General features: G+C 37.3%; 6 protein-coding genes across 6 annotated transcripts; 4 read left to right on the top strand and 2 right to left on the bottom strand.

Annotated features, from left to right (window-relative positions):
• The first annotated feature begins 1296 nt into the window (after positions 1–1296).
• Positions 1297–4226, top strand: LOC588294 (transcription factor AP-1). Its single transcript, XM_787986.5, has one exon. The coding sequence runs from the start codon at positions 1522–1524 to the stop codon at positions 2452–2454; it is 933 nt and encodes a 310-aa protein (XP_793079.2). The 5' UTR covers positions 1297–1521; the 3' UTR covers positions 2455–4226.
• Positions 4227–21118: 16892 nt separating this feature from the next.
• LOC115918965 (dystrophin-like) lies at positions 21119–31867 on the top strand. The gene is made up of 13 exons (XM_030995855.1): positions 21119–21202; positions 22912–23001; positions 23626–23687; positions 24090–24164; positions 24787–24991; positions 26120–26205; positions 26622–26701; positions 27172–27246; positions 27599–27707; positions 28574–28740; positions 30086–30216; positions 30718–30774; positions 31678–31867. The coding sequence occupies exons 2-13, from the start codon at positions 22946–22948 to the stop codon at positions 31865–31867; spliced, it is 1293 nt and encodes a 430-aa protein (XP_030851715.1). The 5' UTR covers positions 21119–21202; positions 22912–22945.
• Positions 31868–32713: 846 nt separating this feature from the next.
• LOC115928840 lies at positions 32714–37330 on the top strand. Its single transcript, XM_030996831.1, has 5 exons — positions 32714–32924; positions 33726–34893; positions 35366–35428; positions 36181–36273; positions 37244–37330. Exons 1-5 carry the CDS (start codon positions 32715–32717, stop codon positions 37264–37266), a joined length of 1557 nt encoding a protein of 518 aa, XP_030852691.1. The 5' UTR covers position 32714; the 3' UTR covers positions 37267–37330.
• Positions 37331–43494: 6164 nt separating this feature from the next.
• On the bottom strand, positions 43495–53139 carry LOC576023 (very-long-chain enoyl-CoA reductase). Its single transcript, XM_030996885.1, has 11 exons — positions 53021–53139; positions 51797–51847; positions 50365–50416; positions 49644–49688; positions 48160–48263; positions 47275–47384; positions 46907–47012; positions 46023–46095; positions 45424–45467; positions 44472–44664; positions 43495–43675 (listed from the first exon to the last, which is right to left on the bottom strand). The coding sequence occupies exons 1-11, from the start codon at positions 53024–53026 to the stop codon at positions 43548–43550; spliced, it is 912 nt and encodes a 303-aa protein (XP_030852745.1). The 5' UTR covers positions 53027–53139; the 3' UTR covers positions 43495–43547.
• Positions 53140–58355: 5216 nt separating this feature from the next.
• LOC575957 (heat shock 70 kDa protein IV) lies at positions 58356–61220 on the bottom strand. The gene is made up of 2 exons (XM_011683369.2): positions 60921–61220; positions 58356–58728 (listed from the first exon to the last, which is right to left on the bottom strand). Exons 1-2 carry the CDS (start codon positions 61106–61108, stop codon positions 58356–58358), a joined length of 561 nt encoding a protein of 186 aa, XP_011681671.1. The 5' UTR covers positions 61109–61220.
• A 2073-nt stretch (positions 61221–63293) lies between these two features.
• On the top strand, positions 63294–70151 carry LOC574994 (dnaJ homolog subfamily B member 1). Its single transcript, XM_796844.5, has 2 exons — positions 63294–64617; positions 68569–70151. The coding sequence occupies exons 1-2, from the start codon at positions 63796–63798 to the stop codon at positions 68800–68802; spliced, it is 1056 nt and encodes a 351-aa protein (XP_801937.3). The 5' UTR covers positions 63294–63795; the 3' UTR covers positions 68803–70151.
• Positions 70152–72089: the final 1938 nt, after the last annotated feature.

Raw genomic sequence — 72089 nt, 5'->3', positions numbered from 1 at the left:
TGTCGGTGGACTTGTACGGTTAAGTGAAACGAAGGCTAGCCCGAGCTTACTGGGTTTTTTTTATTAGACCCTAGAGAGATCTAGACTATACTAGACTAGGCCAGATCTAGCCTATATTTTGTTTAAATTAATTTAACATTTCTTTCTTTTATTACTTGTCTTTTCATTTCTTTTTCTATGCCTTGGTCTTGAGGGAGTTGTTTGACATTTTTTTTTCCTTGGAGTGGTTATCTTGCTGTCTAAAAATTAACTTGCTATTTATTTTTCATCTCGGACCTATGAAGTTAGACTAGACCTAATAAATAAGTCTAGATTTATAGCCAGGTCCAACTCCAAGTTTAGTCTTTGACCCAGTCTCAATGACAATGAGTTATAACTTCTGCCTGGTACCATTGGCTTTTCTTTGCTTTCCAAAGACTTTGGAGGATCTTGATTTTCTCGTGTGGTAGGGGATACTAATGAATACTAGTATATCAATTGTTTAACTGTTTTTACAGGATTTCCATGACTGAAAATCGACACAAGACCATTATCGCTCCGCTTGCGCTCGCTCCACAACGTATGCCGAACTGCATAATGTACATGTGACACTTGTCCCGAGTAATTCACACGTACGGTTTGGACTTGGAGCTGACAACAGCCTCGGTTAACGTACGGTTCATGTTTGTCATCTAACGAGGGAATATGAAACACACAGACACTAGCAACCACACAGTAAACATTCCCTCTTGACATGATAACTTGATTTTATCATAATAAACTTGCTCAAAAGTCTCACCTTTACCACCTGATTGATCTCGTTCACTTCCACAACAATACCATATAAGGCAAGGAGGTTTGTGACGTAGCGAAATCAAGGTTAATACGTTTTGTTATGGAAATTAAGAACCTCTTCCGGCGAGGTTGGTTCTGTTACCCGGAAAAAGATTGTGACGTGTAATTGGAAGCGTCCATATGACTTAGGTAGAAATTCAACAATGTTATTATACCGTGTTATACTTGGAGTATTATTTGCATTATATTAGGACAGATTTACTTATTTTATATGATTTGTAATTGTAAATTAGTAATCATCAAGTTTCTAGAACTTTAAAGTCTATTTTAATTTGTTAAGTTCTGATAAATTACCCCTATTATAAAAATGGACTCGTCTCAGCAGGTTACCGTTTACTTCCAGAGCACTATATACATGTGCTTTGATTGACATTCTAGGTTGACCAATCAGATTGCAATATGACATTGCCAAACACACGTCTTACATCATCGCCGACCAATCGTTATTCGAGAAACTGATGTCACTGCTCTTGCGTCTATTTTGGGAATCCTTAGTCAGTGTATATATAGTGAGTCAGCGTTGGTATCGGAAATTCATACTACGATCATTTCAGTCTGCGAAGAGACGGAGAATTCTCCCAAACCATTACTTAGCCAACTACAGGAACCCCCACTTTGCCATATCACATCGAGAGCTGTGACTCAGACTTGTAGCTCATAGCAAAGAGAAACCTCATAACTGTTTGTATGTCAGTCGAAAACGGTCGCAAAAAGATGGAGACTCAGTTCTACGAAGATTCACACAACCCGTGGCTGAGCAAGAAGAAATGCATGACTCTGGATCTGGACGTCGGAATGGGCAAGCGCAAACTTACGGCTGCTCTGCTGTCGACCCCAGACGTTCAGATGCTCAAACTCGCCTCTCCTGAACTCGAAAAGATGATTATTTCTCAGCAAGGCAATATCTGTACTACACCAACGCCTGGTCAGTTTATCTCCCCGAAAAACGTTACCGAAGAGCAGGCTGCCTTCGCCCAGGGTTTCGTCGAGGCACTGCAGAGTCTTCATCAACGGAATGATTCTGGCGACTCGGATTCCGTGGTGAGCGACGATGAATCGTCGCTTGACCAGCTGGACCTTGGCCCAACAACGACCTACCAGCAGCAGATCCTCAACACTCAAACTACGATGTCAAGTATGACCACGCCTGCGACGTCGATGTACAACCCTGCAATGCCTACAACAACTACGCTGCCTGGATCAACCGTTGGTCTATCATCTCGCAATTCAATGCCCATTGACTCTATGGCAATCACACGTGGATGGGCCAATTCTGACCATATCAAGCAGGAACCCTCGTGCGAAGAGCCCCAGACTGTTCCAGTGTACCACGCTTCAATTACCGCACCCATGTCCCCCATCGACATGGAAAACCAGGAGCGCATCAAGGCTGAGAGGAAAAGGCTCAGGAATCGAATCGCCGCCAGCAAGTGCCGCAAGCGCAAGCTTGAGCGTATTGCCAGGTTAGAGGATAAAGTGAATGACCTGAAAACACAAAACTCTGACTTGTCAACGACGGCAACCAAGCTTCGAGAGCAAGTTTGTGCACTGAAACAGAGTGTGATGGAACATGTGAAGAGCGGATGTCAAGTTATGCTGGCACAACAACTGGCATTTTAAACTGGAATAACTGCACATTTGACTTTTTGAACATTGACATTTATTGCTGAAAAAACGGTCACTTCGGACTATTGACTTGAGTCGTGTGTAACAAAGGCCCGTAACACACACATTATTGTTGACTCCGTAGACGCATTCATATGTTCTGTTTTGTTTTAATTTAAACATGGCCCAGAAAATGTATATACTGTGCTGGTTTGCAGTTCCCAATATTCTAGCGCTGATACAAAATTACAATTCGATCATGATAAGATTGTATGCATGTTTGACAGAAATTTGGGGCAGGATCCCCAGTAGTATTCCTATTTCTGATTTCCAATATCTCATTTAGTCCATGATGTACAGGCAATGTTTGGCATTGATATAAATCTGCATTTTTCAATCTGTATGTAGTTATAATGCAGAAGAAATTGAGAATTGTAAAATTGTTTATTCCGCCCAATAAGACTACCGATAAAAAGCCCATCAAAACAAAATGACGATTTGTCTACTAACTTGCCCAGTAATTTTGAGTCAGTACTTCGGTATTAATATTTAGTGTATAAACTTTTAATGCCCAAATTATAATTGTTTTCGTCCATGCTTAGTCCATTGAAGTCCAGTTTATAAGATGGTCATGCTATTCAGATGAAAGGGTGGAAAGAGAATGCATTGTGAAATAGAAAATGTTTGAAGGAAAGTTCAAGGAATTTATAAATTTGTAAATGAAAATGAAAATGGTTTATGATGTGAATATTATTACGACAAATGTCTTTCAATGAAGCATACTGGTTTTGAGAATCTTTTCTAAACAAAGGTATGGTCTTATGTTACAAAATTCTTGTTTTTTCAAATTTTATTTTATGCTACATGTGCATTGTGTTTGTCATGTTTGACGAAAAGCATTGTGTGCAAGGAAAAAAGCCTTTTTTTTTTTTTAGTTTGACTTATGAATCATAACCACTGACCATCAGAAGCAGCTGCAAATTTACAGCTCATCTGTGCTATGAATTACAGTGTATTTTGCAACCATTTATTTTTTTTACAGCTCTACTCTGTAGGAAAGCTAGCACATTTCTGCACCCAGTGTTAAACTCAAAGAGTAAAAGTTTGCGATCACACCAACTGTGATTGGCGTTTGCTCTTTTTAAAATTTGTTTTATATTGTGTACAAATGCCCATTCTTGCAATACAACTTCAGACGGAACAATTTTGCCTGACGAGTCTGTGACATAGGCATGCAGAAAGATTGTAATTCATTTAATTATAAGCAATCCGTGTATGAAGGCGAAATAACAAACGCTGCACTGAAGTTTATTATCAACTTGTACATGCATTTCTTTTAACCAATATTCACATGCTAGTGTTTTTCAATTCTGAAACATTTTCTAAATGGCATGGTTGTCTTTTTTCTCCAATTATTGTACAGAATTTACCATAAAAAACAACAGGTTATTTCTATAACATTGAAACCGGTAAATGAACCAATAAGATATACTTGCAATAATATATTTTATGTGAATATTGGGTTAATTTGACAGCTGGATATTGTCTTTGGAATTCTTCATTTGTATGAAACCTTCATCACTGAAGTAGATCTTTTCTTCCAATCATTTTATATGTTTTTATAAAGATGCATCAAGTAATACATGTACACTAGTGCATATTTTACCTATTTGCCATTTGTCATTTCTTTTTCATGAAGTTTGTCATGCCATGTATTGTAAAAAACAAATTATTGAAGAAAAAAAAAAACTACAGCTCAATTTGCTGGATAATAAAAACAATGAAAATTACAACATTCTTTTTCCAATGTGATTTGTTTTCCTGACTGCGAGGTTTGTGTGCATGAGTGATGGTTTTGAATATTTTTTCATTTGAGAGCTTGAGGAGCATAAACTCATAACTACAACAATAACACATATCCTTCTGATAGACAATAGATGACATGCAATGTGTGTGACTGTGAGAACAGAATATGTAATTAAGATGAAGGGTGAGACGTGATTTTTTTTTCCTGTATCATGAAATGCTTTGCGAATATGTTTCAAGCTGCTTGATTGATGCGAATACAGATTTTGCATGTAGGAGCTTCGAACATAAAGCAAAACTTTAATGATGATGATGATGATTATGATGAACCCCCAATTTCTATAGGCTTACAGACCCAGTGCTTGGTTCATAACATCTAGTATCTAAAGGCCTCTTTCTTTTATTATTGCTCGATTGTGGATGTTAGTATATTCAATTTTCCATGAAAATTCACACCTGCAGACGTATGGCCTGGGAATGAAAGTATTTTGTCAATTTAAAGAAATCCAACATAAAATGCCATACGGAAAAGAATACTAAACATAAGATTCACAGTACATGCCCTGTCTGAGCAAATTCAGATGAGATAGCATGTACTGTACATGTAGCTGTGGTATGAGATTGCATGCACGGGCATTTATTACAATGCCATGTCGAGGGAGTGCAGGTCGTGCAGTGTGTGAATACATGCAGGCCTATGGCCTTATGGGAGAATACAGTGTTGTGTTGTTGCTGTGTCATGGGTCATGTGCACATACATGTATTGTATGAATGTGAGAGAGGAAGAGAGAATGACAACACTAATATGAGGCGTGGTGTTGGTATACTAAAATGGAATTCAAATTATCGGTACATACATTACATAATTCGAACAAATGAAATAGAATGTGAACACACAAATAGTCAAATATCATGAATATCAGACTTGATTGTCAGTCATTACATGAATGCAGTCACTATACTATACAGGCTTACAAGTTCAAAATAGAAATTCATGTAATAATACCATCCTATAAATGAAATAGAAGTGGAAAGCTATTTCAAATCATATTTAATTCAATACAAGAAATATATCATACATGCAATCAACAGAATTTAAAACTGCAAAAGAGGTAACACCTTTGTTCTTCATAACATAATGAAAGATATTAGATAAGAATCCAAAGTTTATTCAGATTTCCATTATTCATTGTAAATACTTTATGAGGATAAATATTCTTTTATGGTCTGCATCACTTAATCGAGAAAAACAGCACAATAAAACACTGGTGATATTTCATATAATATCAAATGATAGCGGTTGTTATTTTTAATCTTTTTTTACTGATCCTGCTCTTTCTCTTCATCTCTTCTTTCCTTCTTTCCCTTCTGTGTTTTTCACTTGTTTTTCTTCATTCTTTTCTTATTATTCTCTTCTTCACGGTATCTTCGTCTCATATTTTTTCTTCTCTTTTCAAATCTGGTTAATGAATAACTACCACCATCCACCAGCATGTTATCTAATAACTGAGGTCTTGTTTTCTTCAACCTTCTGCTTACACTTGTCAAATATTGTTGAACATTGTCAATCATTTTCAAATAACCTGCATGCTTATACAAAATAATTGCAAAAGTACACAGCCTAGTCATGATGAAACTGCACGCATATGAAAAACCGATCAAATTATATTTGCATCCGTCTTTGGTTCAGGAAAAATGAACTTTTCTCTTCATGCATAGACAGGCGTAATAACCTTGCAAAATGGTTTTGAATGAACAACAGGAACAGTGTATTAGCAGTGCATCAAATAGGGTTTTCGGCTGAACTAGCATGTACCACATCGTACCTCCTTGTTTCCCGTCGGGTGTTGGGCCGGTAGGCGGGCTGTCACCGTCTTCTTCCTGTCTCCTTCCGGCTTCCCTCTAGCTCTCCTTTCTTTTATCTTTGAAAAACCTTCATTTCAAGTGTCATTCAGACAGCTTTTCAGCTGTTTTGTCTCCACAAAATCGAGGATCCTGAAAGCGCATCTAATAGCATGTCCAGGGATTGGTGGCCTTCATCTGTAATAATGTCGATTTTATGACAGTGTCTAAAATAGGCTGATAATCATAATAATAATGATAGAAATAATGATGATAATCATAATACTAATACTAAGAATGATGATGATAATAATAATGAAAAGGATAATACTACCACCACTACAAATAATAATAATGATGATGAGGATATAAATGATAAGGATAATATATGATAATATTGATAATGAAAATATCAATAACAGGAATTAAACAATAAAAATGACCTTTGTAAAATTGGAGGGCATATTATTTGGTTTTTAGTATAAATTCCATTATTCCACACCTTTCAAACAATGATATTAATCGGATTTATACAGCACCTATTCCAATTACTGTTTCCATTATTGTTTGGACATATTTTGCAAGATTAAAATCAAGAAAAAAAAATGAGGTGTACAAAATTGACACCTGGTATAAGATAAGTTAAAATCTTATCAAAATGATCTTTGCACATTGTAAACTTGGAGTGCGAGTTTATTTGGGAGTATAAATGTGACACCTATTCAACAGGTTAAAATATGTTATGCCCCTTGTAGTATACCTAGGCTTTATACGGTTTCGCAATAAGCCAAGTAAATTAGGCTATCTTTGTGTCCACACGTGTTGGTAACTTTGTAGCCCCTATTTTGCAATACCATATTTATAAGGGGTTTCCCATTACATTTCAAGTTTGAAGAAAAGGAAAATTAAGATAATCACTGACGGGTACAAGGCAGTGCCACCACCACAGAGGCCATCACCATTGTGATGCCAAATCTATACATGAACTCTTTTATTCCAAGACAAATTCTAAACTCTAAATTCCAAACAAAGCTATTCAATAAACATTTAATGTCTTTACTTCCACGTGTGGGTATATTTCGAAATCTCGTTTTGTGATGTCACAATCATGTGATCCGCTCTGCTGCATTCTTTGCATTCCATTCTATTGTGACGTTTTATGCAATTCAAAAGCAACGTTGCGCAAGATAAGCAAACACAAACAAAAGGCATTGTGTCGGAATCGATATTTGGTTTCAAAGAAGTCCCGTTTGCAGGGATTAGGAATCAACCCGTAAAATCAAGACAATTTTATTGCCTGTACTTATATGAACGAAGGACTTTTAGAGTAATGAGCCTTGTAAGTTTAGTCTTTAGTATACATCGCCTATACATCTTTCACTGCAACATAGCTTTAATTAAATAAGAAAGCTTTCTACTAACAGAACTTCATAATGCAAATCTAACTAAGCATAATATACGAGCTGAGGATTTTCAATTCTGTATCGATGACTCTGAGTTTGCTATCTGATTTCCTAGATTCCTAGCGGACTTGATCCCCGACTAGATTGTGCTTATCAATCTTCTTTTTGGGGTCACACGAGATTGTCCGTGACATTTTAGCTGCTGATTATCTGAATCTCAAAACGAGATGCCGAGATCTTTGACGATGAAGCACAAATCCCGAGTTCAACAGAATGATTCTCAATTGGAAGGTCAAAAGTGTAAACTTTCATGATTATTATTATAGAGTGATCATCTTTATAAGTCAACAAAATAACGTGCCAAATGATCACATTAACATGATTAATTTGTAAATACGGAATTGAAATTGGCGCTGTGATAATATTCCCTGCAAGGTCCAAGTAAATAACGTTTTGAAAAAAAATGCTTTTTACAATTCAGAAGCAAAACTGAATGCATGCATATCTGGAAAATCCTTTGACGAGCAAAAATAAATAAAATGTAACGAATTTCGACTCGACTCGAGGGGCACAAGGGTAGGAAAGTTTAGCCGAGGACACCCCCACCCCCCCCCCCCCCCCCCCATCCACCACCACCACCACCCCATAACCCCATCCATCCCGCAGTAGCAATAAAAGTATGGCGTATCAGCCCTTTCAAAGAGGTGTGTTCATGTCATGATTGTTTTCACTAAAACATAACACAGTTTAATTCCTGCATTTGCAATTCAGGCATCAAGTTGAGGAACAGTTTGGCGCATATTGTAACTACTATTTTTTAGATGGAAACTGTCCACCCCTCCTTTTAAGGCATACCCTTTATATATTATATGCATAATCAATTCCTAAGATGCCCTCGGATCAAGCCCCTAAACTCCCCCACATGCATGCCGAACAAAGATTATAAGCTATAGAGCTGACTTGATCAATACTGGAACATTAGAAGCTGTCTGGCTGCCGGGGAACCCCAGTCCAGTACGGTGATGAAGCATGGAAAAATTTGAGGGTGTTTTCCCTTGATTGATGAGTCATCCCTCCCAGTAGTTCCCGGTAGAACTATCACGCTGCAGCCTGACCTGATATACCGTGAGTTTAGTCTGTGCAGGTGGATTCTGCAGACGCAATGAATGGTGTCATCGAAGATTTTTTAAATATTTTTTACATCATTTATTTTTCCACACCCTGTTTTGTTCTTCTGTTTTAAACTTGGAAAACGTCCAGTTTGGGTAAATAGAATTGAAACCGAACTCCTTAATTCCTTTCAGGATAATTTCAAAGACAGTTTTATGACGCCCATTTAAATAATGCTTGCAAATTTAATTATGGAATGATTTAAGATAACAAATCATGATGTTATACTGCAAAGAAGATTTCCTTTTCAAAACAGAGGAGGCGGAAAATTGCACTTGTCATAAGCTATGCACTCGACTCGTTTATTCTAATTCGCCAAACAACCCCGCACCTACATTGCCCCTAAGCTAATTCCTTTCATTTCCATTTCGGTTTCGCTTGAATTTATTATGAGTACTTCCCACTAATAATTATTTATTACAATCGAGTATTTCATCTGATCGAGCTGCGGTCCCGCGGTACTTTCGTTTTGCATTCATACCGCCTCGCGCGCGCTGCACAACATACTCTTTGACACGCTGGCATGCCAGGGGTCATCTCCATCCAACCTCAAGTTCATAAGTATACCACCGCAGAATACTACAACCAGAATGCCAATTATAATACGCTGGTGTGTAGTCTCCTTAAATTCAGCAGTTTTTAGCTTCTCAGTATATTGCATCCATTTATATGTGTGGGGTATGTTTAAAATTGAAGACGAGACACACGTATACACATTTTCGATGCATTATGCGTGCAGAAAGCACTCGAAATAATTAGGAGTGCACGATATTGAAGGGGGTAATGCAATTCCCCCAGGGACAGGTGGTATTCCCCCGCGTGCACACATTTGAACAGACATGCTAGTCTATGTATGCAGACTTTGTTGCTTGAGTAAGTACAGGGGAGGGGAGAAGAGGGGAAGGAGAGTGAGAATTTCCCCCTTCTTTTCAATGTTCACACTTCCATTTTAAGCTCACATAAATTATTTTGATTGTTTCAGTCATGTTATTTTATCTTGTCATGTTATCTTGGAAATGGAATTAAGCATTTTTTTTAAATCCAAAAAACAAAAAATATAGGTAGAGGTAGAGTTAGTTTAGAGGAGACAGAAATCATTTCCCTGTCTACATTGAGTGTAAGCATATAGAATGGGGGATTCTCCCCTTTCATTTTAATGATTTGTTTAAATCATGTTATCATATCTTGTCATGTTGTGTTTAATATCTTGAAAATGGAAGAAATAACAAGAATCTTATAACCACAAAAAAAGTCATGGTCTAGTTTGATAAAGGTCTAAAAAAAATCATCACCCATTCATAGGGCGTGTAATTAATATCAGTAAGGCAAACACGTCCATTGTTCATTGGACTTCATGTAAAAATAAGCCTCAGTTGGCACATTATTTTTACAATAATTTGAACATAGCCCTTTCGAAAATGAAAGAAAATTATGCTTTTTATAATGTGTTTCATACATTTACGTTACTATCAAACGTATTTCTATGTATGATGAATGAATTATTTCATTTAATTTTGTATTAGATGAACAGGCTACCCCGTCTAAATGATTATGTCGAATAAGAAAAGAAAAGAAATTCTAGTTTGAACTGAAAATGCATAAAATGTCTGTATGAATAGACTATCATATTGTACATTGACACGATTGACACACACAACGGAGTTTGCACAGACTTTCCAATGTACACACACTGCTCGTGTAATCCAATATTATTAGCTTGCTTGCAAGCCGGGTCGGTGAATTTTAGTACCTTCTGGCGTGCATATGATTAGGGAGGTGGTGGAATATTATTCCGTATACAATTTGGTCAATTATTAACTAGAAATCGTGCTCAAATATGTGACATCGTGTACCAGTTTCCACCAGGCAATATGTTCAGCATACTATAGAGACTTGCATGCATGCATATAATTATTGAGCCGTTTCGTTTGGACCGTTTTCAAATAAAGTATAGTTCATTAATTATATAGGCCTATATATAGGCCATAATAGGCAGCAAATAACCTCGTTACAGGTTTAGCCATGGAGTTACTAGCTTACAGCTACAATAAAAATAGTAACCACCCTGCACTGACAATATAATTTTATCCATCCCAGTGCTAATAATACTTCCATTTTTTTAATAAATATGTAAAAGTTGTTTATATGATAGTGCACCTGTCGGTGGACATATTCGTTTACTTTATTTCTTTAAGAGAAACCTCATTTGTTTAAATTACATTAAATTATATATTTATATAAATTCCTCAACTCGTGAATGAAATGGCTTGTACTCTACATGAAGCTAGACGCCACGGAACATACTAGAATTTTTCTTCAGGATATCCGTACATTTCATCATAATTTTCTCGAGTGCTGGCAATGTGTACGTGTAAAGGGGGAAGTCGTTTTCTAGTATTGTGCATCATTTCTATGAAGGAATGTAGAATTGTATGCCTGCAGCATGCACGGCCCGCAGACAGTGCAGTGCGTGTATGCCACACAATCAAACACACACAATAGTAAATTTTCCAGACAAATTTTGGACCTGTGCATGCCGTTGCTAGCTAGCTTCGCACACAGTCACTATACACTCCACTGTGTGTAGCTATGCATTTTGTTGTTGTTTTCAACCGTACAGCCTCACACGGCTGGTATGGTATGACTAATGGTGGTGATGTGTCAGCGCTTTATTAATAGCACAGGGAGGGCATCCCTTCCGTGATGTGGGGTTTCACGATGACTCATACTCACGCTAAACCACACTCAAGGTCTTGTTATTCAACTCGAGATGACCATTATTGTGGAAGATGATTCGAATTGTATGATAATGAACCCCACCCCCGGTGTAAACAAGGTTTTCTTTCTACCCCTTGTTTCGGGGTTTTCATCCTTCATTATATACCGTCCTTCTATAATGGTTTAATTATGTGTTCAGATGCATTTGACACGCCCAAAGAAAGTAATACAAATTAAACGTGTACATTAATCATCAAAGATGCTTAGTCATAAGTATTGCGAATATCGAATATCTAATGAAATTCAATAATTTTCGAAATGGGGAATACTCAAAGAGTGACCTACAAATGACGATACATTTATGATGGTGCAGATATTTGTTCTCTCATGTTTTTAAAAATCAAGATTCCATTATACTAACACCACATCCACTGAATATTTTGACTCTCATAATCTCTCCTATATGCCCCCTCCCCTCCCCTGCAAATGAAATTCTTCTCCCAACCTCCCCCCAAATTCTTCTTTCTCACTGGTAGTAGTATAGTGTAACAAACAACAAATAACATGTATGATTGGATATAGTCAAAACTGCATGCATTTCCTCATGAATACCCTTCCTGGTACACATTCTGTACATATTCAAGGTGCAATTTTCTAGACATAAATGAATAGTGAAATAATGTATGCCTATTCGAGACATTTTCACCAGTAATTGAACGCGGAGGCCCTAATTATTTGAACATGATTTTGCGTTTTGGTTACTGCAAGATGTAACCTCAAATCGTATCATCAAAACATCGGTTAGCGTGGAATCGGAAACCAGTGGAATCTGTAAAATGTATCACACGTGATCTATTTATAGGGATGAGTGACATTTATATCCAAAACAAAACCGAATCTACTAGTGTGATTTCTTTTCCTTTTATCACCACAAAGTATACTGTATAACTACAATGTATAAGAATATTAAGCTGAGGTGGTATTCTGTCTTGTATACATTCTACAACTCCCAAAGGACAAACGGGGCCATTGAATTTTGTTCAAAAGATAATTATGTAAACAATTAAATTCCTATGTTAAATATATACACTAACACAAAATTCACCATACTGATTTTAAAAAAACACTTAAACAAAAACACATTTGCATTCACGCTAACGAAAGCATATTGGCGGAAGAATAACTATTATGCGCCGACACTATAGTCTATAATAAATTCTGAATGTTTAAGAAAACATGAAAATGAGAAACATTTCTTAGTTTGACAAGCCTTTACTTATCATATTCACTTCAATACTGTTGAAAAGGCATCTTTGCCATTACAACCCTAAACCATTATTGAGATTTCTATTCAACTTATGGCTTCAATATATAGGCTATAAGGCTGTATGCAGACTAGATCATTATTCAGAATTATAATAATGCTCAAAGGAATCAACAGTACAACAGGTGTATAATTTCATCGACACAATACATCGAAATATTGTCAAAAACATGCCTATGTAAGAATGCTATAATCAGTATAACATGTATGTTGCACGGATTTAAAAATAGAATTATGACCTCAGTCACCCCCCCCCCCCCCCTTACCACATTTTTGCCTTCCCTTTGAAGTTTGAACACCACTCACTGACAAAAACAACTTGTTTATGGCAAAAACCTTCATATTTCAAACGAACAGGAACAATGGGCTTTTTTTAATTTCGAGTCTTCCTAGATATTGAAATCGTTAACCTCGCGCTCGGACAATTCAACAATACGAAATTTGTTGGGTTTTTTCATCTCATTTCTGGAGGGGGAAAAAAAATCACCTATGATGATTCATCTCACTATATAGTGCCTTGACATGACTGACAATACCGAGGATGAAATACAGGTTTATTCAATTTCAATTATTGTCTGTAGCTGAGGATCGATAAAATTCTCTGCTTTGAAAATGATGATCTGTTTGTCCTTGCTGCTTTAATTTGATTTTGGCCTAATCATTCTGTATTCTAAATTATTATTATTAGTCATAATTATATAAGTGGTGTCCAACTGAAGTGTATTTGTAGGATTTCAAAACTTAATTATAATTTCTATTCTGTTAATCTCCGCAAAGTCATTTCCTCATTAACCTTGAATCCTCCTCATTAACCTGAATCCTCCTCATTTCTCATATACAATCATGTACGTCTTCTATTCGCCATTTCTTACTCCTTGTGTTTGTCCATTTCCCGCATTCGTTTTCTTTCAAAAACGACAATGCTGCAAGTATTATTTCGTCTATTCTTTTTTCATCTTGTACATTTGTGTTTTTTTTTTTGAAGACCTTTTTTTCGGGGGGGGGGGGAGATCCGATCATTCTGTGAATCGTACAATCGTCCATATCTGCATGGGAGCAGCATCGTAGCAGACACTAGCAGCATGAGCTGTTCTAAGATCAGACTGGGTCCTCTGGTCCTTGGCCCCTCGTGAAATAGGTCAGAGCAATGAAAGTGAACTAACCGGTTGACCTGGCACTAAACTGTAACGCGATACGTTCTGTTTCCATGGAAACAACCTGTTTGATACACAATACATTCTGGTACCTGGACATAAAACAAATGCGCGAACTAGAGGAAACAGAGAAATGGTTGATGGTAAAGGGATCGTGATGCACGGCCCTAAAAAGTCAAGAAGTGCCTCAAAAAAGTAAACACCTTTGAGTGACCGGTTTTACCATACTTGTTTTCCCCAATAGACTGTAGTGTTATGAAAACCGTTTGGCAAACGCAAAATTTGATTTCGATTTTCAATCATAAATATCTTGATAATCAGACAGGCGATCGGCTTGTTAAAGTCATGGGGTTCCTGACTGATCTAAAGGTTTATAATTATCATTGCAGCACGAGCTAAATCAAGGATTTTTTTTTAAGGATCTAAAATCTGCAGATCTTCGCTTCGGTATGTACTAAGTATACCCCCCCCCCCCCCCCCCTCCCCGAGGGACACGGCATGCTGCAATACTTCATCATTTCTACAAATTGTTATTTGACAGATTGGCTATTTACCATAATTTGGCAACGTCTATTTATCTATTATAAGACTTTACATAACATTAATTTCTGTTTTGCTCATAATTTCGGGTAACTGCAGAGAAACACAAAGAAGAATATCATTGTCTCATTTTGGAAGTGGAAAATGAGAAGGATAAAGTGAATTACACGATGATTCATTTTACATGGTAAATGCTAGAATATACAGAGAGACAATATTCATTCCTCTAGGCTCTAGCTGTCAGTGACCCTAGTACGATTAATTTGAAATCCAGATTAGCCTTTAGCTAGAAAACAACTACAGTATTTTCTGTCGCAATAATAATTATATTTGTACTAAGCATGGAATAAATCGATTTCCTATTCACCTAATAAAGCCTTGTGCTCCGCTCATCACGTTCCGACAAAATAATATTTCCCAGAAATTCACCTCATTTGCATCGAATGCAAATATCATTGTGAAATTCAATCTCAGTTCTCTCGGCGTCTTCCTATAATTCGTGACCACAAAACAGGTTATATGGACTCGATATCACACTCCATTATAGGATTTATTTTTTTTTATTTAAAAAAAAAGTCGTGATTTCCGAGGCACGGTGACCCTTTCAGGCAATATGAATACTGTTAGTCTTGTTTTTATACTTTTACTCAAGAAGTAAAAAAAAAATGCAGTTCTTGTGGACTTTTAAAGATTATTAACAATGCCCTGAGTATGTAAGACAATTATTTTGATGATTTGAATGAGGTTTAGGTCCAATTGGTAAATCAGACTTCAGAGTAATAATATGACAGAAAAGAAAAAGCCTAACGTTTTGTCAAGCTCAATCTGTTGCTTAGAGGATCATGATAAATTACCTGTATAGTTACCTGTATAACACACAAAATATATGATCCATTTTCGATGCTTCCTACTACAGAAACCTCGGATGTTGATTTCGGGGTTGACTTTAAGCAAAACTTATGCTGTTTCTCTTCTTTCAATTTCTTTCTTTCTCTTTCTTCTTCTTCTTCTTCTTCTTCTTCTCCTTCTTCTTATCCTTCTCCTTCTTCTTCTTCTTCTTCTTCTTCTTCTTCTCCTTCTCCTTCTTCTTCTTCTTCTTCTTCTCCTTCTTCTTCTTCTTCTTCTTCTTCTTCGCCTTATCCTTGATCTGCATCTATTTCTTCTCATCCTCCCCTTTCTCTTCCTCGCCCCTTTATTTCTCTAAGTGTTCCATTATTGATTTAAAAGAGTATCCGAGAAAGACTAATTCCGTGTCATGAACCCACGTCGCCAAGTGATGGCGCCAGTCCGCTTTCTGCGAAAAGTATCGATTATGGTATTATTTAGTGGTTAGAATCCAAGGCCTCTGTGTTAAATTTAGGTCATTCTTTCAGGATCGGCTGTCAGTGCACTTCTATATAAACACGTTGACTGAACAGCGGTATTGTTCGTATTCCAAGTATAGCCTGAATGCATTTTGGTGGTGGTAAAACCTTGTGCATCTATGTGCGAGGGCAGTGACATCGACAGTAAAATGTCCCCTCCCCTTTTAATATTTGCTTTAATTTTGTATGAGCATATCCTACTATACGCTTACCACTATTTCTCCCCATACGCTTTTTAAAAACGATTATCCATTCATACACATCTGACTAGTTTTTGCAACTTTTATGTAATATTTCATCTAAGGCAAGTTTCCCTATCACGAACATTTTCTTGGGGGGGGGGGGGGGGGGTCGTGGGATCACAGGACTAACCCTGTAAGATTACTCCACAAAATATGCTCTTATAGTTTTGTGGAGTAATCTTATACAGGGTTAGTTAAGGCAAAGTTAATATTTCGAGGCATCCTCAATCAACGTGACCGTTTCATACTGTTTCGGACAATGACCCCGGTTTAATGGCCCAACGACGGGCCTAATCCACATGACAAAAACAAATAAATGATAACTTCCCTTGTTGATAGCCTTACAGGTTTATTAATTTTTCGGCACATTAAAATTATTTAATCACTTTATCAAGTTAAGCATCAATATCTTACTTTTTGTTGATGATGACAATTATTTCTATCTTTGGTCATTGACCCTCTAAGTATCTCCCGCCTTTCCGGGCTCTCTAATTATACCCTTTTATCTTCATCTCTTTATTCTTCCCCTACCCTCTATCTGAATTTCTTGTTTACCCACTCTTAATCTCTCGTAAGCCCTCATTCTCTCTTTAATTAAAAAAAAATCCTTTGAATGTTCTTTTACTGTATAACAAGGTGAACTTGTTCCAAGTATAGAGGTCTTCTCTTCTCATATTATAATCATTTCTATAGCGTATCTAAGCAATTTGCATTGAAATCATTATTACCCTAGTCATTGGATTCGATTGCTAATCTGCACATGATAGTACACGCATTCTGCTCTCTGGGGAATATTCCGGCCAGGCGCCATTTTACAAGCGCACACAATCCAATCCAACCACATTAACGTTCGCATCCTACCGAGTACCCATTTAAGACTTGGGTGGAGAGTGGCAAATGTAGATTCAGTGTCTTGCCAAAAGACATCAGTATCGCGGTGGGACTTGAACCGCAAACCATGTGATCCGCATTCCCGTGACATATCCACTAGACCACAGCACCTCTATTTTGATATATCTTAAAATCAGAATACAGAAGAAAAACAAAACAAGCCAATTTGAGACTTTCAAAAATGCTCACTTTCTTTCTCTTTATTATTGTTCCCACTTTTGATTACTCATCAAAATAGTCTCGATGAAAACTTTCCTTTCATCAGCTCAAGTAGCAAAACGAGGCCTATTCAAATATATCAATAACATCGACTATACAATTTAGCGCTTTTAGGAGTTCTATTTATCTTTCGAAAGGGACTTCAGAAGGTCATTTCCTGCTCTATGCTTATACAGGTTAGTTTCTATTTCCTTTGTTTATCGCAACCATTTGGACTGGACAAGGTTTCTGATTAGTCTGCTGTAGATAACAATTTTCATATTATCAACAAGAGAATTCAACTGTATAAGGATTATGTTTGAGACATATTAAAAAAAAAAGATGTAAAAGGACAAAGAAGATAAAGTTGGAGAGGGGATGCGCGGGGGTGCCTCTGAACTGAGGTATTTTTTGTTGCTATGGTTACGTGTCCCAATATAATTAAGCGAGGGAAGAGGAAAAAACTTGACCAAAATGTGATGAATTAGTTTATGAACAAGGCATTCATCTATATTAATAGAAATTAATAACATGGGATGTTAATTCATTTTGCAAACCGGCGCGGCGTTATGAATTTGGGGCGGTATGCTCTTTCCAGTCTTCATTTTTTAAAACTACTGTATATTTACATGTAATGATAAAAAGTGCAAAATGTCGGTCAAAGACCAGGGATATTGACTGGGCCATCATAACTGCCGTGGAATTCCCAGGTCCTGGTTATGAAAGCAAAATACAACAATTAACGGAAACACATTTTGCAAACTTTAATGACAATTCTCAATATGTATGGATAATAAAGTACGATATACCCGGTAATTGCGCGTCAACTTGTTGTTGTATTCTGACTCTTTCTCCCTCCTAAATATTTTTGTTTCCCCAGAATAATGACTATGACATCACACGTTAAAATCAGAAGGAAAATTACATGAATGACACAAAATCGATGAGGTTACATGATGAGAGAACGAAAAATATGAATGGAAAAAAAGAACAGTGCATCATTAACATTTTAGAGGATTATTTAGTGATAGTGGTGGTGGGGTGGTGGTGGTGGTGGTGGTGGTGGTGGTGGTGGTGGTGGTGGTGGTGATGATGATGATGTTGGTGATAGTGTTGGTGGTGGTGGTGCACGGTTGTTGGTTTTGGTGGTGGTGGTGGTGTTTTTGGTTTTGATAGTGGTGGTGGTGTTATATAGCGGTGTTGATTTTGGTTTTGATAGTGATGGTGGTGGTGATAGCGGCGTTGGTGGTGTTGGTGATGGTGGTGGTGATGGTGTTGGTGTTGGTGTTGGTGCATGATGGCGGTGGTAGTGATGGTGTTGGTGGTGATAGCGGTGTTGATTTTGGTTTTGATAGTGGTGGTGGTGGTAGTGTTTTTGGTGTTGATTTTGGTTTTGGTGGTGATCGTGGTGGAGATAGCGGCGGGGGTGGTGTTGGTGATGGTGGTGATGGTGTTGATGTTGGTGTTGGTGGTGATAGTGGTAGTGGTGGTGATGTTGGTGTTAGTGATGGTTTTGGTGGTGATAGTGGTGGCGGTGGTAGAGTGGTGATGGGGGTTGTAACACGGATAGCAGCATCAGAGTTTATGTATGGAGGAATTTTGTCCCACTTTAACTCTCTGTAGATCGAACCCTTTCAAAATGATGTGGGGATGCGATGAGACTCAGTGAATACAAGCTGGCGCTCTTTCTGCGCACCAACTTCTTTCCTATCTCATTCTTCTTCTCATCACAACTGTCTTTATTCTGTCATTTTTATTATTAAAAAAAATAAAAAATAAAAATAAAAAATCATTGTCTCTGACCAATCAACAATCAGCAACTTATGAGATGAAGGGCAAGTACGCTGCCCCCTCCCCCAGTTCACCACTCTGAGTCGCTCTCGGTATCATCATCATCCTGAAACTTATTCTCAAGTTTTCAATATCATCTGAACTAACCCAGCCCCACTCCCTCTCATTTCGTCTTTTGTTCTTGACTTCACAGTTTATCTCCTCTCTCTTCCCACAACTGTCATTTTAATATTCTGTCATTTTCAGGAGGTAAGTTAAGTCATGGTCACTAATCCAGGCACGTACACACTACCAATACCACCAGTGCTCACATCCTGTGATAGCATGGCATTGGCGACTAGAAAGGACGATAGACAGATCATGACCCTGGGTAGATAGACAAGCAATAGGTGATGTGGAGTCCTGTAACAGTGGAACTGCCATTGTTTCAGAAATTAATGAAAATTCCATAACTGACAAATATCATTGTAAAATGTAGGGTTATTAATCATCACAGGGTAAGCGGACACTCTTTTTTCAGCCAGCTGAAAAGTTGCTCAGTGGGGGGGGGGGGGGGGGGGGGGGGGGGGGGGGGGGGGGGGTGGGGGTAAGCGGACACTTTTTTTTTTTTTTTTTGTCTCGAAATTTGAAAATTTGACATTTTTCTACGTTGGGGGGGGGGGGGGGGTAAGGTCACCTTTTTTAGGTTAGCCATGGGCATATATATATATATATATATATATATTATATATATATATATATATATATTTTTTTTTTTTTTAAATAATAAAAAAAAAAAATAATAATAATAATAATCCAAAGGGGGGGGGGGTTAGTTTTTTTTTAGGGGGATTTACACACATAAAAATACAAAAGGGGGGTTTGAACCCCCTTTTTTTTTTTTTTTTGGTCTCGAAATTTGAAAATTTGACATTTTTCTACGTTGGGGGGGGGGTAAGGTCACCTTTTTTAGGTTAGCCATGGGCATATATATATATATAATATATATATATATATATATATTTTTTTTTTTTTTTTTTTTAAATAATAATAAAATAAAAAAATAATAATAATAATCCAAAGGGGGGGGGGGGGTTAGGTTTTTTTAGGGGGATTTACACACATAAAAATACAAAAGGGGGGGTTTGAACCCCCCCCCCCCCCCCCCCCCCCCCCCCCCCCCCCCCCCCCGTATGCCCCTGCTATCGACGGTGAAAGAAATACTGGAAAAGACAAGATAAAATGTACGGGCAAACTTATTAGCCTGATATAAGAAAAATTTGCATACTCTTTGCTCTTTGTTCATTTATATAAACTGTATATATGTATTTCAACCTTTTTTTTAATTCATTTTCTTCCTGCATTTACTGACATGAGTATTCATGATCACGATCCAGCCACACAGGTCGTTCTGTAACTGACTTGATTATCGTGAATTCAATGTCCTCAATTGCAGTCAAGTTTCTCAGTTTCAGTTCCTCTTTATCTTGTTATTTGACTTCTATTCGAATTTTTTCTATCACGAATAAACTAGTGAGATAAGATAAAATGTAAATCTCGGATAAAGATATACCTCTCATTGGGGTCATCCATTAATGACATAAAGGTTATTTTGCTGCAGCCCCACGGTCTCTGGCGAGATTTAGTGGCGTAGGGCGTACATTTATAGCAACTGCGCCGAATGGCGAAAAGGGGACATTTGGAGATAAATATATATATATATATATATATATATATATATCATAGAGAGAGAAAAGAGAGAGAGAGAGAGAGAGAGAGAGAGAGAGAGAGAGATAGAGATAGAGAGGAGGGAAGGAAGGGAGAGATGGAAGCAAAAATGAAAAAAATAGAAACGCCCCACCGACACCATCTCCTCACATTTCACCTAGGAAAGTCGGTTCCCGGCCCCTGACACTATGTTCCCTTGATTCTACACCCTTCCATGAACCGGGACAGGAAAAAAAAAATACATGTAGTATTAGGCCTATAGAGATTAGTAGGATATAACAATACCGGCTGGGGAGCCCTTTTTGTTCGACATTCGAATTCAATAACGTAGGACCATCGGGTGGGACATTTCCTAATACGTGTATTTAATTTGAAGGTTTGACAGACAATGAATAATTCGAACCGGAATTAATGAAGCTACTTTTTCGATGGTTTCCTATTATTATGCGGTTCAAAGTTTCTTCCCATTTTTGTTAGGGGAGGGGGGGGGGGGGGGGGGGCGGGCGCCACGCCCAATTGATATCGGTATCGTAGATACGAGCGACGCGGGATCGGAATGAGAGTTCGAACTGTGCCACTTACACTAGAGCTCAAGAATCACTGATATTTATCGGTAAATAACGATTGTGATATTTCTAGTTCATATTTAGACACTTTATTTTTAGATTAAATGTTATACGGTATTTCCAGCAGGTATACGTGTGTTATTGGTATGAAATCTGACTGATAAACGATACGTCAATATATTCCTACGGTCCCATATGATATACTAAGTTTAATGAAAGCCTAACTCTAGGGAGCTCCGGCGCGGCGGCGGAGCTGAGCGGCGCTTGTTCAGAAAACCTATCCAAAATTTGACCCGTAAATCCGGCGTGGAGATACCCTACTAAAACATACCCAAAATGAAGTAAATATTCATTAAATGTCCAAATAAAGATCATGAGTTAAAATTCGTTATGTTTATTACCTGTTTCGTGTCAATTTTCTTATAATTTTTGGAGTATTTTTTTGGAAGAACGTTGATAGATCTAGATCTAACGTTAGGCCTAGATCTATAGGGTAGCGCGCCCGGTATTCAGTCACTTCCTTCCTTCCTTCTTCAAGATAATCTGCCTCCTTCAATACTGAAGATTCTTGCAGATGCCATATACTCGGCCTGATTGGGGTGTGCAGGTGGACCATTACTGTCTTAAGGGGAAATCACTAATATTTTGAATTCTTACCTCTTTTATTTGGCAATCTACCCATCAAAAGAAAAGAAAATTATTCCTCTAACAGGATTTTATAGTCACTTAAAATATAGAATGATGATAAGCAAAATATTTCTGTAAGAAGACAGCATTTTTCTGCCCAGAATTCGGTCGCGCCGAATTGAATTCATTCACACGATGTGTGCGTGGTATCTCCGTTGCCTAGGAGCGAAGCGTATTTGCGCACTATTTTCACACAATCGCACGACAGGGCACTGAATGTAAATGCGTTGACCGAATACTGGACGAGCACTACCGCATGTCAAGGGTATCGTATAAATACCTCTTGCACATCGGCAAGTGCGTCTGCAATGGAGCGAACACGGAAGAGCTCCTCTTCACACACATACTAAATTCATTGCGACAGCACTCGTAGGTGTTTCGCAAAAGACTTCTACATTTGCATGGCTATGCATGTTAGCGCATGTGCTAACAGAACGCGGAAGTGCAGGAAGTTGTACGACACTGACCAATTTTGAGTTAAGTTGGAGATCTTTTCGGGGCCCTATACTATACCTGATCTAATTTTGAGAGTTAAGAAAAATTGTTCAGCTGCCTGATTTGTGCAAGTTTTGTGGCTCATAAATTTTAAAAAAAATTCTTACAGCTGTTGAAACGGCTGTCTGACCGAATACCAGGCGTGCTACCCTACATCTACACTTTTTCACAGGTTTCACGGCAAACCGCTACACAATACAAGTGCATACCGATGGTGGGTTGCGGGCGGGCGCGCGCCTGTGTGAAGTTATTTACCGTAATGTCTCAGAAAAACAAACACCCTCCTTGAAGAAATCCTGCGTATGCCACTGGTACTAGTAGTACTAGGTATACCGTACAGGTTGGGCCTCGTGCATTGTAGGAATGTTCACTGCGGTAAATCACTAAATATTCCACTTTATTTGAAAGTTTGTCAACAGTGCTCAAGATGAGACATATATACTATATACATATATACATGTCATATTTGTTCATAAATTCAACCCTAGAAAATATATGAAAGGCAAATTAAGATTGAGTAAAACTTTGCTTTAAACTTGAACCCCTTTTTTTCCTCATATGTTATTGACTACAGATAGACTGGGTGATGTGGATATTTAGAACAAACAATGGAAAATAAGTGGAGTAAAAGTGAGACTTGCAATGGAATACCTTATTACATCAAGTAAGTATAATTTTTTTTTCATAGAAGGCTATACCCATGATATGATGACGATACTACTATACTAGGTACTACTGCTGCTGCTGCTGCTACTAACTTCTGCTACTGCTACAGGAATTTCGTGATGTATTTTCAATATTAATATTAAGAGACACCAGTATTAAGCGCCTTATAAATATTGTGTATTATTATTATTATTATTATTAAGCTGAACTTTCATTGTTCTGAATCTATATCAGAATAATTTTAGCAGTTTAATAAAAATCAAGAACTTAGGGATATACACCTTTCCTTCATTGAACAACTATCAAGGTGATTTTTCATAAAAACTTGCTAGAAGGGGATACTTTTCACTACAGTAAGGGGACTCTTTCCTGTTTTTGTTTAATTTGAATCAAAGTCCAAAGTTTGGTAAAAATCATTGCCTGTCTTTTTCAGTGACATTTTGAAACATTCGTTATTCGCACTATTGCATGGGCTCAACATTAAAAGACACCTAAAATCTTTATACAGACCATAGGAATTCAGACCCAGACCCCCTTATGCTGAGCCTCGGTACTATCATTTACCATTTTTTGCTTTGTTTTCCCCTGTGCATATATGTCTGTTATTTTCACATTTGTATAGCCATTACAGCGAGGTCACACAATGGGACCATCCAGATCTCGTGTCTGCTGTTTCAAGTTTGAGTAAGTATCTTTCTTTATTTTGATTATACTCCAAGAAATAGATTTATTTGTAATGATAGTTTAGAGGATCTATAATACTATGGTATCCGTAATAATATATATTGAGTAGTGCCCCAAGGGAGAAGGCATTTAGGAGAAGAAAAACAAGTAATGATATTTTTGAAGATGACTAACGTGAGAGTTATACATGACTATATCACAATCCCTTTACCAAACTGCCAATTTGAGATTCGCCTAGACTTCATATTTTAAACATTCTTAATTTTCTCATTATTCTTCTGATTTATTTCAAACTTTCGCCATTCAGTGTATCTGAATTCTAATGTCAATCTTAAAACATTGTATGTTTTGTGTTAACTTTGTTTTGAAATTAGCTTATGTTTTGATTTTGTATATTTCTAGGTACAATGGATAACATACACTTTGGTGCATACAGAACCGCTGCCAAGCTTAGAATGCTACAAAAAGTCTTGCACAGTAAGTCTTAGAAAGCAGTCAATGTTTTCTTTTTTCTGGAGTTATTTGCTTCATTTGTAATTGTATTGATTAAATAGTTTCATTCTTAATTACATTTTCTAGTGATGATATGAGAAGTCAGATGGACTGAATTATACACAAAAATAATGAAGAAACTTATTGAAGTGGTTATTTATATCAAATCAGCACATTTTTAAAAGTTACAGGCAAGAATGCTAACAGCCTTGTGCTTAATCTATTAATTCATGTAAACGTTTAGCAGAACAATGCAACATACTTCCGTCCTTCAGCCTGTCACACAACATAAAATCTTCACCAAAATGACATTTTGAGATAATAATAATCTGGATTTATAATTAATACGGAATACAGTCTCTTAGCGCTTTACAGATATTATTACCCCAGTCATCGGATTAATTCACGCACAATGTGCACGATCTCCACTCCCTGGGGAGTATTCCTACCTTATGGTCACCGTGAGGGCATAGGCAATTACTAACACAAATGCTTTCGTCGTAACTAAGTAAAGAGTGCACGAATTATCTATTGAAAAGAAATTTTCTTTGAGAGTACTTTCACTAACTGCCAATAATTTGTCAATGTCTCTTATCCCTTCTCTCAGTGGACGTAGTAAACCTCATCACTGTCAGGATGGCTTTTGAGCTCCATGGATACAGTCACCATAACGACAGCGTCATGGATGCGGTCCAGCTCTACAACATCATCAACGAGATGTATCACATGACCAAGGTTCGTGGGAGGAGCACGCTCAGAGTCAATCGATCTAGTGACCTGCTTCTCAACTGGCTCCTTAATCTGTTTGATATGTAAGCAACAACATCTATAAATATACAGTAGGCTTGTGGGTGCACCATGTGATAGAGAGAGAGGGATGATTGAGGAGTCCTCCCTCTCTCTCTCACATGGTGCACCCGCAAGCCTACTGTATATCTACATCACCATGCAAGCCGATACTTACAAGCAGCATCTAACATCTATAAACTGTCTAATCTTTGATCATGCAGATTAATTTAATTTGATTTGTGTAAGCCATTTAAAAAACAAATGCAATAAAAGATCCTATAGAAGCAAAAAAGTTATGTGACAGGGGTGAGAGGTCATCAAGTTCTATGTACTTTAGATCATTGTTATTTAGCCTAAGATAATATAGCAATAAGAATCAATGATGATAATTTGAATTGTTCACTATTTATGCAATATTCCTACCTGATTAGAATTAGTATTTTGACCGTTATTAACCCAACATGTTTAGCAGTATTTTCTCTGTCATGAAATGAAGAAATGGATGCTCAGATTATATTCCATTTGTGATTAGGGCAGCGTGAATATCGATTTACTTATTTGTCATTAAATGTAACATCTCATATGGCTTAAGGTCATTAGGCTTATGCCAATGCCAAGCCGAGATGAAAGTTGATGAATGCATTAGTATACAAATAATACACAGCAGTGAGGGCATTAGTAAGAATTACCCACACTCGGCGGAAGCCAAGGGTATTTGGACTGTTTTGAAAGTACGAGTGTGGGTAATATTACTAATGCCCAAGCAAAATGATGTGTATTATTTGTTTCATAAGATTATGTTGTATTTGTTTTATAAAATGATCTTTTATAACATGATTTTTCTAATGACCGGTCATTATCCAAATTACGTGTTAGGCAAAATAAATGCCTGGTCACGTGTATGCTTTAACCAATCATTTGACTAGGATCCACGTCATCATCTTATAACATATTATAACATATTATACTGTAGGCTATTATACTGATATACATACAGCAACAAAAAATAGCAAAATCATGTGTCATTGCTGTGTAAAAATATATGAACGTTTTGATTTCCAACTATATTCATTTGATCAAAGCCATCTTTTAAAATGAATTATGTTGCAAATGGCAAGTTGACAGTCTCATGTATGTGTCTTTTATTTCAGCCAAAGAACAGGTTGCATAAGAGTATTGCCTGTCAAGTTGGGAATTGCTGTCATATGTTCTGGAAGCATAACAGATAAATACAGATGTGAGTATTTCATGTAGTTTTAAGTATGAAATCAAAAGGGACCTTAAGCGTTATTATTTTGTGAATGGGAATGCTGTCACTTACATTGGAATCAGAATATGGTGCTGTAAAATAACATTCCTACTTTCAGTGATTAATGAGCAACATATTACTGGCAAATAAATCATTAGTTTGTGTTTAAGGCAAAAAACTGTAATTACAAGATTGCTTTGGCAGCGGCCATAATCGCATATAAGTTCATTTTTAGCAACTTTATCCTGTTGATATAATTTTTTACTTCATATTTAGTAGTACACTGTGTTTTCAATTGATATGTAAAGATGTCATTCTGAAAAGATGTACTATTATGTGAACTGTAGATTTTAAAAAATTGCTATAGCAAAAACCCATTAATGTGATTTTTTAAACTCCCACAGATTTCCAAGATCTCCTTGCCAATAAAACAGGCAGCATCCCCCGTAAGATGATGACAGAATTCATGCATGATGTTACGCAGGTAAATTAAAGTGTATTTAATCTATTCAGGGAGATTTGTTTTTGTTTTTTGTTGTAAAATAACCGTTTCTGGTCTTCTTTATTTCCTCATAGTAATATAAACAATAAACATCTTCACATTTTTAGAATTTACCTCCAGGGAGATAATGCCTACTCAAGACCGAAAACCATTGCAACAATTTTTTTTTTAAATGAGAAGATTTAGCTGAGATTCCCTTTCCAATGTATTTGAAAGAATAAATTGTGAGTTGAGACAATTAGTATGCAGTAACTTCAGATACTAAACATGAAAAAGGCAAAAAACAATAATTCCATTCTTGCCAATTGTAATATTTTACATGGCTATAATTGCTTTATAACTGTACGCTCAATTTCTCCAGTGCTTGATTTGTATCAATTTTCTTCCATCTCTATTTATCTTTACTTATAACCACCATTTTAAACTAATGTCAACATTGTTTATTTTTACAGATAACAAACATGATTGGTGAGAGTGAAACATTTGGAAAAGGTGTTGCAGCATCTGTAGAGGACTGCTTTCAATCTGTAAATATCCTTGTCCCTAAACAACCTCATAGTGTCAATATGGATCTTCAATGTTCTTACACAAGTGATTTAGGTCTAGCCGTTAGGAAAGTAAATCACTTACAAAAAAGCAGGACATGCTTTAAATGACTTCTTTTCAAATTTTACAAACCTTTCATGAATTAGATGTGTTCCCTGAATTTTAAATCAATTATTTATTATTCCTATGGAAATACTTTCAACAATACAAAGCTAATTTTAAGAAATAAAAAGTTAATCTATTGTGGTACTTAAGTGGTCTCAGTAACCATCTCTATCATAACGTATCATTCTTTTAAGCATCATTACCAATGTTTGAATTTTCTTTTGACAGGCTTTGGGACAAACCATAACACAGGATGATTTTCATCAATGGTTGCTTTCTGAACCACAAACTCTAGTTTGGCTGCCTACACTTCATAGATTCTCTGCTGCAGAAACGAGTGAGGCCTTTGATAATTTTTTTTTTTTTTTTTTTTTTTCATAAATGAAATACTAGTAAGGAATGTACATGCCTGTGAATATTTATATATTTAATGGAATATTTGTTTGAGCTTTTATACAGACATGCTTTGTAGGTATTTAGATCTGACTGTAGCCATCATTAAGGTATTTGTCTACATGGCAGAAGTATTTGTTTGTTGTTGATATTATTTATGGAATTTTGTACTTGTACAAAGTAGGTAAGCAACCAGGGATCAAACAGCTGTATGTTCTATCTACCGTAATAGACGAGAGACTAGATTATTAATGTCTTATCAAAGGGACATTTTTGCTCTAATTACTAGTGAGACCCAAAAGTTCTCTCACTTGTGATCTGTAACTTTGCTTTCTAATTTATAAGTTTTTGAATGCAGTTTTGAATATGGATGAAATCCGATCATGTTAATGCCAAGCATCCATTTTACTCTGCCCTTCCCTTTCTATCTCTTTTTTTTGTCTGTCTGTTTGCCTCTGTCTTACTATTCGTTCCTCTATTTCTGTCTCTCTCTATGTTTTTCTATCCCTCTGCTCTACTTCTTCTCTTCTTGTCTCTCTTGTCTCTCTTTTCTCTCCTTGCTCCCCTCTCTCTCTCTCTCACTCCCCTCTCTCTCTTTCTCTCTCTCTTTCTCTCTCTCCCTCCCTCTCTCTCTCTCTCTCTCTCTCTCCTTGCTCCCCCACTCTCTGTTCCCCCTCTCTCTTCCCTCTCTCCCCCTCTCTCTCTCACTCTCTCTCTATCTCCCCCTCTCTCTCTCTCTCCCTCCCTCTCTCTCTCTCTCTCTATATATATATATCTCCCCCTCTCTCTCTGTCTCCATCTACCTCACAGTGAAGCATGAGGTCAAGTGTTCCGTTTGTAAGATGCATCCCGTCATAGGACTACGCTACCAGTGCCTCAAGTGTTTCAACTTTGACCTCTGCCAGAATTGCTTCTTCACCCGTAGGTCATCCAAACATCACAAGCAGAGTCATCCTATGCAGGAGTACTGCCTCTCGGTAATTCTAAATTAAGTCTTACAGTCATGAATAATATTATATAAATACATTTTTTAAAAGGCAAATGTTACGATGGATAAAAAGAAATCAGATATTTTAAAGGCATTTTGTGATATTAACTTAAAGCCCCACTGCACTACTTATAGCTACTTGCGCCCTCTATATAGCAAACAATGTATAAGCAGTGACTATTGGTCCCCCATGATCCTCATATTCTTATGTTAATTGAGAGCTGATTTGATAAGATAACCACCTGTTAGTGACCTTGCATGGATGTCTATTCCCTCCTGGTGCAGATGGGCTTTAAAATTCATGTTCCAGTCAACATGTGGCTGCTTATAAGTCTACTCTTGGTATAATTACCAACACATGTCATGTAGAGTGCGCATACATTATATTGTACACATAAAATGGTGGATGTATGTAGGCCTAGCTACAGTAAAGGCTTTATTTTAATAAACACAATAAAAGTCAGGATGTCAAATTAATGAACTTCCTGTCCAATTGAAATCAGTAAATAAAGGAATAATCAAAGAACTTGGCCAGTCAGGACATGACTTAATTGGGGGATTTTTTTCTATTATACCCTCTCACATAACATGAAAGGCCTATATAAAGTAAAGCGCTGCACTTTTGGTATTGTTGCAAATGAAAGGAAAGGTGTTCGACAGAGTGCAGTAATACACTGAATAAACCAACAAATTAAAGGGGGAATTTTCTTATATATATATATATATATATATATATATATAAATACACATTAGTTTTAATTTGAATCAGATAATAATGGACCACTTTTTTTGCAGAGAAATATTTTGTAAACCACGATATAAATGTGCCTTTTGGCATATAGATTTATTTCTGTGTAATTGTTTTTTTGTGGATACCAAGTTGTTTTTATTCTAAATAAGTTGGTCTACTGTCCATCGTGTAATAACAGAGAATTGCAGGGACAAACGACATGTCGACCCAAGCTTCAGTGCATGGCAGAAAAGAGTTGATGTTAGATGATTGATAGTAGCTACATTGTGGTAATTGAAGGAACATTTGATAACTTAAGAAATTATGTAACATTTGATATTCTAGAGAAAGTAGTTGAATTGGTTATTTATTTGAATTCAAATGTAAACAAAGCAAGAAAACAAGGAATATTTCAGGCAAAATGTTTGTTCTGAAATGCATATATAAACAGTGGTCTGAAACAATTTCTTGGGGCACCTTTTGGCATATTTTTACCCCCCCCCCCAAAAAAAAAAGGAGAACACTGTTTTCCTGTTGGAGCTGTCTGTATACTTCACTACCATTAATATTCTTGCCTTTATTTACTTTTCTTTTCCCTGCACAGAGTAAATCAAAGGAGGATGTCCGTGCCTTTACAAAGACTGTGCGCAACAACTTGAGTAAGAAACATGGCCGCCGTATCAAGAAGAAATATCGCTCAATAGAGGATGGTTATGATTCCGATGACAGAGCAAGGTAAAATTATGAAAATATCTTGAAATTAGATGAGTTAAAAGCAGTTATATTATCTGGCTTTGTATAAGGTTGAATCTAGCAAGCGGTATCAATGAATAACAAATTCAGGGGAAAATTAAAGCATGATGAGCTTTTAATAAGTTTTATTGTATGTGTACTATGTTCATGTTTTTGTTTTTGTTTTTTTGATGACATGCGCATACTAATTGTTATGTAACGCCTTACAGGTATATCCGATTTCAACGAAAATGGTATCAAAATGTGCGTAAGACTTGAGGGAAAAAAGTCATGAAACGACAATTCAAAATTCCAAATGGTTGCAGCGCAATCTCCGAAAATTTCGAGGGGGGGGGGGCCTCCCATAGCAAGACAGATTGAAAATAATTTTGCTGCTTTCTAAACCATATCAAGGTAACAGTTATAGTAGCTTTAACTATGAATTTGATATAGGCAGAGGGATATGAGAGATTGATCTATTTGTTGTTTTATCTTTGTATATAGTGATAATCAAGATGCTGAATTGGAGACTCACGTTAGGCTCAGTCAGATGTCAGAGAGGTGAGAAGAGAGAAATAATAATAATAATAATAATGGGTTCTTGTATAGCGCTCATGTCAGTCAGATTTGACCCTCCTGGCGCTCCTGATTATTACCCTGGCTAATTAGCACAGCTGCCATACGGCGCCCTAGCGTTTCAAGGAATAAATTCCTACCAGGTACCCATTTACTTCACCTGGGTGGAGTGTGGCAAATATAGATCAATGTCTTGCCAAAGGACATTAGTGCGGCGGCGGGACTCGAACCGCGGACCTTGTGATCGACAGTCCAGCGACGTATCCCACTCGACCACAACACCTCTATAATTCTGAATGAAGCACTGTGGTTGAGTGCTTCATACTCTAGCTTCAATTGAGAGGTTTGGTGTTCAAAACCACATCAGAAGGATGCTCTCAGACCTCTCGCTTGAAAATCTGTAATATTATCTGTACTTTCAATTAAAAAATATCATATACAGTGAAGGAAATATTTGAGGTTATTTCTTTAAAGTGAATGAACAGATCATTTAAAATGTCAATACATAAAATTAAAATTAAGTGGTTTAATTTTACTCATTGATGTAGAGATGTCGGGCTGTTGTGATACCGAATTGATTATGTTTAATGAAAATTCTATTGTGGTGCTCATCTGACTTAGTGATATTCATCCTTATGCCTTGAATACATTAGTTATACGAAGTTGGCACGTTTTAAAATACTCTGTATCATTATTATTACAGTGAAACCTGTCTATAAAGACCACTCAAGGGAGACAAGAAATGTGGTCTTTATAAACAGTTTTCTTTATTGAATGTTTTAATGAGAAACCGGTTCAAGGGAAACAAACAAAATGTGGTCTTTTTATACAGGTGGTCACTAAAGCAGGCTTGACTGTACTATCATTATTGTAATCTTTTTTTAACAGACTAAAAGCGGTAGAAACTCAGCAACCTCCCGGGTTGAATCGTTCCGATAGTCTGCCTCCCTCTATCAAGTCGACTAGGCAATCAATCGGCACGGCAACCACAGATGAGAGCAGATACCAAGAGAGGAGAGAGCTGGAGGATCTCATAGATCAACTGGAGAAAGAGAACGAGTATGTAGACAAGTCTTAATTTCATGAGAATTAAGAGCCAGAAAATATACATGACGTAAAATTGAATTACATTTCTGTGATACAGTGAAGAAATTTTCATGACATGGAGATGATTTTGTTCAACGACTGTTTGCTAGAAGATTTGTCAATATTCTTACAGGTAATCAAGTTAAAGAGCAAAAAAGTGTGTTTGTTTAAGGTTGATTTTTTAGTTCATCTAAAAAAAAAATTTATATTAAATTGCTTATGCTTGAACTCACAAATGATGGCCGCACACACTCAGGTATGCAGAATGCTCTATTTTTTACTCGCACACAATTTACAATATTTAATTTTTCATTGTTGAAAGAAACTATAGGATATTTTGGCTAATTGCCTATATCTAGATGGTCACAGCTTGTGTAATTATGAATACTAAAATTGCAAATAAGTAATTATTAGATAAAAAAGGTGCCATCATATTCTCTTCGGTCTTTATTAGCTCCTACCTTTGTCATTCCCAAATCCCGTAAACATGTAGGCTGGTTTCAAATCCTTTCAGTCCTTAGCCCCACGTCTCTGGAACAAACTCCTCTCAATCGCTCTTAAGAAACAGTACTTCACTAGATTTCTTCAAAAAATAACTGAAAACATACCTGTACAACTCCAAGTTCTCTTAAATTGTTGATAGTCTAAGAGACAGCGCCTTGTATCCTTTGGAAAAGGCACTATATAAATCCAATTGTTATTATTATTATTGTTATTTGCATTAAGTTTTAACTAATGCCACTATCTGAGGTGTATCAAAAAATTTTGCTAAAATTGCTAAATGGCTAAATTCATCTTCTCTCCCTGTTCCCTCTATTATCACTTCTCAAAGTGATCTGATGGATGATCTAGAGCGATGTGGCCTACATGTCCAAGACACCAGCTCATCGTCTGAGACAGACTCTGAACCGAGGCAGCGTGAACCATCCCAACATGACAGGACTAAGCTGGTGGAGCAGCGAAATGAAGTCTTTGCTCGCTATGAAGTCCTTGAGGAACATAACAAGAGGTTGGAGGAGCAGCTAAGAAACTTCAGAGCCATGATTAGGGTAAGCGGGGCTTCACACTAACCTTTTCGGAAGGGGTCCAACTTAAACTTTTTCAGTCTGTTTTCATGAGCCGTATGTAAAAAAAACTTTAAAAAGTCTGGATTTTGGATGAATAGACGTACATGGTTTGGACATGTGGCAAGAACAGAGGCAACACACTGGCTCCAGAGGGCTCTAAACTTTCTGGTCACCGGAAGAAGACCCTGCGGAAGACCGAGGAAAACTTAAAGGGAAACCATAGAAGAAGATGCCAAAACATTGGGTATCAGTCATATGGATCCCACAGACAGGAAAGCATGGAAAGCAACCATTAAGGAAATGAAATGTTCAGCAAGTTAGCTTCAAGAATATTGTTTGCTGTGTAGAGAAGTTTATGGGGAGGCTGGGAGGCTAAATTGTCATTCTTCACTATTACCATATTCATCAAAAAATCCCTCTTGGGCTCGGTCCTTAACATTAGAGCGATAGATTATTTGACCATACATGATAATTATTTTAATCTGGACTTATATAGCATTTAATACAGAATAATGTCTCTAAGCGCTTTACAGATATTATTACCCTGGTCATCAGATTCATTCATGCACAATGTGCACCATCTCCACTCCCTGGGGAGTATTTCTACGATATATGGTCACCATGAGGGCATAGGCGATTAGTTACTTACACAAATTGTAGACAAACATGACAACTAGGGTCCTTGATTCACACTTGTTTTCTAAGATTACTATGAATATTTAACCAAAGTCTCACAGGCTGTTTTAAATTTTTGAAATCATCTTTTATCCTTGGCATGAACAGAAGGAGACAAGCCAAGGAAGGACTGATCACTCCTTGGGATCTGCTAATTATGAATCTCTCAAGCACAGCCCTTCATTTCCACCAGGCAACACAACATTCCACCATGGAGGGTCTATGAACCAAGTGTCTAACCGTAGTTCTGGATACCAGGCCAGTAGTGGCTATGACAGGACAGGTGAACGACTGCCCCCCTACGGACAATCACACCCTGCCCTGGACACCATAGCTGACCACTCCTCTGGGTCGTCCGGTGCTTCGGCTGTGAGACCACGTTTTGTCATGATGGGGAAGGACTACCCAGATGGGCGTGGTGACCCAAGGCGTGGTCATCCACCCCTCTATACCGATCAGGTGTCTTCATTCGGGGTAGATGGTATGGGTCAACCGGTGCTTGTTAATGATTATGGTCAGGGCAATCGAAGTGGAGGACTCGGTCAGCATCGATCAATGGCTGGTCCTTTATCGAACGTTCAGACTGGTAGCATTCAAAATCTGCCACCGGCTCCATCTTACCACCACAATATGGATCCTTCTGCCTTAGCTTCACCAGTGTATGCTCACGGTCCACAAACTTCAGCATCAGTTGCGTATCAGGATAGTGGAGATGGTGCACATAATTTGTATGGTCAGCAGACTAACGCATCACCTGTGCATCACGTTGGTGGAGTTGGTGCACATCGTTTGTTACATCCATCTATGAGTACCGGTACTATCAACCAGCACCATGAGAATAGCCAGTTACTCCTGCTGGGAAATCAGACCGGTCAGTTGCATTCTGCGGACATTCCATTCAACAGCCAGCATCCCTCTCACCTTGAGCAGTCCCATCATGTAGGATTCCAAATCGACCAATCACATCCATCTGGGCTTCACACTGACCAATCACATGCATCTAGATTTCAAACTGACCAATCACATGCATCTAGATTTCAAACTGACCAATCACATGCTGCATCTAGATTTCAAATGGACAAGTCACGTGCCTTGGAGAGTGTATTGGATCTTGATCGTTTCCTGCCTCACATCAATGATCAATCCACAGTTCACTTTCCTACTACAGGTGTATCCATGGCTTACCCCTCAGAGGAGGCTGAACTGGATGAGCTGATTCAGAGAATGACCGATGCCTTCCCGCTTCACGAGAGCCCCTCTCCTCCTCCTCTTCCAGGTAAGTATCCAGGGGGGTGTTTCACAAAGATCCTAAGTTGAACTTATCTCTATGTTGGACTTAAAAATTATGGAAAGCCATTAGCATCTATGAAAATATTTATGCCAGGTAAAATGAGATCAAAATGATAACCAAAACAATAAAAAAATGTCAAAAAGACAATGTAGAGATAGGATTACCGGGCAATAAGCCAAGTCGTAGATACAATCTTTGCATGAGAAGACAACTCATCTATGCTCAAACAGTGCATTCCATTATATTGATTGATTTATCCTTTTCAAAAAGTGTATATATTCTTTTCGAAGTGGGAATAAAAATATATTCATGGAGCACTCAGTACATTTTCATTAATACATGAAATTATTATAAAAATTTGAGTGGACATTTGGGGGTCTTTTGGGAAAATGTGTTATCTCTAAACTGGTATGTAGTAGGGTTAAAACTATTTTTCATTGTTTTGTCTCAAACTCAGATGAACCTGATGTGCCTGTAGTAACAATGGAAGAACTCCTTCAAGCAAGACCAAGGAGATCAAGTATGTACTTTACACAATCAGCCTTATCACTTTTCGATTCAACGAGTTGGCTATTTGGGAAAATAAACACTTCTTAATTTCCCCAGAGCATCATGGAAACACTTTTTAGAAGTCGACTGTTTGTTTACAAATCACATGGATATTCATAAACCTTAGCCACAATAAATTGAAAATAGGTGACAGGTATTATGACAGCTTGAGATATGCAATAGTAAACACAGGAAAGCTATTTGTGTCTTTATTAATTGATCTGAACTTCAGTAGAATAACTAATTTTGAAATATTCCTGTCCACGAAGAGAAAAAAGAAGGATAAAACCCAAAACTGTAGTCATGAAAGTCTGAACTAAAAATGACTGATTTAGACCTGAAAAACCAATCAGTATAATGGTCAATGCACATGAAAATGACAATCATAAAATAATACGACATATTTCATTGAATGTTGTGTACATGTGTTAGGCCTAAAAAAAGAAATGTTGTATTGCCCTTTACATGTAGGTGCCAAAACATGGGTCGGTCGGTCAGAAATCTTTTTCTTTTTTTAACTTTATTTTTTTTTCCCTCTCCTTCTTTGGGCTGATATTTCTCAGTTTTGAATGCTTTAATACATTTTTTCTAAAAAACGGTAAAAAAAAAACTTTTTTAAAAAGCTGACCGTAGATTTCAAGATTTTGGGGTCTGTTGCAAAGGGCAATACAACATCTTTTTTTAGGCCTTATTTTGTGATGTGTGTTATATTGTTTTCATAAGGAGGAAGCAGACGAGGGAGTGGAGACATATTTTCAGCTGCTAATCGTATTGGAGAAGCTATGTCAACTCTAGTTACTAGAGTTAGTGTTGGAGGTAAGAGGGATTGATATTATAGATGTTCAATGATGAAAGGTAGACTTACAAATGAAAGAATAAGGATACATCTATAATGGATTCTTCATTGTGTGAGTTGAATATCATGCTAAAGCCAGGGTAATAATCGGGAGCGCCAGGAGGGTCAACTCTGACTGACATGAGCGCTATACAAGAACCCATTATTATTATTATTATTTGTCTAATGTTTGACTCTGTGCATATGTAAGGGTAATGGATCAGGGCCCTGTTTTCATGAAACTTGTTAACAAGAAAGAAATACAATAACGTTATCAGCTACTGAAATCGTGGCATTAGATTGGCTGAGAGCAAATTTTATGAAACAGGACCCAGATGAAAATAAATTTTAAATATTTTTACTCTACAACCAAATTCATTCTTCAAATGTCTTTTAAGTCTGTAAGAGGGCAATTAGAAGAGAAATGTAGAAATTTGAGTATCTGTCTGGCCAATTTTTTTTAATTTTTATTTCCATTACACTGTTTTGCAAATCACCAGGAGCAGTATTCTAACATTATATTTCAGTGAGATAAAATACATTCAAAATCTTCTTATATCGGCATTGTGAAAGTCATTTCAGTACGATTTTCCCTCAATAAAGACATGATCGATTCATAATTAAAACTTTGTAGGTAGTGTAGACATGTAGTAATATCTTGTAATATTGCATGAATTTCAATTGTAACTTGTACCGTAACTTTGGGTAAAATGGTACGTCTTACAAAAGCAGTCGTGAAATTTTAAGTTTTAGCATAAATCCTTCTGAAATTCACACTGATACAGCATTACTTATGGAGTTTCATTGAGGATGGTTGAGTGCTTTTTAAGATGTCAAATCAAAATCTTTGGGGGAATATTTGGGGAAACACCCCATATTATTGCAACTGTTACCACCACTGTACGTTTCCTAAGTTTATGCTTTTTTGTCTCTCTCTCTCTCACATTCCAGGAGCTCCTGTTCACTCTTCCTAATGGATGCTAAGATCCCAGTCTCGTCTCATTGCAACCTTCAGACTCAGAAGACCACATTGATTTAAAGGGACCTGGTAACTTTGTCTTAGATCCTTTAAAAAAATCCTAGATTTAGCTCATGCTGCATAAACCTTTAGGTCAGTCAGGAACCCCATGACTTTTACAAGCCGATCGCCTGTCTGATTATCAAGATATTTATGATTGAAAATCGAAATCAAATTTTGCGTGTAAAGGGAGTGGGTCATCAGAATCCATGTGCAGAAAGCCATAATTCGCTGACCGTAGACTTGATGGAAATACTGTTAGTGGATGTACAAGTCTGCTCACAGCAAACCCGTAGGCCTATCAAGAAATACCCCCCAGTCTCTCGGAAAGTCTTTGAGAGAGGGTTTTTAAAATAAATGACTAAACCATATTGGAGGGGAGGGGGGGGGGGTGGATAGAAAATGCAAAGCATTACATAAGGCCTTTGGTCATTATCCTGGTGATTGACAACACCTGTTATTGGGTCACCAGAACAGTGTCGAATTCCCCATGAGAGCCTACTCCTATGTGTCTTTAATTGTGCGTCTGTTTTAGTGTTTTTCAAGCTTCATTAATCATTCTAAAAAACCTGAACGTAAGTGAAGAAAATTGTAAAATGGAATCATCAATGTTAATCACCTTGAATGTTTGGAAGGTTTATGTTTTATGTTTCTGAATGATGCAAAATATTACAGAAATTGTGAATGAATAATAGTAATGAAAATTTGTTCCATGGAATATATTTGGTGCTGAACAATGACTTGGTGAATTAGAACTGAACATAAGATTTTCTTTAAAGCCCCTCTGCACTAGTTTAGCCAGGAGGGATTAGACCTCCCTGAATGGTCACTGCCAGATGGTTACCTCATCATATCAGTTCTAAATGAACATAAGAAAATGGGGACCATGGGGGATCACTGGGTACTGCTTAGGCATTGTTGGCTATATTGAGGGCGCAAGTAGCTACAAGTAGTGCAGTCCCTCTTTAATCATCCTCTCTACAACACCATCTTTTTTTTTACAAAATGATTGTAGAAAAATCGGTCCAAAATACTTAGCAACAATTGTGTGGAATTCCTTTAAAATTACTATCCAATTAGGATGATAGCTATGATTTTTTAGTTATTGCAATCTGTATTGTGATTCTATAAGTTCCCTGTTACACATTATATATCGATACTGCAAAGTTTTGCACTCCTGCTCATCCCGTACTGAAATATGCTGGTCATTGAGATATGTATTATATTTGGAGAAAAAAATTGAACCATTGCTTTGTGAACATTTATTACTTCTTCAAACAACATCAGGGTCGTGCTTGTCATTATGGATTTAAAGAAATTGTATTGTAGAAAGAAGGAAATCCAGGTGTTTAAAAACTTTTTGCCAAGTACTGTCATAAATCTTGAAAAATATTTCTTGGACTGACCACTTTTGTTTGCCTTTTCAACGAGTAGTATACTTTTGAAGATGACTTTAATTATGTTTCTTTGAAAAATAAATTAAAGGAAAACTCTTATATGCAGTGTAGCCATGGAGTCATTTTGTTATGTTTTGTGACGATTATGTTAAAGCATACTATAACTATGTAAGACAAATGTGATATCTAGTCAATATAATTTACATGATAATGACTGGACATCATGGTCCATATTGTACTAACTCAATGAAAGCAGACCCTGTGTCTAGATTCACTTGTAACAGAAGGACAATTTAGAAGACCTCACCCTACTTTCCTTTGTTGAACCAGATTATGAACGGAGGCATAAATAGTAGAATACGGGCCAAAGACGTGTTAATTTTTTGAAATTTGAATCCCTGCCACAACACTAATGTCCTTTGTCAAGACGTTGAAGGTATAGACCAGTTCCCTCTCAAAAAATGAAATAGAAGCTCTTACTACCAACCATGTGAAAGAATACTTTTTGATTAATACATGTTGATACAAATTTTGCCCGGAAACCGCCTACCAATTGATATATTTGGTAAATGATCATATCTATCCGGCTTGGATAGATATTGCATAGTCCCATATACATCTTTCTGTGTACATTGCTTGTAACTTCACCAAGACTGGGCCAAATTTCTTATCATTTTGATGATTCCAGAACCTTGTAGTACACACCAATACTTATATGCTAGATGATCAACCTTTTCTGATCGATTCCACGTTTCTTTCACAATGCAATCGCATGACCAGAACTGGTTTATACCTTTAATCACACTCCACCCAGGTGAGGTAAATGGGTACCTGGTAGGATTGTTGACCATTAAGAATCAATTTCGGAGGCTAATTCCACATTTCACAGAATAACTTGTACCAACAATTATTGCAACTGTAAATGAAGGTTACAATGAATGGTAATTGATGATTTTATCATAAAATTCACTCTTAAGCATGCTGTATACAAATGCCATTCTTGTGGTTAGTCGATTCATTTACAACAATTAAAACAAATGACGACTTGATCCATATCAATTGGCTGCAAATTACATAATTTATTACACTTCAATTTGAATTGTAACCAATGCAATTTTACACAATCGCTTATCAAATCACAACATTGTGAATTAAAATTTCAAAATTACACCAATCATGGAAAGTAAAGAAAAAAATATAAAAGTACACAATTAGCAAGAAAAAAACTATCATGAAATTTCGTTAGGGCATACCCTGTAAAAGAAAAAAATGTTAGTGAAAGGTCAGGTATTCCTAATGCAAAAAGGCTACAGAACTCATATAAAGACATAACATGTAATCTGGATGTCATTCGATGTAATAAATGAATTCCATACATTACCATTTTTGCCACATTAACGGTAAACATTTTAATCACCACTTGTTATTTATTATCACTAATGTCATATTCATCTTCTGCAGTTTCACATGTGTTAGCATGAATGCTCAAATTGAAACACAAGGCACTTTCTAATCACATTTGAAAATCAAATTGTGGAAGTTAAGATGTGATATACTAAAAAACAGTATCCAAGTTCATGCACTGATTGCAGTTGCCAACATCTGAAATGCTCCATGATTAGGGCATTGTGTGTATGAACAACAAAAACAACAGGTAAATAATGATCCTTGTATTTCATAGAAACAATTCACACTTTCTTTTTCATGCATTTTAACTTTATGAAAGTGATTTTTCATTACTAGTTTTCTGATCAATCTTGCAGATAAATTTGAACACTGTCCCTCTGAATACAGCCCTCCACCAAATCTGTCAAATCCTGATGCTAACATTACATCAAATTAAGCGATATAATTAAAATTGCTTTTCAATTCAATGAAGCAAGATCCAGAAACTTGTTTCTTATTTGAGTCTATCTGGTCTGTCTGGGGTGACTACAATTCAAGTGCTGATTTTTAATTTTTTCACAACACCATGGTTTAACGGTGACCAGTGAGAGATGTAAAACAAGAATAAGATACAAACTACAACTGCAATCGTATTAGAACGATACGCATGCATTGACGCCAATACGTTTTACATCGCAGGTGAAGGCGCATCTCCTGGGTAATCTAGAGCAATTTGGTAGAAGCGAGTAGCATGTAGGAGGTATTGACAGAGGACGCCAATAAAATTAAACACTGAAACACAACACAAACAAGATATTCAACAGACAATTGAATGTTAGTGTAATGGTATAACCTTTGGGGTAATATCATGTGTTATCTCTCTATGTGGTTGAGTGGTAAAATCAAGTAAGCAAAAGGTATCACATATATATATACACACACATTCAACCATGCTACTGATCATGCATAGATAATTATTATCACTTTTCAAATGATGCACAATTAAATTTGCATATTTTTAGGGGTAATGAGCAGTCAAAATAATCATTGCATTAATAAAATTCAAAACATCAAAATCATGGCAATCTACCATTTAGGAATACAAAAGATCAATAACTTATTTCCCAGACACTTTCACATTTCAACGTATCCAACATGATGAATTAATTATACAAAAAAAGGAAAATGTTCAGAATTTTAATACAGATAATACTGTCTTCACCTCTTCCCACCTGATGCTTTTAACAAAAAATTATTCAAAACTTTTATTGGAGGATTCAAAATTGCTTCCATATTACACATTTCTTAATGAAGAATACAATATGTGACATGCAAGTTCATAATTTCATATGTTGAATGGAATGCATAAAATGTTTCCCGCTTCCCATTTTGATCATGATAGCTCCCATACTTTCTTGAAATCGATGTATTCATGAAGACAATCTACATTAGTGTTTTGTTACTTTTATTTCTAACCATTAATTTCATAAATTCCATATATGATTTTCACAAGCAACACAAATCATTCACAAAAGGTGCTACAATGTTTTTGTTCATCATTACACTTGTTCGGTCTGCTTAATTGGTTGTGAGACAAAAACTTAGATTGGCAATTCAACTTACCCCCATGTACAGATAAACGATTTGGTTGTATGGTAATAATACTATGATGTAGTTTTCTCCCTTTGATAACAAAACACAATTACAGTAATGCAGACCTGCCAACCTCTGGAGTTCAAAAACTGTATTCTTAAATCCCAAAAGTTGTATTTTACTGACAAAAGTTGTGTTCTTAAAAATAAACACGGACTGTTACGCCTAAGAATTTTTTTAATGGATCATTGGTTGAATATCATCACGACTGTTGTGTTCGATGAACCAATGAACATCCCCAAATTACTGATGTGAGATGCTTGTAGGATACTTTTAAAGGACAGAGTGGGCATTTTGCCTTTTTTTTTGTTTTTGAAAATTGTATTTTATTGAGGAAAATCATACTCTCGTATTTGCATCTAAAAATCGTACGAAATACAACTAAATCGTACTGGTTGGCAGGTCTGGACTAATGTTAGCTTGGTGATAATATGAATTATGATATTGATATACCCAAGCCTTCATTGGCACCCACTTGCCTGCATGAAGAGATGTAAACAAAACCTCAAATGTGTCCAGCACTATTGTGATGTGATGCTCAAGTTTAATTGGCCATTTTCGTAATGCAATCAAATTTATTGCATCCATCTTTGCGAAGTACCTAGTTACAAACTATTTTATTCATCCGTTACAAATAATTGTACTTCAATACCGGTATTCAGAATGCAGATTTGAAGAAATAAACACTCTGTTCATGTTATAAGTAGTTGTCAGTTGACATAAAGTTTAAAAAACCTAAATAATCCCTACATATCGAACATATTTTCTCAGTTTGAAAACGATTATGGTCTTAATTATAGTGAAGTTATTCAAATATTTATGTTGCAATGGAATGTTACAATTGGCTCTAGGTTGAGAGTACTTCTTGATAAGATTGTCGATAGTTGAATTCTTACTAATGATTTTTATATAAAAAAGTGTGGACAAAACATGAATTCATTCATTTTTTATGCCCCTATGTTGCTGCATTTTGGAGAGAAGTAAAACCTGATATTATTTTTTTCTTTCTGTGTTTACTGATATTATTATACAGCAAAAGGGTATATATCTAAACAAAACGAAAACATGATCATACTCATCTTAAAATTGGAATAGAATTTTAAAACGTTTAAAAAAGTGCATTACACATCATGCCTATTATATGTATGTAAGACTTCCTATCATGAATGTCTCACAATATTTATTTTTTATTTTTATTGTTATGTTATCATTATTTTAGTTTTTACACATTCGCTATGTAACTGTTCCTTTTATATGAATGTGATCAGACAATGTAATTGTATACCTTGCTGTTTGTTTGATTCGATAAAACTTAAATAACTACAAAAAAAATTATGACGGTCATTAAATTTGATTACATAACGAAAATGGCCTTTTGACATTGAGCCGATGTTGATGTCCAGTTTTGGTAAACTTATCAAATTAACAAAACTTAATAAAAAAACAGTCATTCACTTACCCAAAACATTTGGGCAAATATCTAAAATGATGTACCAGTACACGGATCACTTCAATTTATTAACACACTCATTGATAATTTGAATGATTCAAAAGGGTGAGAGAGAGAGAAAGAGAAAGAGAAAGAGAAAGAGAGAGAGAGAGAGAGAGAGAGAGAAAAAAAAAGGGAGAGAGAAAGAAAGAAAGAGAGAGAAAGATTGAGAGAGAGAAAGAAAGAGAGAGAGAGAGAGAGAGAGAGAGAAAGAAAGAGAGAGAGACAGACAGAGAGAGGGAGGAAAAGGGGGGGGGGGGAAGGGGGTCAAAAGAGGGTGTAAAAGGAGAGGGGTAAATGGTGAAAGGGCGCTTAGAGGAGGAGTGGAAGGATAGTTTTCCTGCCCCTTGGATACTCCTTGAATTCTTTCCTGTAGTTACGATGCTTGCCACCGGCCCAGATGGCCATCTGACCAAACCCAGCTAGACAGAACAGAAGTACTGCAGGAGAGAGAAGGAAAGCATGAAAAAAACCATTGGTAATGCCTTTCATACTCATCGTAGAAGACAATTAGCATTACGGGATAAAGACTCCATTGGATAATAGTCAAACTTGTCTATAGAGACCACCCAAGGGAAACACAAAAAGTGGCCTTTGTACACAGGTTCCTTTAGTACATGATTCAATGAGAAACCATTTTCAAGGGAGACAACAAATATGGCCTTTGTAGACAGGTGGTCACGAAAGCAGGTTTGACTGTATTTAAAAACAAATTGTCTCATAAATTCAGTCAAAAAATGCTCATGTGCGTGAGTGTAACGTTCAAAACAATTGCAACATTAAAATTCTACTGCATCTGCTCATACCGGTTTTTTTACTATCATATTTTGGAAAAATTGCATTAATGATTTTGTTTAAAATGTGAAATCTTCCTTATCTAGTTTTTAAATGGCCAAATCAATGGTAAAATCAAAGTTTTCAGGTAATTGTAATTTTTAAGCCTTCCAGTCATAACAAAATGCCAACATGGGCTCTCGATAACTACGCTCTACAAACCCTATTTCATTATCAATATCTTTCTAAAACACTAACATGTAATTTTTGTTTGGTTTGTTGTTGGTGTGTCGACTCTTCCAGAATGTGTTCGTAGCTGCATAACATGGTGTGCAGTGGTATTTACAAAGTACCTAATATGAGTAAACCTTCCAATCGCTCAGGTTAGAAACAAATCCTTGTCATATAAAGAGCTGTAGTATTGTACTTCCCAAAACCCACCATTCAAAAGACTACACTTACCTGGTAGACACTGTGTCATGATTGCAAAGCTAACCCATGCCAGTGTCTCGTAGGTGTAGTTAGGACAGCTGACAAAACGGAACATCTGGGTCATGGGGTTACCAGTCGGGTAAGGGATACGGCGCTCCTTGGTGCCAGGAGGTCGAAGGTCACGCAGGACAACGTGGATACAGAAGTTCCCGTATTCACATAGCTGTAAAACAATAAATGTATGCATTCTAAGATGAAGAATTAGGTATTCTCGTTAATGGTCTGCCATTGAATGAATGTGTATGGATCTACAGTGAAAGGTACAATAATTTTGATACTGGATTTAAAGATTTACAGGAATTCATAACTCCTCATTACTCTACATATATCAACCTGATATTGCTACAACTACCAAAATCATCAAAGTTGTTCCCTTTGTCATCATCATCATCTTCTTTGTCATCATCATCATCATCATCATCACCAACACCATCATCATCATTATCATCATTATCATCATCATCATCATCATCATCATCATCATCACCACCATCATCATCATCATCATCATCATCATCATCATCATCACCATCAAGATTATCATCATCATCATCATCATTATCATCATCATCATCATCATCATCATCACCATCAAGATTATCATCATCATCATCATTATCATCATCATCACCATCATCATCACCATCATCATCATCATCATCATCATCATCATCATCATCACCATCATCATCATCATCATCATCATCATCATCACCATCATCATCATTGCCATCATCATCATCATCATTGCCATCACCATCATCATCATCATCATTATCATCATCATCATCATCATCATTATCATCATCATCATCATCATCATCACCATCACCATCATCATCATCATCATCATTAGCATCATCATCAGCATGAGCACCATCATCACATTATCTTAATATCTTTCACTAAGAAACATACTCACCAAGAACATGAAGAGCCCAAAGTAGACTTGACTATCTCCGAAAGCTATATTAAAAGTGAATTAAGATAGGCATTAGATTGTAAAATATACGTATAAATAAAATGCCACATATTCAATACAACTAACAATTTTTCTGTTTATTAAATTTTGGTGCACAAACGTTCCTAAATGCTCAAATTAGTAGTAAAACTAAGCTGTGTTAATTAATGTTTAGCACAATAACAGCTGGAAATTCCTGAAAAAAATCAGAGATATAATGCAATACAATGGATGGCCTCCTAATACTGATACAAACTTTGAACTTATAATTTCTACGATTTAGATATTTTGAAGTATTTCAACCCCTCAAATGGACCCCATTCTTTTCACCAACACATCATTCTTGATCTTTCAAATCAAATATAAACCTTCCCTATCTATACAAAAAAAAAAATTATGGCTGATGCTCCTATCCTTAAAAAAGCAATTTCAGAAGTAATGATGTCCTGTTGGAACTTGTACACTAGCTACCTCAACAAATATTTTGAACAAAGAAATATTGGTAATTTGTTCCAAGTCTGACCTTACATGCTCTTTCATATCTTCATTCGTTTACTTACAGGGTGGAGTGTAGAGAGGATGGTTCATGAAGTAGGCAACAAAGGCTGCAAATCCCCAGTAGTATATAGAATTCTAGAGCAAAAAACAAACAAATTTCACATTTCACGGCAGTCAACCTCGCACACTGTCAAATAACCTCTTAAGTTGATTCAAATTTTTTCACCAAAGAAATAATCGGCCAAGTCTATCAAATTCCCAAAACATTTACCCCCCAAAAAAGAGTTGAATTTACATCGCAAAAGTTAAAAGAACCAGCAATGTCTAATCAATCAATGTCAAAGCATGCGCCATACACTGATTTTGTTTATATGTACTCTGTTATTGCATATCCTACAAAATTTAGTTCCAAATGATTTGGGGATGATTTGACACATTTGAATGTGAAAAATTAATTTCATGGCATTAAATGGAGCTGAAATTTGTTCAGAATTTAAACCTTGCAGTATCCCAATGTGGTGGCTTAAGAGGATTAAAAGCAACTTTGCAGGGTGCATGTACATAAATGCAATATTAATCTGTTATTCTTGCCAGTATCCTAAACTGTCTGTGGGTGTGTTTTTATATTTCTATATCCCCCATATTTAGTAAAACCACCAAAGGTGGTATAACTCTGATGAATATCCTGGGCCCGTATTCAATAAACTTTAAGACATTTTTCTGAAGTCTACAAAAATTCTTAGAATTTTTCTAGTTTCAAAAAATTGCCTTAGCCAAAAAAAGGTAAAAATGGTAAGCACTCTGTCTTACCTTAGACGAAAGATAAAACAAAACTCTTAGACCCCAATGATTTTATAGACTGTGAATTTTTTGCCAAGACTTTTCTCTCAGCAAAACGATAAGAAAAAGTTCTTAAGTTTATTGAATACTGGCCCTGATTTCATACCTTGAAGATGTTGGTGATAGGCATAGTGGCGTGAGAGAAGCGATGAACAAAGAGCGTCTCAAGAAGTCTCTTGCCATAGTGAAGGGTCCAACATCCCATAGCAAGGCTACAACATTGAGTAAAACAAACAAAAACAAAACATGTTGCTATACTATCTCACCTTCTAGTTAAAAAATGTTTCACGAATGGAAAGGTGCTATGGGGCTATTCTACATAGGAAAAAAAATAGCATATTCTTCTGAAAACTTGATTTTAGCAATATATAAATTAGTATATTTTGTTCAACAAATGCAGAACAGAAGTTTTTTTTTTTTAAAATCAGATGAGATATTATATCATCATATCTGTCAATTATATCCAGTACTCACTTTGCTACTAGTGTGCGAGGCAGAGATGCATCAGCTCCATATATGATTGAAGGCCTCAGGTAAAAGAGCAGGTAGACAAACAGAGGACCAGAGTACTCTGTCATGAACACCTAGAAGGAATCATACAAATATATCACTAGTACAGGATAGAAACATCTATAGGACACCTACATGTACCTCCTAGGACAACTACCCCCTACGACAACCATCCTCTAGGAAGACTACCCCTCAGACAACTATCCTAGGGGGTAGTTGTCAACTTACACATTTTCACGTCTAAATTTGGAATGCAGAAAAGAATTGCCTTATTTACCGGTAAATATATTTTGACAAGGTAAAAACGTTATGTTTTTTCAGTTTTATGTGATTAGTAATTTTACATACTATTTACTATAAAACTAAGAAGCTGTCTGTGATGAAAAAATGTAATCTATTACAACAGAGTGGGTAGTATAGGTTGATAGACAGGACATTTAAGAGAAAGTTGAGTTCTAGGATGAGGTGAAAAATAATTTGTGAGCGTTATCATTGTTATGCAAGTGTGAAAGAACACGAGATAAAAAAAGTTTCTTGAAAAGCATGGCTCTTTAAATGCCTTAATATCGGGACAGATTTTTATGCCACATGTTCGTCTAGTCCCATATACATCTTTCTCTTTCAGAGCTTGTACCTTTATCAAGACTGGGTTCTGATGATTCCAGGACCTTGCAGTACACACCAATACTTATAATGCTAGATGATCAACCTTTTCTGATCGATTCCACACCGTTTCTTTCACAATACAATCGCTTGACCAGAACTCAACTTTTTCTTTAAAAGAACAGAGTATGCAGATGGTAAGTTCATAATTGATCTGTGAAGCGTGCATGCTGTATATATACTCACAGTAGTCCATCCAACCTGTGGGCCTAGATCCTTGAAGTACAGACTGTCACCATGAGTGATACCCAGGGATCCCAGGGTATCATCGCCCTTCAAAGATTTACCCTCTAACGTCAGAAGAATAGGAGAGGGGGAAGAAAGGGACAAATTCGATGTAGGTTAGTAAAAGAGAATACAGAAGAAATGATGGCAAAGGGACAAAGATTCGAATGAAAGAGTGAAGGAAATGGATGAATGAATGAACTCTATGTATGCTGCACAAATAATATCTCTGTGCCAGATTGTATTATCATGTTGTAGATATACCAAAGGCTTCAAGATTATCCGTTTCCAGTGTGAGATTTATCTATCATCGTTGCCGTCGTCATCCTACGAGTCATGACTGACCCTTTGTGACCCTAATGATGATGAAGTTCCAACCACTTCTATCCCGGGCATAGCAATGAGCTGTGCAGATGTTCATGCCAGTAATCTTTTTTATTCCATCAGCCCATCGAACTTTTGGCCTACCACGTTTCCGTTGACCCTCAACATGACCTTGGGTAATGATCTTCTCCAGGTTGTCATCTTCTCTCCTAGAAATGTGTCCAAAATACAGCAACATGAGGCTAATCAAGACAGGATACAGGTAATTTTGCAGAGCCACTGTGTTGAGCAAAACAATCTTTTCCATTAACTAAAGCTATGGTCACAAATCAGAGCAGCGACCGACCGATCAGTAGCCTGCTCGGTCGCTGCTGGAATTAGGCATCGCCCAGCGATTAGGTCGGTGCCCGGGCGGCGACCGCCCAGGCACCGAGCGTATTTTGGGCGGCGAGTGAAAAGTGAGCAGGCACCGCCCAAATTTTAACTCCGCGCTAAAATTTCAGCGGCGACCGAGCGATGCCCTTAAACCGAGCGGTGCCTGGGCGGCCGCCGCTCGGTGGCCGGGCAGCCGCCGGGCAGAATTGGTTAAAAACTCGCCGCTCGGCCGCCGAGCAGTCTACTTTTGGGTTATGTGACCATAGCATTAGGTCTACTGTTTTGTGGAAATTGGCATATGTGGCAAATGAGCAACAGTGCAGAGAGGTGAAGAAAGCAACCAAAGGGTTAAATATTCAGCCAAAAATAAAATCTGATTACAACCATAGGGGTCAGAAATGCACATTTTAAGAAAGTATGATTTCCAAGTTTAACACGACTTACACCAGTACTGAGATTCCTTCCTCTCCAATGGCCAAACAAGTCATTTATTGATAGCAATGACATACAGCTGTAAATAAAAAAATCAACATATTTGAATACACAATATGGTGATAACAAGATCCTACAAATATTATACACCATATAAGCCTTCCAAATGAAATTTGGAGTGGACTTTAAAAGATTATTATTATTATTATTCCAAACGTTCTTTTAAAGTCACTTCTTTGGGGGTGAGGTCAATAACTCTCACATCCTTAAAGCAAAAATAAATTGTGCAAATTAAATTTGGTTCTTTTACTTACTAGGCTCGGTCCTGAATGCCTGCCTATCCGGGTAGTACTTCCTATCTGTAAAACAATTAACAAAGGAGACACAAATAAATCAGTGTAGTTTAGGCATTTTGGCTACGGAAAAATCCTTTTCCAGTTTCAATCATATCATACTTTTAATAATAAATATCAAGCAATAATGACAACAGGTGGGCTTATCCTTAATATTTTTTTCTTTTGTTCTATTAAATACACCAATAAAATTGATTTGACCCAATTTCAAGTTTTAAAAAAATTGATAGAAGATTTTATTAATTCATAAATATTACGTATAGAATCATAGAAGCAGGAAATAATTTCTTTCTCGGGAACAAAATTTGCAAATGCAGGAAGGTTTTGAAAGTTATCCTGCTTGAATTGTTTTATGTTTTTGCTAGAGTTATTCCTTCACGGGCGCATAACAATATTCAGACTTGAGGGTGTTGGTCAGAAGGTACATGTAGTGTAAAAATGAATAACTCTTTCTGGAATATATATATACATGTATATATAAATTAAGATTTCACTGGATTTTTTTTGTTCCAGAAAATTTAGTTAGCAGTTTTTATTTGTTCAGATATTTTACCAGAGCTCTTATCTTTTCAATCTTACCAGCGCTAAGTCACACACTGCACCCATACCATTCATTTCACTGAGGTGGCCCTAGTCTCAGTGGATTTTATCATAAATGCTGAAAGACAAATCAATGACTCACTATTCTGATAGAAACCTTCCTTCACATGATCAATGGTCACTGCCTTGTTCAGCTGAAAGAGACAAAATTCTTCGAATATTACTAGTATATTCTACAAAAAAAATCTTTACTTGTTTTGATCTTACACTTACTTTAAACAAAATCTTGCACCCTCTCTTAACTCTCTCTCTCTCTCTCTCTCTCTGTCTTACAATATAGTATTAATGACTGCTTTGAGAAACTATTTCTCGAATATTAAAGCAGTCATTAATACTTTAATATGCCAAAAAAAAAAGAAAAAAAAAAAAAAAAAAAAAAAAACTTTTGTCGAAGATGGGATTCGAACTCTTGCGTACCATAGGTGATGTTACTAAAGTCAGCGCCTCAAACCGCTCGGCCAGCGCGCTATGTCACCATGTACAATAGTTTTCTTTAATATATACATTAAAATGAATTGAAAACGGCTTCGCGTGGTCGATGCTTCGCCGCTGCTCCATTAAACGGGCCCTTCTTTTACTTTTACAATGCATATTGGCACGAACTTAGATCAAGATCTATCGGCAGATGTTGTTTTTTTGTTTTTGGAAGTTTATTTTCGTCTTCATGTCAACAATGCAAGATAAAATTGTCGGTAAGATCGATCGAGATTCAATTGTATTGAAATTACCGACCAATTCTTCGCACACGTACGGTATCCTCGATCGCTCAGACCATTTTTTAACATGTAAACCTATGGGGTAACCATGGAGACTGACCTATTTTCCCAATAACCATGGTTATTGGGATTTTGAACTGTTTTTTAACCATGGTTACCGGGAATTTTCGGGAACAGTTAAAGTTTATAAATGCAATTTCGACCAATCAGATTGCTGGATTACTTAAGTGAGGTATATAAAATGAAATATAAAGATAACCAAAGACTATATTGTCCATTTGATGATGTACACGATGATGAAATCATGTGAAACAAAAGAGCTAACAATGATTCAATCAATCCTACCTGGGCCCCGTAACACAAAGGTTTGCGATCAATTGCAAATTCGACATAACGATTCTGATTGGTCAATAGTCAGCCTTGCTAACAGTAGTATGTGCACACAACGATGATCTTGATTGGACACTATTTTGGACACTATTTTGCAACTGACTGCAGACCTTTATGTGACAGGGCCTCAGGTATATCATGTTTTCAGTAATGAATTCTTTGGCGAGGCCAAATGTCTACATAAACATGTACAAAGCCTTGGAACTGATGAAGAATTATCTTGGGTTTATCTATTTTCTTTAACGAAATCTAAACTTGTTCTACTTCAACTACACATTTAAACTTGGACTCTTAGTAACCCATTTCTTTATTTTGTTACATATCTCTTCACATTTTTTTCTAGCCCCCCCCCCCCTCCCCCTCCTAAAAAAAAAAAGAAGATCACTATTAAAAAAACAAATGACTTACATTATGGAGCGTTAGCATCTCCTTGCCGGATTTGGCATTGATGATCTTGACCTGGAAGAAACAAAACATTGATCTTATTTAAAAATTCAGGACATAAACATCTTTGAACAAACTCACCATTCAATGCTAAAAATGAAATCCTTAAAAAAAAAAGGATTTCTAAACTACAACATATGACTGCAGACTCATCATGCATTTGTCAAATTGGCAAATTTGTTGTATGTACACATTTGTTAACATCCCTTCGCCTTCGAAACATCTTGATACAAGTAATTAATTGGGAATTTAGTGAACTTGTATATGATGGTTTTATGAAATACATGATCCACAGTGACCACATAAGATTCTGTGTGAAAAAACAAATTTGGACTTCTATTTTAAAGAATATTTTTCGCCATCGGTTTCGATATTTCAAGAAACTTTGGCAAGATTGTATGGTGTTACTGGGATTCGGGAAGTCATATTTTTTAATGATTTTCTTGTAAGCCTTTGTAAAGGATATGTACGTGTTGGTTAAAATGTGTACGTGCAAATTGTATGGGAGCGACATAAGTATGTAGAGAGCGAAAACGTTAAAAACGTATTCACTAAGTGGGAATTTGGTCGCCATTTTTGGCGAGGCCCTGCTCGCACAACACGACAGCTTCACAATGGCATGCCTGCCTATTCAGTGTATCGCAATACACTGCGCTCCTGGTGTAGCGAATTGCCCACGCCATGTAGAACTTTACGCATTGAGCGCTGTACAGTGAGTTCACCTGGAGCGGCTTCAAATTTAAGTGAGAGAGAGCTCATTGGCACAGAATTGGCGATAACTCTGCTTTTTAATACGGTACCTGGGCTGAACCAATTTGTGAATTCTGAATTCTGAACTCCTGAAGTGTTATTCAGCCAAACATCATTTAACTCAGATTGGGTGTTCAAATAAATTTCATCTGAAGTGCCTAATTGTAGGTGTGACAATTACCAATGCCATGGCAATGGGCGCACACACCCCTGTAGTTCGGGTGGGAGGGGGGGGGGGGGGTGGTAACTTGCTTAGCTATCGCCCCACTATATTCAGTTATGTGTAGGCTAGTCTATGGCCTCGCTGCCATCCCCAGGCCAGAGCATGAACAAATATTACACTCGTCTACTGCTGATAGAACATCACGATATCGTTCAAACACATATATCATAACTTCAATTTACAGAGTATAGTACAAATACCTCAGATAAACTTACATCCATTTTCTTGCGTCAGATTTGATCCCCAATCGACAGACGAATCTCGAATGTTGCAAATTCAACTTACGATATTTGGTATGGTAAGCTACATGTGAAGGCCAAGGAGTAAATGATTTGCTAATAGTAAGATTATGATAAGCCAAACAATGCAAGTTTCTCAGTCTATCTTCCCATTATCTCCACTGCAGCTAGAAGGGATTAGACCTCACAGCGAGCCAACGAGGTCACTGTGACAGGTGGCTATCTCATTAACTCAGCTCTCATTTAACATAAGAAAAAGAGGATCATGGGGGACCAACAGGCACCAATTTGGGAAGTTTTCTATATAGAGGGAGCAATTTAGCTACAAGTAGGACAGTGTGCCTTTAAACAAACATATCATACTATATATATATATATATATATATATATAGTTAGTCAGAAAGCAACTTAGTTGGTTACTTAAAACAAAAATGGTGAAGAGAATGAAAACAGTCCGTGATTCATATAGTGCCCCCCCCCTTCCCCCACGCGGCCCACTACCCCCAATAGTACGAAAGCTGCACCGCTGCCACATTTTTATAAAACAAAATACGTTGGTATCTTCTATGACAGGGGATCTCTCTCTCCCTCTAAATGTGCGAGCAGTCTTAATATGTCTTATCAGTTTCTCTCTGCCCCCCCCCCCTCTCTCTCTCTGCCCCCCCCCCTCTCTCTCTCTGCCCCCCCCCCTCTCTCTCTCTCTCTCTCTCTCTCTCTCATCGCTCTACCTGCCTCTAGATCTCACCTCTGTCTCTCTGTCTCTCTGTCTGTCTGTCTGTCTCTCTCTCTCTGTGTCTCTCTCTCTCTGTCTCTGTCTATCTCTGTCTCTCTCTCTCTCGTTCCCTCCCCATTAGCCTAACCCTAAATAATTCTCCTCTCCCGTGACTTTTTTTTCGATGAAGTGTAACTGCGTATAATCAGAGTCTGATGTGATGTTTTTTTGTAACGTAGCCAGGGGGGGGGGGGCGCCACTTTTAGAGGGGCGCCAAATTAACAGTTAAAACGAAAAATCAATGAAAATTGGTTATGGTCAAACTGATTTAGTTTTTGTAAATTCATTCTCCTGACCATAAGGATTTCTAATACCGTTTCTATATAGAAAAAGATAACTGTTCAGTGACAAATTTGCATGGGCACCGCCATTTTTGCGCCCTCCGTGAAGGCCCCCCCCCCCCCACCGTAAATTATTTTTGGTCAAAATGTGGTGATTTAAAGATTATTTACCATCAACAATTATTTTTATTGTCAACGAAAAATAGAAAAATCCTTAGAAAATAAATTGATTTTGGTCAAAACGTGGAGTTTGAATGGAATCTGGAGTTTATTATGTTGACTAAAATTATTTACCGAATTGCACGAATCCAGTTTAAAAAATACACAATAAATTTACGCCACTGGGCTTATATTTCGGTACCTAAGATATTTTAGTATCATAAGTACCAACATTTTACAATAACCTCGAAATGTATAAATTTATTTCGATTTTTGAAATGATTTTAATTTTGGGAGAGAAATGGATGTTATCTTGTCGTATAGTGACTGTCCATTAAATCAATAAAAGCGTATAGGAATGTAAACACATTGTAGGGATATAATACAATGTCTAAAAATTGTAAATTCTCGCCTTGAGGTTTCACTTTGTAGGTGCCCCTTTTTTCTGCAGAAAGTGCCCTTTTTGTTGATGCCCCCTCCCCCCACACTTTGAAATACGCTCCGCCGCCCCTGACGCTCCTCTTACTTCGCTCGCTACGCTCCGCTACTTGGACACTCAGATATCAGTGCCCCCCCCCCCCCAAAAAAAAAAAAATATATATATATATATATATAATATAAAACAGATTGACGCCCCTGCTATGGACAAACTGCAAAATGAGATTACGAATTTTTTTTCCTTGTAGAAGTCTTTGAAGATGAAAATTCGCCTCCTTCGATTTGTCGTGGGAAATCAAAGCTGTCGAGTTTCGAATGAAAGCTTGAACGGCGATGAGCCTGGTATATAGCACAGACGCCTCTCTTCTCCAAGATTGGAGAAGCTTCTAGTCTGTTAGGTCCATGGTGCGAGGCTAGAGCTATAGCTGGGCCTTTTCACACTGACGGCAAGGGCGGATCTACGGGGAGGGGAGGTTACAGGGTTTAACCCACCCCCCCCCCCCCGGGTATCCAAGTGAAAATTGTGATGTGCATAGAAAAACGCTATCATGATTGTGTCCGCACACTGGAGAGAAACCTTTCAAGTGCAAATATTGTGAGAAGATATTCAACTCATCTGGTAACTTAACCAAACACATGATAACTCTGGATATAACTGTGTATTAAACTGTTACTTGATTAAAAAAGATGTTATCATGCACTGCTTTAACGGTCTCCATTGTATTAGTAGATGCCAGGAAAACATCACTTACGGGGGTTCAAATAGCACCCCCCCCCCCAAAAAAAAAAAGCCTCACCGCTACGCGGCTCTTTGACGATGCATCGTCACTGGGTCAACCCCCCCCCCCCCCCCATAGCAAATAGTGTCGTCGTCTGCTTTGTTAAGAAAACCTGAAATTTTCAGTGATGGTGAGGGGTTCCGAATGACAGTTATGATTAAAAAATGGACTTATCCTGAAAAGCCTTGTTTTATATCGGCTTTTTCATTCACAATTTATTCAAAAGTCACGCAAAGATGTAATACAGTGACGTGTATTCGGCTTGATCATGTTGGTTTTCACTCTTGATTTGTTTCAATTATTTAATGCTTAGATTTCAAACAGAGCATTGTCCAGTTGTTACTACATCAGCCAAGCTATGGCTTTGTAAAACAGAGCATGAGATGTGAAAATCATAATGTTGCCTCATGCAGTTTCCCTCATTAGCCCTCATTAATTCTCTTCCCCCTAATCTGTTCCCCAACTCCCCGTCTCAACCCATGTATGCCCCTCCCTCTCCCTCTCTCTCTTTTTCAATCCCCCACCCCGACCCTGTCTTTCTCCTCTTGCCAAAGATTTAAAAATGTGACCCTTTATTTTTATGATTTCATTTTTATTTTGTTTATAATCTAATGCAAACGAATACCGTATCATCTCTCCCTCTCATACTCATACATTTTTTGGCAGATATGTTTTGTAGGACATTATGTATAACACTGTGATGGAAGACATTGGAACAACTAAGCTGCCGATATCGAAACAACAAATGAAAGTCAAAGATGCAATAAAAGTTTCAATCCGATATTTAAGAATATACACATGATACTGATTAATGATACAATAACACAAAATAAAACATAGCTTCCTGCTGTTCTGACGGAAATCAAAAGGGACTTGTCAAAGGCTTTCATAGAAAGACAAAAACATTATAGTTCTGTCATCCCTCAGTAGACTCAAAAGCAAAGATCATCACAATCATAATTTATATAAAAACATGAAACGGTATAAAAAAAAAAAAGATTTTAAAAACCAATTAGCAATTTGAATACTAAAAACACACTAAATTGTTTACAAAAAGAGAAGAAAAGATATGAACATGAAGATATCATTTGTATTTAACAATTAATGTACATAATTCAAACAATCTCTTAATTTAAAACCAACAAACCCATAGAATTTAATACCAATCCTGATTATTGCACATTTCGTCCTCGACTCCTTGCAGTAAATATCTTTACGCCTAAGCCTTCTTAACACTAAGAAACTTAAATTAATGTATATTGTATACCAGGGGCTGAGCACCAACAAAAAAGGGTACTTTCTGGAGAAAAAAAAGGGCACCCAAAAAGGGAAATCAGCGAAAATATACAATTTTTTAGACGTTGGTATACACCCATACATTGTTCTTGCATAATCAGGGATGATTTCAATATTTATTTATCTTTATATATCATGCAAGATATCGCTTAAGCATCATACTTTACAGTTGGGTGTGATGGTCTGAAAATTCAATTGCGAGTGAGCGAGGAAAATTTATAGAGATTCGTGAGGTCGCAGTGCGAAAAATCACATCTTATGAAGAATGCAAACCCACGCCTGATGGGGTTATAAGCACATTCTCATAACGAAAGACCGAAACGGCCTTTGACAAGTAACATAATTATATCACCTATAAAAGCGAGTGAGCTTTGGGGTCATTGTTCTTAGTCGCTTGAAATGAGGTGCACGTTTAATGACGAGGAAAGGGGACACTTATCGAAACGGATAAGACACTTATTAGCCAAAGTAGCACGTGTTAAAGTACAAAGGTAATTATCAGAGGTGAAAATGGGGAACTTCTCACACATTAAAAGGCACTCATCGGGGATGAAAAAAGGCACTAATGAGAATGAAAAGGGGCACTTGTAATAAAGGAAAATGTGCATTTGTTGAAAGAAAAGGGGCACCGATAAGATTTTAATGGCAGCAATTATCGGAGGTGAAGTGGGCACTTATCTGAAGTGAAAAGGATTTATTTCATGTACCCGAAAAGGGTCATTTACCAGAGATGAAAAGGGGCACTTATGAGAATAAAAAGGGAACTTTCCAATAATGGAAAGGGTGTTTCAGAGAAGGGGAAGGGGCTCTTTAAAAGAAAAATGATGTCACTTAATATCTTAAGGAAAAGGGGCACGTGTGAAAATATAAGGTGCGCTTATCTGAGGTAGTTATTCAAAGGGGAAGGGGCACTTCTTACAAGAAAAGTGGCACTTTTAGGGTAATTGAAAAAATAGGGGGCACTGTGCGCCCTCTCCCCCGGGTTGATCCTACGATCGATGTCGGATTTGGAGAGCCTACCGCTGTCGTTGGTAAAAGTGACCTTGTTGCTATGACCCGCGTGCTCTGATCATTGGCGACGACGTTCGATCATGATGCCGTTGGTGTTGATCTCGAAAGAGACTTCGATCTTTGGGACACCTCGCGGTGCAGGAGGGATGCTGGACAGTTCAAACTGGATAAGTCGGTTGTTGTCTTGGTTATAACTCTTTCTCCTTCAAATACTTGGATGGCAACGGTGGGTTAGTTGTCAGAGTACAGGCAGTGAAGGTATTTGCCTTCTTTGTTGGGATTCTTGTGTTCCTCTCAATGAGCTTCGTCATCTCATGTGCCTCCTGTTGTTTAGCTATACCAAGAGCTATCTGTTGGTAGCTAAACAGCAGGAGCTACGCCAACAAGAACCAGGGGCCACGTCAACAAGAAGATCGTCCTTGATTTCTTCACTCTGGTCGACGGATAGGAGGGCAGCTTGGATAGCGGCACCATAGGCTACAGCTTCGTCTGGATTAATGGACATGTTGAGATCCTTGCCGTTTAGGAACTCCTGAAGAATCATCTGGATCCTGGGGATTCGTGTCGATCCACCACTAAGTACCACGTAGGGCGGCAGCGGTGGGATCGTTGATGATCCCGAGGATGTTAAGTCCAGCGGTCATCCCTGCGTCCTTCGTCGCTTGTCGCTGAGCATCGTTAAAATAAGCAGGAACAGTGATGACGGCATTGTTGATCTTCTGCCCAATATGCGACTCGGCTGACTCCTTCAACTTGGTCAGGACCATGGAGCTAATTTCTCCTGGTGCCATTGTCCTCTTTTCTCCCATGTAGTCTACCTGTAGCATTGGCTTGCCTCCTTGGTTGATGACGGTGAAAGGCCAGTGCTTCATGTCCGATTGCACGTTGTCATCGGTGAATCGTCTTCCAATCAGGCGTTTGACATCAAAGATTGTGTTATTTGGGTTCCTGTCGAAATACAATAGAAGAAAAAAATGTTTAATAATTGTAATCATTATACCCAGTAGGAAGGGTATATAAAAGTTAAAACAGGGCAAAAATGAATCCGATTAGTACCGAAGTATGAGAGTGGTGTCAATGTATACACTGTATATACCAACAACTTGGAAAGGAATATCTTTTCAATACGGTAAAAATGTATCAAAGCTTCCTAAATGACACTTTCTTGTCATTGATTGATTAAAAATAAACAATTGAATGAAGCTTTTTTTTTCTGAAATAAAAATACACAGAGTCTAGACCATGATAATTTTTCTTTAATGAGGCAAACAATAATTTGTCGGCAGAAATAAATAGTTATATAGGCAGAAATAATGTGTTATAATATCGACAAGAATGATGATTGTTTTTTTATCTTAAAAGTAATGAACTATTTAAAACCACTTTTACATTACGAATAAGCGTTAATGTTATTTACTCCTGGCTCGTTGCAAAATTGCAATCCCATCTAAGTTTATACGTATAAAGATTCGTTTCATATAACTTTAATCTGAATTCTTGAATGTGATTGTACTGATAAAAAGAACTAGCAGAATCTCTAAGATTTTGATAGACAAAATAACATTTGAAAGTCCAAACTTTTTTGACAACTGTAGAGAGCGAAAGCACTGGAATATTCAATTCAATTCAATTCGTTTATTTCAATTCCAGCAAATATATTAAAAATACATAAGTAAATACATTAAAAATATACATACGTATACGAGTTTAAAAATATATAATATATACAGTATATAATGGCACAGTACAAATTTAAAAAATGGTATCATATGAATTAGGATGGCCATACAAAAAACCAATAGGGGTTTGTCGAGAATGCCTACCGAACAAAGTATATAAATTAAGTATATTGCAAGACATGTTTGACATAATTTTTCAATCACAGTAAGAATAGGTATAAGATATCACTTGTTGATAAATATCATAACATACAAAAACAAAAGAAAAAGAGTGAACTCAAACAAATTCCTGTAAAAAACTCTATACAAAATGCACAATAATAACCCATGACCATATTGTGAACTTTTTACGGGGAAATTTGATCTTGAAGTAAGTATAGAACCTAAAAAAATGCGAGGGCCAGTGACCACTTTGATCCATGACGCTATTTGTTGGGCCGTATCATTTTTTGTCAAAGGAGGGTACGCTTTGATTTCTCTGTTTATTGCACTGGTTATAGGCTATAATGTTCTCATTGGTAAATTCTTGAAAAGTTTTAACATGAATTGGGTTCAACTTTTCAGAAACCAACTTCTCGTTGATTCAAATGTTTCTGTTTTTCCATGCGTGTATTAATTATATCAGTATGTTATTTACGAATGAATCCCTCTGTGGTTACATTAACGCGTTAAATTTGACCCTTTTCTGTGAATGGAATATGCAACCCAGTCCTTTTATGATCCAACACTCTTTACTTGCAGGGGTTGGGTCAATCCTCCAATACAATGAACGCAAAAGAATCAACACGTAAGTGACGTAACTAACAGTAACAAACAAAAACGGGGGTCAACAATGCATACGGAACGCTTCCATTCCCAAGTCCCAACTATTGAATTCACCTGTTACGAAATATCGCAATTTAAATAGTCAGAAAACGGTTGCTTTTATTGCATATAACTGTTGCAGCTTTGACTACGGTCTGACAAACATTTCACATTGTTTTGGGCGATCACGGATAACAAAAGTATAACAATATTAACTGAAAAATACAAAAACAGGGGCCGCGTGGTCCCCATACAGATTAGGAGAAGATAATGATGTTGGGAAGTGTACAAAGACGAACAGCAAAGATTATTCCTGGCCTTAGAAAGTTATATCATACCAGGAGCGCTTGGTTTGTCTACCACTACGAGTATCGACACTTTTGTTGACAAAAATAAGACTATGCCTTTCAACCTTATAGAATTGTATTATTACTCTTATGAATCTTACGAGTTTTCTTAATAATATTATTGATATCTATTACTTGATAATAAATGGTCAAATAATTCAAGCCGTCTGTATGAGCCGGTCTAGGTGTTGTCGGTTGTCTCATCTCCTCCCTTAACAAAATAGCAGTGACCATGGAAGAATCCTGGGTCGATGAACATAAATTGAAAAGAAATGAAAGGGGGAAAACAGGGAAAAAGTAAGACACTTACATTGCCACCTGGTTCTTGGCTGATTCACCAATCAATATCTTTGTATCTGTGAATCCAACATAATTGGGTGTGGTCCGGTTTCCTTGATCGTTAGCAATGATCTCCACCTCTCCATTTCGAAAGACTCCCACGCAAGAATTGGCGGTGCCCAAGTCAATTCCAATCGCTGGTGCTTTTTCTGTCGCCATTTTTGAAATTCTAAAAGAAGATGTAATGTAATTAATGTTGATTCAAGCCGCCGAAGATGGCGTTATCAACGAACTCGTATTAGCCTGTACGTCTTCGACTGGCAGCAAGTAAGTAGGGAGGGAGGGGGAGGGGGGAGGGGGGAGGGGGGTGTCGCTTTGTGTTGGTGTGGTGGATATCAAAATTAAATAGGCCAGTTGTTGTTGTTGTTGTTGTTTGGTATTATCGATGAGTGGGTCATATAGCACAGACGCCAGCTTCGCCAAAGATTGGAGAAGCCAATGTGTTGGTCCATGGTATAAGGCGCGGCTTCTAGAGCTAGCTGGACCTTTTCACACTGACGGGGAAATCCCAGATTGTTCTCGACTCTTCTGTACTGTTAACGTAATTTGAGTTTGTTTGTCGCAAAAGCGTTATTAGCGAAGGTAATAGAATAAAGACGAATATAGGATTTTGCACGAGTGTCGTCGTCGTCTGCTACGTTGAGCCAAACCTGAAATATTCAGTCATGGTGAGGGGAGACTGGTTCTAAATGACAATTATTTAAAAATGGACTTTTCCTGAAAAACGTATAGTTGTTTTATATCGGTTTATTCATTCAGAATTCATTCAAAAGTCATGAAAAGATGTAATACATTGACGTGTAGTCGCGGCTCGATCATAATTGAGGGGAGCGTAAATAGGCGTGGGGTCCAGAGGGCGGAGTCCTCTAATTGAAGCGGCAGGCAATAACAGTCAGATGGGCATACCCCATTAAAATTTGTGACACAGGCAAGTCACTTAATTTTTGTTTAATGAAGTAAATCATGGTCTAAAGCAATATTTTGAAACATTGAAACGAAACACTTGGTTAAGAGATATGACCCTTATTTTTTTATGAGTAGGCCTATAATTATGTTATAGGATTATAATCTAATGCAAAGGAGAACCGTATCATCTCAACTCCTCTCATAATATGCTTGAAGTTTGTGTCAGATTTTTTTTTGTAGGGCAGTATTATACTATTATAATAATATCATATTGGCCATAATATTATTCGAAAATAATTTCGATTTAACACTGTGGTGGAAGACATTGGAGCAACTAAGCTTCCGAAATTGAATGGAAATCTAAGATGCAACTAAAGTGTCAACGTCGATATTTAAAGACCGTCAATACTACTGGGCCCGAAGGGAATAGACCACTCAGCGAGGTCACTGACAGGTGGCTATCTCATTAACTCAGCTCTCAACTAACATAAGAAAAAGAGGATGGGGGACCAACATGCACCGATTGGGGAAGTTTTCTATATAGAGGGAGCAAGTAGCTACAAATAGGACAGTGGGGTTTTAAGAAAATATGATGAAGATTAATAGATTTAAAAAAAAAAGACTTCCTGCTGTCCTGAAGGAAACCAAAGGAGAAGGCGTATCAAAAGCATTCATAGCAAAAAAACATCATAGCTCCGACATCCTATAGTAAAACTCAGATGCATCAACCATGCATCAACCATGTCTTTGATTTGCTATGCGGCATATACCAATTTCCTTTGATATGTGTTCCGATATAAGTTTTTCGTACAATTTATTGAATTTAACCTTTCGAACTTTCAAATATTTCTCTTTTTCTTTCTCCCTATTCCGTTTTTCTTTTTCTTGTACGGTGGGAGGGGGCTCTAGCTGAGCTCGACCGTCCCGGCGGGCACTGCTTATATATTTTAACCCTTGCTAAAAAAAATCTTTTAAAAAAGGGCATAAGGTAATGGGAAACTTCGATCAAAGCTACGAGATCATTATTCTCTCATTTCATTTCACATTATTGTGTATAGTTTACACATAAGCTGGGAGCAATACTGGTGAAGAGCGGTAGCTGGGAGTGTTCCCACTACTCAGCGTTTCGACCAGGTTTCCATGGGCATAATGCGTTCGGTGGGTGTTTCCCCTTCTAAAACAGCCAGCACAAGTAAAGGGTAAAAACAGCCGTCTTTACTTCAAAACACTACCAAGTAGGCCTACCAACATTATTTCGTTGACCTGTGTACCAGTAGAATAGAATCCCGTGTTTTTATACTCCATTTAGCAAGGTTCCTTCCGCGCGCGCTCCCGCGGTTTTCCTGTTTACACGCGATGCTTCGAGAATGTTCGTGTATTTGCGCGAACGTTCGGACGTACGTGTGTTATCGAAGCGCCTAGACCTAATCTCCAGCCTCTACTCTTGGACCGGATCAAAATACCAAACGCAAACCGGTACGGTTTAAAAGCAGAGATAGGAAGATTTCGTCTTAAATTTGATTCAGCACTTGAATTGAGTGAAACGATCAAGCAGTCTCCTTCGCGAGGTTGATAGTGTGAAGTGAACATTGTTTTTCATGATTGCATCAACGTTCGAACTTCTAATTCTAACTAGGTTTTGCTGTTGCCAGTGCAGTGCCGTGTTAGAAATCGAAACACAATTTACTACCAACCCGTACCTAACGCGAACGACACGTTAACTAGTCGACAAATTGCCTTTTCGACTTCGGGAGTAGAGTCTAGTCGTCCAGCTGTTTTCATCGGACAGAGTGAAAAGATCTGCTACGAATCTACTGATTGAAGAAGGAAAATAACTCTTGCTTCCTTCATAAAGAAGAACAATATTTTGTCCGTGGCGTGGCTGTGAAACAACCGTGGTTTGTCCGTGGTTGTGAAAAAGTCAAAGATAGCTGTCACCTATGACAAAAATGGGGAAAGATTACTACAAGGTGCTCGGGGTAGCCAAGGGTGCCACCGACGATGAAATCAAGAAGGCGTATCGGAAGATGGCACTGAAGTATCATCCCGACAAGAATAAGTCAAAGGGAGCGGAAGAAAAATTCAAAGAAATAGCCGAAGCTTATGAAGTTTTGAGCGACAAGAAGAAGAAGAACATTTATGACAAATATGGAGAGGAAGGTCTGAAGGGAGGTGGAGGTGCTCCACATGGAGAACAAGGAGGAGAGAACTTCTCATCATGGACATTCCATGGCGATCCCAACGCAACTTTCACAAGCTTCTTTGGTAACAGCAACCCATTTGACATGTTTTTCAATGTTGGTGGCATGGGTGGCCAACAAAACACTCGGTTTAATTTCGCAGGTGGCCAACCTGAAGCAATGGACATCGATGATGATTTTGGGTTCGGTGGTGGGTTCCCAGGCCCTGGATCCCACCAAACACGAAGCAACAGTCAAAGGAAACGCCAAGATCCACCAGTACACCATGACCTTAGGGTCACGCTCGAGGACGTTTTCCGTGGGTGCACGAAGAAAATGAAAATCAATCGTCGAGTAATGAATGAAGACGGCCGAACAACAAGGACTGAGGACAAGATTCTTGAAATCAATGTGAAGCCAGGATGGAAGGAAGGCACAAAAATCACATTTCCCAAAGAAGGAGACCAAGGTCCAAAGAGAACTCCTGCAGACATTGTTTTCACCCTCAAAGACATACCACATTCAGTGTTCAACAGAGACGGCAGCAACTTAGTCTACAAAGCTAAAATTCCACTAAGAGATGTAAGTATTTAAACTGGCTTTAGCTTTTAATCTAGTTATTATACTAGACCTACATGTACTTGCACTTGTACAATGCACGTGCCTTAACCTATTATTACCGTACTGGACACTATTTCTTCATAGGCCTACTGCAGAATTCAGAAAAGCTTTTCAATCAAAACTATTGAACCATTCAAATTCTAAGCAAAAAAGCATGCTCTTGATACCCTTATTTATCAATTTATGTCAATCGTACACTAGCTGAGCCTGAGATGATTAAAGATATATTTAACATTTAAATACCATTTTAAATGATTGACAAGATCATAATTATTCAAACTATTAGTTTCAAAATAAAAAAATCTTAAGAAAAGTCATTTTTCATGTATATATTTCTCCGGTACACATTTGAGTCTGCACAAGCGTAGTTAGTAATTGGTAGTTACATGTAGGCATTATGCAGATTTGCAATTTGACCCAAAGGCCAAAAGTGCCCTTTTCATGTACATCTAACAACAGTAACAGTACAAAAATCCAAATTTTCGTCACAAATAATGTGTCTCTGATTTTTCTTTGTTTTACTTTTTAAAATTTATTTCTTGTTATAATCTGATAGCGCAAGGGGTACATTATTACACTACAAATTTGAACATTAACTAAGGTGTAGTATTTGATGTATGATTTCCAAATGAAAAAGTAAGTAATTTAATTGATTTAAGTTCAAGTTTCTGGAAAGTTTAACCATGTATTGTGAAGTGTCATGAAGTACAAGTCTTCAACAAGATCAATTATTGTGGGTTGTTGCTCTTTGTTGTCAATTTTGCAACCATTAATAGAAGCTTGCAATAGGGACTTTTAGATTTGGGTGTCAACATAGTGGACTGCTATGTGTGACGCCCTTTTAAGGCACTGACAGTGCCTTAAAAGGACGTCACAATGCCTTAAAAGGACGTCACATGTTGCAGTCCACTATGTCGACGTGCAAATCTAAAAGTCCCTAACTTCTGTTATTTTGTTCTCTGTGTTAAAATATTCACATGCCTCTTTACTCTCTAGAAGGGAGAGTGCATTTGCATACAATGTACACATCCTTTTTCCATTCTTTTTCGTATGCAAGTAGGGTATGATGCACAGTTCGTAGATGTTGATGCTCCTGCTGTGTACCATGGCTATTCGCTGAGAGCCAGAAGGGTGTTAACTTTTAATGGCATTGTATACACACAAATATGTCTGTATGTCACACTACACACACTAGATCTTGTCTGAGTGCCCTTCCGGTTATCAACACATGATACACTGCATGATCTACTAGTACTATTAGCATTAGTGGCTAACGATGAGTCAAATTCAAAACACCAAACCTGTCACCTGTTTGGCATTTTAATATCATGGTGCTGGTGAAGCAATTCCTCGTAAACGCAATTTGTGTTCTAGAATGTGGATCATCATGGCTATCTAGATGCTTGTTGCTGAGCAATGCTGACTGACAGCTATCCAGCTTAATTTTGTTTCAAAGTCTGAAGGGTTAAGACAAGTTGTTGCCCTAGCCACATACCGGTAGTGGGGGAAGCTAATTCATTCGCTGTCGATCAGGGGTTTTATTTGATCTATCCATCCCTTCTTGAGAAATAGAGTTAACTGAAAGGTCAGGCAGCTCAAGCTTTGTTTTCATATTTAGAATATCTTGATTGAACAATTTAAAGTTGTGTAGGCTTCACTCAAAGCAGTATTAGAGTAGAGGTGTCATGGTCTAGTGGATACGTCACTGGACGTAAAGTTTGCGGTTCAAGTCCCGCCGTGGCACTAATATCCTTTGGCAAGACAATAATAATACATTTGTCTCTCTCCACTGAGTGGACTAGCTCTGACATTTTGGGGTCCCTAATAAATAGAAATATAGCCTGTAGCCTTATACCTTGAGCCGCAGACATACGGTATATACTTTATCACAAATTGAATTGTATGATTCGAGGAACATTTTCGGGGCAGGTACATGTAGGCGGCAAACAGGAGTAGATTTGCAGCTGTACTCGTCTACACGTCTACACGTGTGAGATAGTATAAGAGGGTCACATTCATGTAATTTAATCAAATGAACATTGGAACTTTACAGTGGCTATTGGCAAGAACCCAATAACTGCAGTAGTTTGATGACAAATGTATAGTGAATACATGTACATGTAAGCAACAGGCTAGTAATGTGTGGGACTAAATTTCATCCCTCACATTTCCCCCTTCAACATGTACAAGTTTGCCTGGTATGTCCATATCAAGAAAATGGATTGCTCCATGTCATGCTAAGAATATCTTCATACTAAATATATCTCTTCTCTTGTACATTCTTGTAATGAATATTGTACGTTGTACGGTACATCAGTAGGCAGGAATAAATTTCATCTTTCGGCATACCTACATGTACACTTATTATTCTTTTGGGTTGAGGTTTACAAGTTCTTAAATCAGACTTTGATGGCAGACTAAGCCCTCACCCTGGTTGAGTTTCCACATCAACGTGGAGCTAGCTAGCTGCCAGACATTCCTGTCTCTCTGCCTCATAGCCAGCATCTCATAAACACTTGGCCTACTTTGGTATTTGCCACAGTCAGGGGGTCACGCGATATTTATAGGTCCCTGTCATTTGGGACAACCCAGAGCATCATCAATACTGCCTTCGTCAGCCGCCGCTGCCTACTCATTAGGCGCATAGTGCGATTCTTCAGTCTGGTGAAGACGCACGGGACAAATAGCTGGATATTTTGCCAAATAGTTGGATATTTTGCCAAATAGTGGGATATTTTGCAAACAATCCCGACCAAATATCTCGCTAATTGCAACACTCAAATTAGCTGGATACAGTGGATAGTTTGCGATCGGGATACCCTAGTTCAAATAGCGGGATATTCGGCAATCTCGAGCTAGTGAAGACAGGCCTACTGCCTACTCACTGGCGTGACCTATGCGCAATCCTTAATCCAAACCGTAAATGTGTAATAACTGCAGAGGGTGCAACAGCTCTGCAGGAGACAATAATTGCAACCTTGACGGGCCTGAACAGAGGCCATGTTTCGCAGAATGCATCGTGTGAGAGGAGGGGGAAAGTGGGTCACTGCCTGTGTGAGATGACCGTGCTAATTACTTGGAAGGTCGTGCCTGATAATCATTGAAGAGCCGTTACAAAATCATACATAATGATAAGTCGACATGTACATGTACATGTATGTGACAATGCAATTGGGCACGTCATTGGCAAATCGTTAAGAAAACTGGTATGCACATCATGACCAGTACATGTGTTCATGGGCAAAGATGACAGTAATAAGCCTTGGGATGAGGCATGCGATAATAAACATGTAGGATTCCGGATACATACAATGTGAAGTTTTGACAATCAGAGATCCCCATTAGTCGCCCACATTTCACATGGGCCTACATGTATTCAGGGAGATGTTAGGTTGTAGTGTCCATCAGTGGCGGATCCAGGGGAGGGGGGGGGGGGGCCTGGGCCGGTGGGCCCCCTCCCCTGGCCCCCAAAAGTAGGTTTTAAAAAAAGATGGTAATGTTAATTTTGCCTTTAAAAAAAACTCACAGGGAAGCGTGACCACTTGATACTTCATAGTGTGGTTTGCTCAAGCTGTAACTTGTAAGAGCCAAGCATGAAACAGACATTCCCCACATTAATTAATTTCCTTTTATGAGCGTTGGTCGCATCATTATGTGGGATGACCCCCTATGCTGAAGTCTTTGCTTTGCACTTCCCCTGAGTTTCTGAGCTTCACATTACAATCTTAGAATCTTCTATAATATTTTCATATTAATGTCCCTCTTGTTTGCTACTTGACATCTTTCTTACATTTAGTTTTTAGAACCAAATAACTTTGTTCTCCTACTTAAGTTTAAAAGTAAACTTTCTTTGTGTACAAATTTATTAATCTAAATTTTTTCTTTCTCTATTTTTCTTCTTCTATCTTCCAGGCCTTGGTAGGAACAAGCCTCAAAGTACCGACCATCGAAGGACGAACGATAACAGTTCCATGCAAAGAAGTAATCAAGCCCAACTCGAGAAAACGAGTGACCAGTGAGGGACTCCCGTACCCCAAGCAACCCAGTCGCCGCGGTGACCTCCTCATCACCTTTGACATCGTATTCCCTGACCATCTTCCTAGCACTACCAAGGAAATCCTATCCGACTGCCTACCATCGCCATGATGTGACTGGAGTTGGTCCGTGGAATGTTTTTGAACCTTTCCACATCGGGGGTCAACCGTCGTCGTAATGATGCGACTATCATTGCAAGAGACATCTTATCGATGGATTGAATGGCAGGCAAGAAGGAGATATGTGGAAGGGCCTCTCTGACTGAACAGGGTGTGGTGGACGAGGAGTCAAAGAGATTGAATGAAATGAAATGGAGGAGGAGGAGGAGGAGGATGTATCTAAGTCTACAGCTAGGATTATGTTGGTGGTATGCAGACTGACGAATCCACGAGTAAATTCTAGCCACAGACATACAAGGAGGAATGTGGTGCTATCCAATGTTGTATATGGAGAGAATATCATGAAGATATCATTAAGATTACACCAAATATCTTAAAGAGATCAAATTAATGCCATGTCTTATAAAATCATCATTAATTTAACACCGTATTTTATACAAAGAATTATTGCTCATATCTTCGAGGGTATCTTTTTTTCTCTATGGGGGTAGTGTATTGGTATTATTATAGGTTTATGGTTTCAAACAATCTGAAATGCTTTCATTTTTGTTGAACTTTTGTGATAGAGGGTTAGAGACATTCATATAATATCCTGTTTATTTGTTGTATGGTATGCAATAATGCAATATATCACTGGTTCACCCTTTTAGTGCGTCTTTGGCTGTTTTAGTTGAGACTTTTCTCTCTCTGTACCTACAAGAACTAGAAGAAATCAAAGTGTGCCGTCAATGATCAAATGAAAATTTAAAAATAACCTCTGGCACATCAGAACAATGCTGAACAGGATGAAACTGGGCAGCATTGTAAAATCTATGTCATTCACAAGTCCCAACAATGAAAGTCGTATATGTTTTGGATCAAAACAAACTGCCATCTGCCAAAACAAGCAATGTTATTTTAATCCTGTATAAAAGATAATATCACATGTCAAACGTCGTTGCAGCAAACTTGTATTTCACTTTCACTATCAAGCTTTTCAATATCATATTCATTACTGTGTTGTCTGAAATATTGTTCCTTTTTCTTCTTTTTTTTCATATTATATATGGAAAGGTATAAACTAACAGATTGATTTTTTATATTTTCTTAAATAACATGTAGTCCATGCAATTCTGATGTACATGTACATGTATACGTGTACACATACATATATATCTAAATGACTTTTATGAATATTGTGTAATATTGTAAATCTATAGCTTTTAAATCAACAAAGGACATGTCTGTACTTTATAGAAGTATCTATTGTAAAAAGCATTTTATTAAATATTTTGTTCTCTTTAAATGGAGGGCTTGGTTAAAATAATAAAGCTAATATCTTTTTATTGAAAAAATACACAACTTATTTTGTCATAGTGTTGCAGTTATTTGTGGTAAATAGTGAAAACGGAAAAGTGATTATATGCTACATGGCATTCAAGCATGATTTAAAGGTGAAGATCAGTTATGGAAACGCCCGCCCCCCCCCCCCCCTCTCAAAAAATGAAATGGAAGCTCTTGTTACCAATCATGTAAAAGAATATGTTTTTTTGACTAATACGTGATGATACAAATTTTGCAGAGAAACTGCCTACTAATTGATATATTTGGTAAATTATTATATCTATTTGGACCTGATAGATATCGCGCACGTGTCGCGTAGTCCCATACATCTTTCTGTGTACAGTGCTTGTAACTTTACCAAGACTGGGCCAAATTTCTTATCATTTTGATGATTCCAGAACCTTGCAGTACACACCAATACTTATATGCTAGATTGATGATCAACCTTTTCTGATCGATTCCACAACGTTTCTTTCACAATGCAATCGCATGACCAGAACTGGTCTTTACCTTTAAATACAGGGTAATCAAACAAGATATCCACAATAGATCAAGGATAATACCAACAATATGTGTGCTTTAGGTATTTCATGGGGTTTGGCGAAGTTTGAGTGTTCTGTGAAATGTCTTACGGTATGTAGAGCTGTGTGTCATAGAACGGGGGTGAGAGTATGAGACAGGAATTTTAAATGTTATCTTTAGTTCTTTATTCACAAGAAACATAATAATTATGTACAGCGCCATGAGCGTCAGAGCCTGGCGGATACCAGCGCTATATAAATATCCGTATTAATATTATATATCTCACACGCAATGTAAAAATATCACACTGAATGACACCCGTCACATGTACAAATGTATGTATGTCAATTGAAAACATGGGGGAAATGATTTGTCAAAGAAACACAAATATAAAGACTTCAGGGTGAATCGGAACAGATAATGACATGAATTTTAGACCATATCTTTTGGAAAGCAGTTTCTTTTATACCAGAACTCTAGATTACCTCAAACAAAATTATTTGTCTCGATTAAAAAAAAAGAGATTGCTGATTGCTGATAAAAAAAATAAATATGATTTGAATTTACCTGTTAAATAACAGAATGTAAAATGACAAGTTGCCAGCCTAGGTGTTCAGAAAGAAGGGAGAAAAACCTTGAATAAATCACAATGGCATATCCGTATGAATGAAATTGCAGAGCAGATGCTGTTTGTTTGTTCTGCCAATTTGAGGTCGGCTAGAAGCAGAGACAATCACAATAAGGATTTCTTGGAGAAAGGAATAATAGAAGTGGAGTGACTCAGTGACATATCACAATAAATTACGCCATTTCTTTATATCCCTTGCCAGACTGGCTTCCACTGTGTAAATTTCAAGGTGATATAAAGTCCTTTGTAGTCTGTCCAATGCAGACCTCGTTCTGCGAATTGAGACCAATATGTTGGATGATGTAAAAAATAGTGACTTATGTCACAAAATGCTTAGAAGACAAACACAAACATTGTATCCACTGGAAAAGGTGCTATATTAATCCAATTATCATTATGACAGTACTGTACTACATTATCAAGATTCGCATGACATTCAGTCAGTTATATGCAATCATATCCAAATTAATGTTTGGTAACTTTCGGATTGTATGGGGGTGGGGGCATTGAGGGATGCATACTCTAGCGAAAGCTGCTTGCAAACAAATGTTTGATGGAATGCAACTTTGAACATCACCTGCAAGCCTTAAATTCCATTTTAAAAATGGACGTTATGATGTGTTACCATTTTCAGTGGTTTACAGGAATTCCTGTTTTCCATGATGTCCACTACATATTGCATCTGTTCATTTGCACTACAACTAGGTATAGTAACCTGTTTCAAATAATTGAACAGTAAAATCCATATGAATCTTTACTAATACTATGCATACCAACTATGATTTTGTTCTAAAAGGACTAGGGTC

Source organism: Strongylocentrotus purpuratus, unplaced genomic scaffold, assembly GCF_000002235.5.
Source record: "Strongylocentrotus purpuratus isolate Spur 01 unplaced genomic scaffold, Spur_5.0 spur5_scaffold_3, whole genome shotgun sequence".
Lineage (NCBI taxonomy): Eukaryota > Metazoa > Echinodermata > Echinoidea > Camarodonta > Strongylocentrotidae > Strongylocentrotus > Strongylocentrotus purpuratus.
This window is presented reverse-complemented; position numbering and strand designations above follow the sequence as displayed.

Excerpts from the sequence above, each read along its gene's own strand:
- LOC588294 (XM_787986.5), top strand. The coding sequence starts at position 1,522 with ATGTCAGTCGAAAACGGTCGCAAAAAGATGGAGACTCAGTTCTACGAA.
- LOC115918965 (XM_030995855.1), top strand. The coding sequence starts at position 22,946 with ATGGAAAATAAGTGGAGTAAAAGTGAGACTTGCAATGGAATACCTTAT. Across the intron at positions 23,688-24,089 it reads GTCTGCTGTTTCAAGTTTGA|GTACAATGGATAACATACAC; the intron begins GTAAGTATCTTT and ends GTATATTTCTAG. Across the intron at positions 26,702-27,171 it reads TCATGCATGATGTTACGCAG|ATAACAAACATGATTGGTGA; the intron begins GTAAATTAAAGT and ends TTATTTTTACAG.
- LOC115928840 (XM_030996831.1), top strand. The coding sequence starts at position 32,715 with ATGGATGATCTAGAGCGATGTGGCCTACATGTCCAAGACACCAGCTCA. Across the intron at positions 34,894-35,365 it reads CTCTCCTCCTCCTCTTCCAG|ATGAACCTGATGTGCCTGTA; the intron begins GTAAGTATCCAG and ends TCTCAAACTCAG. Across the intron at positions 35,429-36,180 it reads AGCAAGACCAAGGAGATCAA|GAGGAAGCAGACGAGGGAGT; the intron begins GTATGTACTTTA and ends TGTTTTCATAAG.
- LOC576023 (XM_030996885.1), bottom strand. Across the intron at positions 47,385-48,159 it reads CACAGGTTGGATGGACTACT|GTGTTCATGACAGAGTACTC; the intron begins GTGAGTATATAT and ends GATTCCTTCTAG. Across the intron at positions 44,665-45,423 it reads TTGGGCTCTTCATGTTCTTG|CTATGTGAATACGGGAACTT; the intron begins GTGAGTATGTTT and ends ATTGTTTTACAG.
- LOC575957 (XM_011683369.2), bottom strand. The coding sequence starts at position 61,108 with ATGGCGACAGAAAAAGCACCAGCGATTGGAATTGACTTGGGCACCGCC. Across the intron at positions 58,729-60,920 it reads GCCAAGAACCAGGTGGCAAT|GAACCCAAATAACACAATCT; the intron begins GTAAGTGTCTTA and ends GTATTTCGACAG.
- LOC574994 (XM_796844.5), top strand. The coding sequence starts at position 63,796 with ATGACAAAAATGGGGAAAGATTACTACAAGGTGCTCGGGGTAGCCAAG. Across the intron at positions 64,618-68,568 it reads CTAAAATTCCACTAAGAGAT|GCCTTGGTAGGAACAAGCCT; the intron begins GTAAGTATTTAA and ends TCTATCTTCCAG.